The sequence below is a fragment of the Spinacia oleracea genome, chromosome 3 (assembly GCF_020520425.1).
Source record: "Spinacia oleracea cultivar Varoflay chromosome 3, BTI_SOV_V1, whole genome shotgun sequence".
Lineage (NCBI taxonomy): Eukaryota > Viridiplantae > Streptophyta > Magnoliopsida > Caryophyllales > Amaranthaceae > Spinacia > Spinacia oleracea.
This window is the reverse complement of record NC_079489.1, coordinates 8,731,284-8,802,587: the sequence shown is the minus strand read 5'-3', so window position 1 is coordinate 8,802,587 and position 71,304 is coordinate 8,731,284. Positions and strand designations below refer to the sequence as shown.

At 35.7% G+C, this 71,304-nt stretch overlaps 7 protein-coding genes across 9 annotated transcripts in view; 4 read left to right on the top strand and 3 right to left on the bottom strand.

Moving 5' to 3' along the window:
- The window catches only part of LOC110786094 (ER lumen protein-retaining receptor B), a 6,306-nt gene extending 4,186 nt beyond the window's left edge, over positions 1-2,120 (bottom strand). Inside the window, exons 1-3 of the mRNA XM_021990610.2 lie at positions 1,855-2,120; positions 891-1,156; positions 99-214 (exon numbers count right to left, since the gene is read on the bottom strand). Coding sequence (XP_021846302.1) covers positions 99-214; positions 891-1,156; positions 1,855-1,945 — 473 coding nt within the window. The 5' untranslated portion in view covers positions 1,946-2,120. The remainder of the gene's footprint in view (positions 1-98; positions 215-890; positions 1,157-1,854) is intronic.
- A 14,471-nt stretch (positions 2,121-16,591) lies between these two features.
- Positions 16,592-17,622, top strand: LOC110786063 (uncharacterized). The gene is made up of 2 exons (XM_021990568.2): positions 16,592-16,927; positions 17,035-17,622. The coding sequence occupies exon 2, from the start codon at positions 17,040-17,042 to the stop codon at positions 17,481-17,483; it is 444 nt and encodes a 147-aa protein (XP_021846260.1). The 5' UTR covers positions 16,592-16,927; positions 17,035-17,039; the 3' UTR covers positions 17,484-17,622.
- Positions 17,623-23,752: 6,130 nt separating this feature from the next.
- LOC110786092 (protein EXPORTIN 1A) lies at positions 23,753-39,573 on the top strand. 2 transcript variants are annotated; one of them, XM_021990609.2, is made up of 32 exons: positions 23,753-24,097; positions 25,050-25,166; positions 27,433-27,525; positions 27,697-27,768; positions 28,363-28,470; positions 28,574-28,656; positions 29,140-29,278; positions 29,378-29,446; positions 29,610-29,687; positions 31,000-31,062; positions 31,164-31,208; positions 31,450-31,557; positions 31,662-31,760; positions 31,993-32,196; positions 32,844-32,903; positions 33,506-33,616; positions 33,742-33,839; positions 34,083-34,191; positions 34,388-34,453; positions 34,623-34,721; positions 34,798-34,878; positions 34,962-35,051; positions 35,324-35,409; positions 35,567-35,647; positions 35,764-35,946; positions 36,413-36,479; positions 36,907-37,017; positions 37,284-37,391; positions 37,465-37,602; positions 38,274-38,411; positions 38,485-38,589; positions 38,865-39,573. In XM_021990609.2, the coding sequence occupies exons 1-32, from the start codon at positions 23,999-24,001 to the stop codon at positions 38,985-38,987; spliced, it is 3,231 nt and encodes a 1,076-aa protein (XP_021846301.1). In that variant the 5' UTR covers positions 23,753-23,998; the 3' UTR covers positions 38,988-39,573. The 2 variants fall into 2 exon arrangements, with proteins under 2 accessions (XP_021846301.1, XP_021846300.1); XM_021990608.2 differs by having other exon boundaries at positions 23,788-24,097; positions 31,990-32,196.
- A 5,287-nt stretch (positions 39,574-44,860) lies between these two features.
- On the bottom strand, positions 44,861-46,777 carry LOC110786051 (uncharacterized acetyltransferase At3g50280-like). Its single transcript, XM_056841166.1, has one exon. It carries the CDS (start codon positions 46,646-46,648, stop codon positions 45,959-45,961), a length of 690 nt encoding a protein of 229 aa, XP_056697144.1. The 5' UTR covers positions 46,649-46,777; the 3' UTR covers positions 44,861-45,958.
- LOC130469456 (uncharacterized acetyltransferase At3g50280-like) lies at positions 45,170-45,796 on the bottom strand. Its single transcript, XM_056838785.1, has one exon. It carries the CDS (start codon positions 45,794-45,796, stop codon positions 45,170-45,172), a length of 627 nt encoding a protein of 208 aa, XP_056694763.1.
- A 3,300-nt stretch (positions 46,778-50,077) lies between the features above and the next one.
- Positions 50,078-62,797, top strand: LOC110786091 (uncharacterized). 2 transcript variants are annotated; one of them, XM_021990607.2, is made up of 7 exons: positions 50,078-50,368; positions 57,349-57,439; positions 60,824-60,939; positions 61,106-61,165; positions 61,255-61,320; positions 61,947-62,146; positions 62,415-62,797. In XM_021990607.2, the coding sequence occupies exons 1-6, from the start codon at positions 50,312-50,314 to the stop codon at positions 62,136-62,138; spliced, it is 582 nt and encodes a 193-aa protein (XP_021846299.1). In that variant the 5' UTR covers positions 50,078-50,311; the 3' UTR covers positions 62,139-62,146; positions 62,415-62,797. The 2 variants fall into 2 exon arrangements, with proteins under 2 accessions (XP_021846299.1, XP_021846298.1); XM_021990606.2 differs by having other exon boundaries at positions 50,082-50,368; positions 62,418-62,797.
- A 5,524-nt stretch (positions 62,798-68,321) lies between these two features.
- On the top strand, positions 68,322-69,696 carry LOC110786062 (uncharacterized). Its single transcript, XM_021990567.2, has 2 exons — positions 68,322-68,462; positions 69,168-69,696. Exons 1-2 carry the CDS (start codon positions 68,384-68,386, stop codon positions 69,461-69,463), a joined length of 375 nt encoding a protein of 124 aa, XP_021846259.1. The 5' UTR covers positions 68,322-68,383; the 3' UTR covers positions 69,464-69,696.
- Positions 69,697-71,304: the final 1,608 nt, after the last annotated feature.

Here is a 71,304-nt window from a genome sequence, read left to right as displayed (position 1 = left end):
AAGAAGAATCAAAATAATATTCATCGTGATAACTTCTTCACCAAGCAAAACTGAAACAAACTGAATGGCGAAATAAAGGGAAAGAATAAGAAACATACCCCAGGAAGAACACATAATTTCCTGTCAAGTTGTCAATGTTTCTTGACTGCTGTAACAATACCAGTTGTGGCAAGATGGCAACTGCTTCCAGGTACAGTGAAAAGGTCCACAAAACCTACAGCAAATACATTCAAGGATCAGGATTCAAGAAGAATGAAGATGGTATCCTAAATGTGTATAAGTAGCACTCACATCAAACACTGAAAGTACGTTCTAGCAAGTCTTGAAGGGTAACAGTAAACACGGACACATAAAATAGTGAAAGTTCAGCTTAAGTGGCAGTTAATCCCTAATACAAACTGAAAGACTCGGCTTCAATGTATGACAAAAGTGCTACATCCTCTAAGGTCCTTTGAGAAACATGGATTGTTTAGTGAACATGATATCAGGTCTCTTCTGTCAGAAACACCACGGGAAAACGAAGGGAGATCTTTCAACTATTGAAAGATTATAACTTAGTCATGATGAGACCTCCACACCCAGCTCTTGCTTTTCAAATCAGCTCATCATATAATTTGTATATTACACTTCATTTGTTTTCAGGTATTTTGTATTCGCGGGAAAACATTCGTTACAAGGTTTTCAAACATTTGTCTTCATATGTCTCTCTATCTTGATTTATGTTATTCTAAGAAGTTCATTACTAGGTCTTGAAATTTAGCTTACTGCAGCTAATAGCCAATTTTAGGGAAAATATCATCTAATTTTGTTCTAAATGACTGTTCCGGCATTAATTAAAATCAGCATAGTATTTGTAAATCAAATGTAAGAGCAGAGAGAGGATGACTTACATCCATCGTAGTGAATTCATTGTGAAGCAGAAGAGCCAACACAAAGCATGGCAGCAATAAAAAGTAATGCTTAAAAGTATCTTCATCCTTGTTGTATGTTTGTTTCACTACTTTATGATACCTCATGTACCAAACAATAGCGAAGGATGTTCCAATAAAGACTATCTTCATTACAGTGTTATACAACGAGACAAATCTGGTGAAGAGGTCCAAGTAACGGGTCAAAAAGACAATAACGTATAGTTCCTGAGTTTTCAGAGATATCCCTGGAGCAATAGATGACAAGTTCTTCAAAAATTGCCAAAACTAATCATACAAATACAAGCAATATTACTTAAAAACGAAATGATGCCATGGATCAAATCCTCTCTATAATGAGCAAAAACTGAAGATCAAAATCAACATCATATCAATGCCTTGAAATCAGCTACCGCAGTAATTGAGAGTTAGTTTCTCACAACTCTTAATTGTTCACAAAATTTCCAACAATTCTACCCAGACAGCAATTTACAGAACCATAATATGATACTAACAAAACAACTAGAATCATTCATATTTTCCCTAAATGCCCATTCTAGGTAAGATGAACAAATAGTCACCAATTCCCAACCAACTTCTTCCCACATGAACATTAATCATGATTAAACAAACCAAATCAATTACATTTGTCAGAATTCCTCAAACAAAATTACAGTTCCCACAAACCAAAACATTTGAGAATCATAACAATTAACAAATACCCTATTAAAAAAATTCACAATCTTTTTCCATCAATAAGAAAATCCAACATGCAAATTATACAAAAATTACAATGAATCCACTAAATTCCTCAAAATGAAAGAAACCCAATGACCAATAATAAAAACCCACATAAAAAAATCAAACACAAACAACCCCATGAAAATAATCATCAAAAATGGGCTGAATAGAACATAAAAAGAGGGGGAAATGTGAAATTGAATACCAGAACAAGACTTGGTAGCGTGGATCTTCAAAAGGAGGACAATGATGCTGAAAAGATGGGTCATATCCCCAGCTAACCTGAAGAGGTTCATCGTGGATTTCTTCCTACTCTCACTGTCTCACACACACCTGGGATTCTGGGAATGTGATTTCAGGCAAGTTTTGTGCATTCAGGAGAAAGAGAGAGAGATAGCCGTGGGCGTGGACTTTGTGCGTGAGCGACTGAGCGGTGCGCCTGTTGTTGGTTTCGTGCGCATTACTTGGTTTGATACAATCATACAATATTTATCATCCATTATTATTATCCATTTAAGTTAAGCTTATGGTCTATGGAATACTATTATTTTTAAAATTGTGTTACAAAAAATGTGCACATTGCTAGGCAATGGTCAACCTAACAAAATATTTGTTAAGTGTTGTGAAATAATGAGAAAGATATGGAGTGTTTTACGATCTCATATTATAATATATATGAAGTATTAATTGTGTTTGTATTTCTCAGTTTTGTAATTGTGTGTATCAATTAGATAATTAGATTATGAGTCAAATGTTATAATATTCGCTACTAGTAACTTTATTATTCACTGTCGAGTTACATATTAGCTAAAGGGAGTAGGTGGCATGAAGTATTTACCGATTTATTAAATGTATGGTTTGGACATTCACCTTGTATTTGGTTGACTTGTGACGGTTAGACCATGGTTAATATAAAAAAAAGATTTTTTTTGACAATACCATCTTAAAAAGTTTTAACTTTTGAAATTACCACCTTATGTAGTTTTTTATTTATAAGTTACCACCTTATTTTTACAAACGCTTTTTAAATCAGCACCTGCTAACAGAAACTATTATGTTTTCCGTTAACAGGTGGTGATTTTAAACCATTTGTAAAATTAAGGTGGAAATTTTTAAATATATATAATAAGGTGGTAATTTTCAAAGTTGAATTTTTGAAAGTGGTAATTTCCAAAAAAAAAAAAAAAAATCCAATAATTAATTATGTTTGATTCAACAATCTAGCAATAACCAAACTTATTTTCCAATTCTTCTTTTTCTCCATTTTTTTTATGGTTATTTGAAAAATGTTTCAATTATCAAATAATTTATTTAGGAAAAGGTATTATAAACATTTTTTAAATTTTCTTATGAGCAATAATTTTCACCCTTTTTGAAGGAAATAATGCCTTTGGTCCAAGTATGCATTCTATGTTAAGTCTAATAAATGCGGTTCAGTATTAATTAACAAGTTAATAATTCAGTGAGATCAAGTGAGCTGAATGCCTAGCTAGAGGCCGCTTCAGTTCAAGTGGAATTAATGATATTAATCCACAGCTTACTCTTGACTGAACCCGTAGGGTCACACAAATAGTACGTAAACGGATCAAGTATTTAATGGCATTAAATACTCCATCTATGGATATTCGAAATCGACGGATCTTGGTTTCAGTGGGAGCTGAGATCGTCACAGGCAAGAAATGAATACTCCGGAAATAATGATATTGCCGGAAACGGAAATATGGATCGTATCGGAAATATAAATATTATCCAAGTCGTAGATGTTGCCGGAAACAGAAACATGGTACGTATCGGAAAATATTATCGGAAATGGAAATATTGCCAGAATCGGAAATATTACCGGAAACGGAAATATTGTCAGAATCGGAAATATTATCGGAATCGGAAAATAATTCCGGAAACGGAAATATTAAATATTTGTTCGAAACGGAAATTGATTCCGGAATCGGAAATATTAAATATTGTTCGTATCGGAAATGAATTCCGGAATCGGGAATTTAATCGGAAGCGTATCGTACGAATTAGCATCGGACGAGGCCCGCTAGACGAAGGCCCAGCACGAAGCCAGGCCGTCGCCCAGCGAGCCAACGCACACCAGCGCACGCCAAGCCTCGACCAGGCCCAGCCCAAGGCCTTGGGCGCGCGCGCGGAGCACAGCAGTGGGCCGAGCGCTGTGCGCCTAGCGTGGGCCGCAAGGCTTGCGCGGGTGTACGGTGCTCGTGCAATGCTTGTGCGGGAATCCTGAAGCAATCGAGATTCGAAGTGTGATTAAATCCTAAAACTATTAGATAATGATTATTTAATTAGAGTCCTAGTAGGGTTATAATTAAATAAATTAGTATCCTAATAGGATTCCAAAACCCTTTCCATAACTCTATAAATAGGTGCCTAGGGTCACATATTTTCATAGATTATTCAAGTATTCAAAGTGAGTTTTTGAGAGAAAATTCAGACACATTCCTTGACTATAAGTGCCGAAAATCTTTAGTACCTTAAGGGCGATTCTAGTTGGTCAATCTTAAGGCGGATCCGGACGTGCTGTGGACTATCTACGGAGGGACGACACTTGGAGTCCTAAAGACTTGTTCTTGTTCGGTTCGGGCGCAGCTAGGGAAGGCACGCAACAAAGAGTATGCATCTAAACTATGCTATATGATTATGTGTAAATAATATGTATTCCTGGCTAAATGGTTTTTCCGCATGATTTATGAATTGTCATATGTATCATAACCTAACAGTGGTATCACGAGCCTCTTATTATTTTCATAATCTAAATTGCATGAACATGGTTAAATATTACAAATTTGCAAGAATTAAAAGGGGTGATTAATTTTCGTAATTGTTAATTAATTGCAAATTGCGTTTATTTAATTATACGTACGCAGTTTTTCGGCAGTTTCTTCGTTACTCATCCAAATCGAGTGATTTTTGTGTCAATTCCGCATGTAAAAGGCATTCTAAAATTTTGACAAAAATAGTACTTTTCTGCCGAACCCAGAATTCTCAAATTCGAAGCCTAACTATGACTTTTCGAAGGTTTTAGTTTTTCGAATGCAAAATTTCGTAAATTTAAGATGTTAAATTAAATATTTGCGATTCTTGTTGATAAATCTTGAATTTTTGATTGACCTACTGTATATGTTTAACAAGTTTGAATGCCTAGCCTTGTTAATTATGCAATCTAATTTGTAGTTATGATTAATTTGTTGAAAATTAGAATAATTTAGAATTAATTTGATTTTCATAATTAATTATAATTTAATTAGAAACCTATGATTAAAAACCACCATAAAAATTGTAAATTTATGATAAATTTTAAATTTTTATGACCTAGGCTTGAATCCATGATAATCGGAAATCAATTGAATAATAAATTTTCGATTTTTCGCCCTAAAATTATGAAATTAATATTATTTATTAATTTGTCATTAATTTTAAATATAAATTTTAAAATTTTATGCGATTCGTTCATATAACTTGCACGCACAAAGCAATGGACGCTTCGTGTTACCCTTAAGGGGTGTTGTATAGTGCGGGCATGCGACGACGAGCAAGGGAGCTCGTCGCCCGTGCGGCACGAATGCAATGAGCAGGGGCATGGTGCACGAGCACAAGGCAGCAGCCCTGCCTTGTGTCGTGGGCCACGAGCTATGGATGAATGGGCATGGGCGAAGGCAAGGCATGGCAGTCGCGTGTGGGCAGCAAGCGAGCTGCGCCACAACGCGCACTGCCTCGCGCGCAGCGAGCGCAAGCTCGCGTGCCACGAGCGCTGCGCCCAGCGTTGATCGCGCGCAATTGCTCGCGCACAGCGAGCGATGGCTCGCGTGCATCAAGCGCTGGAGCGCGCGCAGCAAGCGCTGGCGAGCGCGCACAGCGAGCGATGGCTCGCGTGCGTCGAGCGCTGGCGCGCGCGCAGCGAGCACCACTTGTGCGATGGCTTGCGATGGGAAGATGCAGCAGCTATGCGACGAGCGCATGGGCTGCGCGCACATGGCCAGCGATGGCTGTGTGCGTGCGGCCCATGGGCGTGCGATGCGTAGGGTGTTTGCATTACGATTAGATCGTTTTGAATGTTTAATTTGAAATTTTCAGTTTACGTAATTTTAATTAATTTTAAAATTAATAATTTAAATTATTTTCTTGGATTTTAATTTTGAATATTGTAATTATAATAAATTTTATTTATTCTAATTATTTTACTAAAATTAAAATCATGAATTAATTTAAAATTCGACTGAAATCAAATTAAAAAAAAATTTGGATTCAATTATAAATTCATATGAGCTTTAAATTTTAATTAAATTTGTATGTTTCCGGTTAGACTAGAAATACATTTTTATGTTTAAAATTAGTAAAGCATACGAATTTATTGGTTTAAGTGGGAGCCCTTTTAGTCATAAACTCTTGATTAGGTCTACAAATCCTTAAGGTTAAAACAACTTGATTAGAATTAATAAGGACTGAATAATTGGTAGATTATTGGTGCCCTTGATTAATTGCTGCAAATGTTTACGTGATGCATAATGTGTTTTACTAACCAGCTATGTGGGCCATTCATGATAATGAATGGGTGAATGGTATATATTGTATATGTACTGTTTTGCAGGTTATGAAGTGACTAGTATGGCCCAAATAGGATAGAAAATATGGTCTGCGCACCATTAATTTGAATGTAATTGGTCTAAAGTACCAAAGTTATTTTTCAATTCAAATATGGTCTGCGTACCATCAAATAGTTGTAATTAGTTTTAATTATGGCTTATCCTATTTGAAGAAAATGGTGCCTCCCACGGAGATTTTCAAGACGGACTTTGAAGTCAAAGCTTCAAGATGAAGTCGGGCCATACTAGATCACATTTATCTTATGCATGCTTTAAGTTATTTATTGCTTTAAATATGTCTTAATTATGCATGAGATTATGGCTTGATTATGTTGCATGATTAAGGATTTTAGTTCACTTAAAATCTAACCAACATAGTAAGAGCCTTAAGTTCCAAACTTAAAAATTGAGTTAAAAGGTGCCATGCCAAAATATACACTTGCTTGGATATCCTTTACATCAATCTAGTAATAGTTTTCGCTCAGCGAGGTGTTACTTATTGGTCCTAAAGGGGCAAGGTACACAAATAATTGTGAGTACATGTTAGTTTTGGTGAAACTCAACGATATAAGTAAGGAGTCCTTTTATGTCGTGGCAAAATCGATAGGTTTACCTAATAAGTTCTTAGACATACCTATCAACCAAGAATAGTTTCTAGACTATTAGCAAAAGGCTTTTGCTTACCTAAGATGTTTTAGGATTAAGTCGACAAACTGTGCTTAGTTCTTCAATGATTTTAGGATCTTGGAATCATTTTATTCACACCTGCCGGAACACATAACTTGAATAAAATGCTTAATAAACATTGAATTATGCATGTATGCTAGAATTTAAGTTTATTAAGAGAAACTGTGAATGGTTATTTATTTGTTTATTCTTTTCAATTGTAGTTTTTAATATGGCAAACAACAATTCATTCAACATTCGATCAATTCTCAAAAAGGAGAAGTTGAACGGGAAAAACTTCCTTGACTGGCAAAGGAACTTGCAAATAGTTCTTATGCAGGAAGAAAAGGAGTATGTCCTAGATGAGGCGATGCCCGAAGCCGCAGGCGACGGGGTCACTCAGGCAGCCCTCAATCGTTGGATTGATGCCAACAAGGATGGGAAATGTCTAATGCTCGCCACCATGAGTGCGGATCGGCAGAAAACGTTCATCAACTCAGATGCTTTCACAATCATCAGTGAGTTGAAGAACATGTTCCAAGATCTGGCTCGAGTCGAAAGATTCGAGACTCATAGGCAAATTCTTGAGACCAAGCTTAAGAAAGGCGAGCCCGTAAGTCCACATGTTCTCAAAATGATTGGACTCATTGAGAATATGAGTCGGCTGGATCAGCAATTTTCTCAGGAAATGGCTATAGACACCATCCTCCATTCTCTTCATAGCGGGTATGATCAGTTCAAACTGAACTACAGTATGAATAGTCTGGACAAAACGCTCACTGAGCTTCACGGTATGCTGAAGACCGCTGAAAAGACGCTCAAAAGTGATAAGCAGGATGTGCTTATGGTGTGTGGGGGCAAGTTCAAGAAATCTGGAAAGAAGAGGAATGCTAAGAAAGGTGGCGACAAGGCCAGCCCAACTAAGCAAACTGGCGCCAAATCTGTAAAGAGGAAGGTCAGTCAACCCACTTCTGAATCCGAATGCTTCTACTGCAAGAAGAAGGGGCATTGGAAGAGAGATTGCTTAAAGCTAAAGGAAGATCAGAAGAACGGAACAGTCGTTCCATCTTCAGGTATTTTCGTTATAGACTGTATACTTGCTAATTCAACTTCTTGGGTATTAGATACAGGTTGTGGCTCACACTTATGTTCCAATCCATTGGGACTAAGAAGAAGTAGAAAGTTAAGCAAGGGTGAAGTCGACCTACGAGTGGGAAATGGAGCACGGATTGCTGCATTAGCTGTAGGAACTTACTATTTGTCGTTGCCCTCCGGGCTAGTTTTGGAACTGGAAGAATGTTTCCATGTTCCAAGTCTTACTAAAAACATCATTTCAGTTTCTTGCTTAGATGCTAAGGGATTTTCCTTTTTAATAAAAGACAATAGTTGTTCGTTTTATTTTAAAGAGATGTTTTATGGATCTGCTAGATTAGTCAATGGACTTTATTTATGAGATCACGACAAACAAGTATATAACATAAATACCAAAAAGGCCAAAAAGAATGATTCATATCTCACCTATCTGTGGCATTGTCGATTAGGCCATATAAACTTGAAACGCTTAGAAAGACTTCAAAAGTAAGGAATTCTAGAACCATTTGACTTAGAGGATTATGGTAAATGCGAATCATGTTTACTTGGCAAAATGACAAAGCAACCTTTCTCTAAAGTTGGAGAAAGAGCAAATGAACTATTGGGTTTAATCCATACAGATGTATGTGGACCAATGAGTACAAATGCTAGAGGTGGTTTCAGCTACTTTATCACTTTCACTGATGACTTCAGTAGGTATGGTTATGTCTACCTAATGAAGCATAAGTCTGAATCCTTTGACAAATTCAAGGAATTTCAGAGTGAAGTAGAGAATCAATTAGGCAAGAAGATTAAGGCACTGCGGTCTGATAGAGGCGGTGAATATCTGAGCTATGAATTTGATGACCATCTGAAAGAATGTGGAATTCTATCAGAATTGACTCCTCCTGGAACACCACAGTGGAACGGTGTGTCGGAACGGAGGAACAGAACCTTGCTAGACATGGTCAGGTCAATGATGGGTCAGGCCAAACTTCCATTAGAATTTTGGGGACATGCACTAAATACAGCTGCACTCACTATAAATAGAGCTCCGTCTAAAGCTGTCGAAAAGACTCCATACGAATTATGGTTTGGAAAGCCTCCAAATGTGTCTTTTCTTAAGATTTGGGGATGTGAAGTATACGTCAAACGATTAATTTCAGACAAACTTCATCCAAAATCTGACAAATGTATCCTTGTGGGCTATCCAAAGGAAACAAAGGGCTATTACTTCTACAATACATCTGAGAACAAAGTGTTTGTTGCTCGAGATGGTGTCTTTTTGGAGAAAGATCACATTTCCAAAATGACAAGTGGGAGAAAAGTAGACCTCGAAGAAATTCGAGTCGAACAACAAACTCTAGAGAATGCTCAAGATGACATTCAGGATGAAACTCAGAGATCTTTAGAAGAATCTGGTGAGAATCATGGTCAATCTAGAAATGTTACCCCGCGTAGATCGCAAAGATATAGATCTCAACCGGAAAGGTACTTAGGTATTTTGACAAACGAGAGCTATGACGTTCTATTACTTGAAAGTGATGAACCTGCGACTTACAAACAAGCTATGACGAGCCCTAGCTCCAAGCAATGGCAAGAAGCCATGCAATCTGAATTAGACTCCATGTCTGAAAACCAAGTATGGGATTTGGTCGATTTGCCAGATGGCTACCAAGCCATTGGAAGCAAATGGGTTTTCAAACTGAAAAAGGACAAGGATGGGAAACTTGAAGTTTTCAAAGCTAGATTGGTTGCAAAAGGTTACAGGCAAGTCCACGGTGTGGATTACGATGAAACCTTTTCACCAGTTGCAATGCTAAAGTCTATTCGGATAATGTTAGCAATCGCTGCATATTACGATTACGAAATATGGAAGATGGATGTCAAAACTGCTTTCTTAAACGGCGTTTTAACAGAAACTGTGTTTATGACACAGCCTGAAGGTTTTGAGGATCCAAAGAATGTTAAAAAGGTATGCAAGCTAAAGAAGTCAATCTACGGATTGAAGCAGGCATCCAGGAGCTGGAATATACGTTTTGATGAAGCAGTCAGTGACTTTGGTTTCATCAAGAACGCAGACGAATCTTGTGTATACAAGAAGGTCAGTGGGAGCAAAATTGCTTTCCTAGTATTATATGTCGACGACATATTACTTATCGGAAATGACATTCCTATGTTGAACTCTGTCAAGATTTGGCTTGGGAAATGTTTTTCGATGAAAGATCTAGGAGAAGCACAGTACATATTGGGCATCAAGATTTACAGAGATAGATCTAAAAAGATGATTGGACTTAGTCAAAGCACTTATATCAATAAGGTGCTTGATAGGTTCAAGATGGCAGACTCCAAGCGAGGCTACCTACCCATGTCTCATGGAATGACTCTAAGCAAGACTCAGTGCCCAAAAACACTTGATGAGCGTAGACGAATGAATGGGATTCCATATGCATCATTGATTGGTTCAATAATGTATGCTATGATATGTACACGCCCGGATGTTGCGTACGCACTCAGTGCTACGAGCAGATACCAGTCAGACCCAGGAGAGGCGCATTGGACTGCTGCCAAGAACATTCTGAAGTACCTAAAAAGGCACAAAGATGACTTCCTAGTCTATGGTGGAGATGATGAATTAATTGTTAAAGGCTATACGGACGCAAGTTTCCAAACCGACAAAGATGATTTCAGATCACAGTCTGGGTTTGTCTTCTACCTCAACGGAGGAGCAGTAAGCTGGAAAAGTGCTAAACAAAGCACCATTGCGGATTCTACAACTGAAGCGGAGTACATTGCTACACATGAAGCAGCAAAGGAAGCTATATGGCTAAGGAAGTTCATAGGTGAACTTGGTGTAGTCCCCTCCATTAAAGGACCAATAGCCCTGTATTGTGACAATAACGGAGCTATTGCACAGGCAAAGGAGCCTAGACACCACCAGAGAGTCAAGCATGTACTTCGTAGATTTCACCTTCTACGAGAGTTCGTTGAAAGAAAAGAAGTCGAGATAAGCAAGATTGGAACTGATGACAACATATCAGATCCATTGACTAAACCTCTGCCGCAGGCGAAGCACAACTCGCACACTGCAGCTATGGGAATCAAGCATATTGGAGAATGGCTTTGATGTCTCTGTTTAATGTTTTAAAGTTTTAGAGTTTAAATCTTTGTAAAACATTATTGGTTAATCATTCACAATAAATGAAAAGAATTCATTTTTCCATTTAATTTGTGGTTTATTAAATGATGAGTCCCTTCAATTTGACGATATATTCAAGATAGACTGTCAGGACCAGTCCTGTGACTAAGAAATGTCTATCAAGTGAACTTGAATGTCAAAGGTTGAAAAAGGTCCCTGGTCGGAGTTTTCTATAAAATTGGACGCATAGAAAACGTTAGACGATTAGAATGCAAGATGACTAGTAGTTCTGTTTCTTGAACTATGTGGACATGGCAATGTCATAATCATTTGCATAGATACTTACTTTGTGAAGACTAGTATCGGACAAGACCTATGAAACTTTACTGTAAGAGATGAAAATCTGTCATAAGTAAATTTCATTAAAATTATTAGATACTAAATCCTCAATACCTGAGTGATTTGAGATTACTTGTTTGAGAACTGGTTGCTTTGACGTTGACCAACAGTCGCACCGTAAAAGGAGGCTATAAAGGCAACGCTCAGGTAATCACCTATCAAACGAAGTCTAATCTCAAGATCGCAAGATTGGGATTGTCCTCCCATAAATCGGGATGAGATGCTTAAAAGTTGTACAAGGCCACTCAGAGAGCTAGAAACTGTGAAATGCATGGCCGTGCTCGGATGAATCATAGGCTATGATTATCTGTTTATTTGATCAGTTGAAATCTGAAACCGAGAAACACCTCTGGACATAATAAGGATGACAACTCTTACCTTATGTTCAAGAGCAAGCATCGAGCGACAAAGGAATTAGGAAATGCACACTTGTCCCTAAGGACAAGTGGGAGACTGAAGGAAATAATGCCCTTGGTCCAAGTATGCATTCTATGTTAAGTCTAATAAATGCGGTTCAGTATTAATTAACAAGTTAATAATTCAGTGAGATTAAGTGAGCTGAATGCCTAGCTAGAGGCCGCTTCAGTTCAAGTGGAATTAATGATATTAATCCACAGCTTACTCTTGACTGAACCCGTAGGGTCACACAAATAGTACGTAAACGGATCAAGTATTTAATGGCATTAAATACTCCATCTATGGATATTCGAAATCGACGGATCTTGGTTTCAGTGGGAGCTGAGATCGTCACAGGCAAGAAATGAATACTCCGGAAATGATGATATTGCCGGAAACGGAAATATGGATCGTATCGGAAATATAAATATTATCCAAGTCGTAGATGTTGCCGGAAACGGAAACATGGTACGTATCGGAAAATATTATCGGAAATGGAAATATTGCCAGAATCGGAAATATTACCGGAAACGGAAATATTGTCAGAATCGGAAATATTATCGGAATCGGAAAATAATTCCGGAAACGGAAATATTAAATATTTGTTCGAAACGGAAATTGATTCCGGAATCGGAAATATTAAATATTGTTCGTATCGGAAATGAATTCCGGAATCGGGAATTTAATCGGAAGCGTATTGTACGAATTAGCATCGGACGAGGCCCGCTAGACGAAGGCCCAGCACGAAGCCAGGCCGTCGCCCAGCGAGCCAACGCACACCAGCGCACGCCAAGCCTCGACCAGGCCCAGCCCAAGGCCAGGCCCAGCCAAGGCCTTGGGCGCGCGCGCGGAGCACAGCAGTGGGCCGAGCGCTGTGCGCCTAGCGTGGGCCGCAAGGCTTGCGCGGGTGTACGGTGCTCGTGCAATGCTTGTGCGGGAATCCTGAAGCAATCGGGATTCGAAGTGTGATTAAATCCTAAAACTATTAGATAATGATTATTTAATTATAGTCCTAGTAGGGTTATAATTAAATAAATTAGTATCCTAATAGGATTCCAAAACCCTTTCCATAACTCTATAAATAGGTGCCTAGGGTCACATATTTTCATAGATTATTCAAGTATTCAAAGTGAGTTTTTGAGAGAAAATTCAGACACATTCCTTGACTATAAGTGCCGAAAATCTTTAGTACCTTAAGGGCGATTCTAGTTGGTCAATCTTAAGGCGGATCCGGACGTGCTGTGGACTATCTACGGAGGGACGACACTTGGAGTCCTAAAGACTTGTTCTTGTTCGGTTCGGGCGCAGCTAGGGAAGGCACGCAACAAAGAGTATGCATCTAAACTATGCTATATGATTATGTGTAAATAATATGTATTCCTGGCTAAATGGTTTTTCCGCATGATTTATGAATTGTCATATGTATCATAACCTAACACTTTTATCATCCATTTCCCTATTGCTAAGCATAGTATTCAAAACTCGTGCATTTTAAAGGTATGAGATATTAATGTGAGATAAATTAGACATATTTTATATCAAAAAGAAGATTTTGGTACAATTTTTTTACAAAAGATAAGGAGAATAATACTTTAGGAGCCCCTCCGCTCGAGAGATACTCTTAAGTAGTCACTTTAAAGAATTGAAAGTAATTGCGGATAATCAAAAGGCTCTATATACATACTAGTGGTAATTAGACGACCAACATTCGCAATCCATCAGCTGCCACTTTATTTGCTTATCTATATGATTGATCCTTTAGTTATTGAAATGTTTGAGAAGTTCTTTGATGTCTTTTGATATTGCGAAGCTTCCAACGTGTAGACCAGATGCCTTTAATACCATCGATGATAAGTAGGTTGTCGACTTCTATTATAAGTTTATTTATTTCACAATTTTTGCTTCTTGAAGCCCTCTGTGAAGGGCACAGGCTTCAATCATAAAATCTTGAGAGGTGTGTCGGGGTTGTAGGTGCAGGAGGAGATGGTTTGCCACAACAATCTCCGATGATAATCCCATCACTAGCTAAAGAAGTCTTGCATGAGACGTTAAAGTTTAGTTCGAATGTGTCCGGAGGGGGAGGATACCAACGAATTAATACAGGTGGAGGTTGAGGAGAGGGAGTGTGAGTGTGTGAGGTAAGAGAGGTAACCTTAAGTTGGTGAGAGTCAATATGCAATCGAAATTGTTATTCATGCATGATAAGTTGAGTTAGCTTTATGGAAAACTCTGTTAGGGTTAAAAGAGGTATTGTTGAAGATGCAATCATTTATCTCTTTCCATAAGGCCAAGTAGGATAAATAAATTTTCTATTCATGGACGAATGTTTAAGAAATGTGATGGTGTCAAAGAACTCGTGAGAGAAAAGGGGAAAGTCAAGCCAAATTTTAGTAAGCTTTAGGTCTCAATTTTTCTTTTAAGATGGGGAATTGGAGAAATAGGTGGTTAACTATTTCTATATATGTATCACATAAAGGGTATACATCAAAAGGTAAAATTTATGGATGATTTTACAAAAGTTGTATTAACAAAAAGGAATAATTATACAGAGTGTTATTTAATTTATTTCCTACTTAATTTAGATACTCTCTCTGTTTCTTATACATTATTGTCTAGTGGCACATTCATTTTAGACAAAATTTAATTAACAAACACGCACATGCTTTATGCTTTGTATATTGCCTAGTAAAAATGACGAGTACATAGTATTTTCACGACTAAATTAGAAATGCAAGCCATTTTGAACGTTTATTAGAAAATAATAATAAAAACTGTTAAATCTCTATTCTCTATTATGTCAATCAAATTATAGGATTTTTGGCAATTACCACCTTAAAAAGTTCAACTTTGAAAAGTACCACCTTTTATAAAGTACTTTTTTTTTTGAAATTACCACCTTAATAAGTTTTCCGTTAATAGGTGGTGATCTCAAGACTGTTTGTAAAATTAAGGTAATGATTTTCTTTAAAAAAAAAGTACTCCATAAGGTGGTAATTTTTGAAGTTAAACTTTTTAATGTGGTAATTGCCACAAAAATCCTATAGAAAAGTAATACTTTCGTATAACATTAAATCGCTATTCAGTTGTGTAATTATAATGAGTTCTAAGTAGATATCAACTAACTTAGTTGGTAAAATCTTGAAAGGGTGGTACACATACAAAACCTGAAATCGAATCTCGTTTACACTATTTGTCACCTTGTACTTTATGCCTCTCTCCTCATCAAAAATAAATAAATTATAACGAGTTCTAAAGGTTTTAACATTTTTATATTATTTTTTTCATTTATAGTAAGCCTAATTAATTTTTCACTAGGATTTGTAATTGTAAAAATGGTTAAAAAAGTTGTATAAAACAAAGAGAATTTTTTAATGTGGTATACATTTTGATAATAGCCAAATCAATCATTTAAAATTTTAATTTGGTATACATTTTTATAATTTTCATATGAGTCTCGTTGTTGTTGAAATTTTTGTTTTTGATGTGTAGAACACCCAATTTACTTTACATCGTAGATTACCAATGATTTTTTAAAATAAATAAATTAAATAAATAAAATTCGTTAGATCACAATTGTGGCAGGATACTATTAAGGTTGTCATAACATTAATTAATAATATATAAGATTTTAATTGTAAAATCATTCTTTATTGAAAATATATTAACGAGTTGTGTGTGAACACTTATGAAGAACACAAATTATATTCACCTAATTGCTACGCATTTAGATATTAGATTTCGTGTAATCAAATTGTTACAGGTATTACACAATCATTACAAAGGGACATTCAGTTTGTTACTTTTACGCGAATTTGAATTTACTTTAAATGTATGGATACAATAGCATGGTAAAGAATCATCTCTTTAATACCGTACTTTTATTCCTTGCATATTCAAAGACATTATACTATACCCGTAGTATCCATGTATACTATACACAAAACAATGAACCATTACGAAGAACTCAAATAGTGTTCAATTCTTTACATCTCTAAAACTTGAAGCTTCCTTGAAGATTCTTTGACTCGTTGCACTTAATCACAATATTCGTTATAAAAGGGGTCACATTTTTAAGTCTTAACGTGATCTATTTTTTGTTTAAACTCATTGATAAATATTGACATTGTACGAGATTGAAAATTATTTTTCCATAGGTCAGAATCTCAAAGGGATCAACACTGACCAATGTATTTTACTTGGCAGTTGGATAATGGACACTCTTTTTTAGTCAAGATTCCCCTTACTATTAAGTCATATAACGGAGTAATACTGAGTGTTAATTTACAAAGAGAAAATTAACGATTCATATAAATAGGAAATAAAATAATAATATCACATGAGAACCATGTTGGACCTGTAATTTGGTATGATAAAAGTTGCAAGTGTAACCCTAACAAAGTTGTAATTGCATTACATATATTTGTGACTTTTTAAAGTAAAATACCGACTTATATGTTTTGTCTTGTCGCAATCCTCACTGATCGCCAATTTACCAAATTGTGAAATATAAATTACAAGTGTGCTTTGTTCATTTTCGATCAAAACTCTCTATGATAGTCTAATTTCTACTGAGTAAGCCTAAAATGATTAGAACCAAGATTCCTTATATTTTTATTGGCAAAATTGCTAAAAGGGACCTTTTATAAGCCAGAATTTGCGAGAAGGGACCTTTTAAAATTTTTTTTGTAAAAACACACCTAAATGTAAAAATAATTTGCGAAAGACAAAAAAAAAAGAATATTCAGGCATTGACTATTATTTGCCGGCGTTGACCCTCACGTGATAGTCACGTGCTGCTCTTTTTCACTCTTTGCACCCCTTTTCCCTCCAAATAGAAATCACAACCCCTTTTCCCACATTTCACGTTCTCCTTTCTCCTTCCTCTGTTCTTCTTCTTCCCCCCACCCCATGCTCTAAAAAAATTTCAATCCCTCTGCAAAATTAAGTTGAATAACGAATACTGCAAGCATCTCCATCAAGATTTGAGTCTGGGCACGAATTATCTGGTAAGAATTCCTTCTAAATTTGTGGAATTTGAATGTCGAAAAATTAGGGTTTTTTCCCCCAATTTTGTAAATCAATTGAATCGGATGTTGTTGATTACTTGTTGCAGTAATTATGGCTCCATGGAATGAAGTGAAATGTGGGTGTGGGTTTCCTGTAGCCAAGAGGACTGCTTGGACTCATGAAAACCCAGGGAGAAAGTTTATTGCTTGCAAATTCTACAATCCTGAAACTGGGCAAAGGGGGTGCAACAAATTTGATTGGCTTGATGAAGATATTGTTGAATGGCAAAGGGATGTTACTAATGTGCTTGTTGCTGAAAAACATAGGCTGTCCACTGATCTTGCAATTCTGAGGAACAGATTTGCTTGCATTGAACAAGAGAAGATTAGGCTAGTCGAAGAGGTTGACAGATTGAAGAAGAACAAGGGCATGATGATGGGTGTTTTGGGGTCTAAGAAGGCTGGCTTGGGTCAGAATCAGCTAATGGGGATGATTTGTGTGTGTGCAATTGTGTCTGTATTATTTAGTTTCACTGTAATCAAGGTACTTGGGTAGATGGTAGGATGAACTTTGTTTAAGGAATGTTAGGCAATTAGAAGCTAGGCTTGGTTTAATTCCTTGTTGTAATGCCTTTATGTTTAATGCATTCGTTGTTGTAATCAAACCATTGTGGTTTAGAATGAATGAAAAGTTTGCCTCCTTTATTTTGCCAAAATTATTTGTTTTGTTGGTATGAATCTTCCCGTATTTTGTTTCCGTATGTTGTTCCCGTATTTGGTTAAGTTGATGTTTATTTTTGTAGCCGTCGAGTTGAATATATTGTGTCGTGTTTAAGGTATGTTTAATATAATGTGTCGTGGTTAAGTTGATGTTTATTTTGTTTCCGTATTTTATTCCCGTATTTTGTTTCCGTATTTTGTTTCCGTATTGTGTCGTGTTTAAGGTACTTTGTTTCTTGACCAAAATGAAATGGACTTATATAAGATGACAAATTGGAGAGAAATACACTTTTATAACTTGTCAAATTGACATAATCTTACAAAAGTAGTCAAAATGACTAATGTTGACTTTAGCATACCAAAGTTGACTTCAGTTTCATGACCAAAGTAAGAGCTATAGACAAGCAAGCAGAGACAAGCAAGCAATCAGCAATTGTATTCATTTAACTTACAAAATACCAAAAACTAGGATTCCAACTGACTAACAACTAATCTAATCTATTCTTGTTGTTGACTTGGGTGAAGTTGAGGAGCACCTTGGGAGGATTGAACCACAGAAGGTTCTTGAGCTGCAATCTGACCAGGGGTTGAAGCTGCGACTGTTTCACCAGGTGGTGCAGGCATAGCACACTTAGGTTTGTAGTGTCCAAGTCCACCACATCTGCTACACTTGTTTTGCCTCTTTGCTCTCTTAACAGGCTGCTTGTCTTCATCCTCTCCAGCTGCCTTATGCCTCTTGTGCTTGCTTGGCCTACCTGGCATTTTTCTGTAAGGTGGAGGCAATGGACCAGGGTAGGGTGTTTGATCCCATTGATTCTGACTAGGCATGCCTTTGAATGGTGGGGCATAAGACTTGGCATAAGTCTGAACATGATAGGCAGGGTGGATGAAGTCTTCGTAGTTTAGCCTCTTTGTTTGAATACATGCCAATGCATGCCAGCAAGGAATTCCCATAAGACTCCATCTGTAGCATCCACATACTTTGGACTGTAAGTTGACAACAAATGTGTCCTGGTCATGGTCCACTTCGAACTCATGTAAGTCAGCTTGCCTGATTCTCATGTTATGCACTTGCGTAAGACCTTGCTGAACCATCTTAACAACAGAAGGCATAATGACACCCTTAAATCCCTTCAGTCCCTCCCTTTTTGAATTGAATCTCTCCATGACATACCTCCTAACCCACTCCATCAGCTGTAGGATTGGTTTTGCCCTTGCCTCCCTCAACACATTATTAAAACTCTCACAGCAGTTGTTTAGTAGCATTCCTGACTTAGAAGCAGTGCTAAACCCATGTCTAGACCAGTGAGCTATGTTGATGGCATCCAAGTACTTAAATGCTTCTTCATTCAGCTCTTTTATGGCTGCCATGTGAGTGTTGAAATGGTGCTGGCAACAACAGATGCATTGTGTTAGATCAATGTATAGCAGACAGACAGACATACCACAATATGCAGACTCAAAGAAAGCAAGTACAGAAAAAGAATACCTTTGTGGAAGATCTAGCTGCCTTCCAGAAATGCTCTTTGTACACAACACCAGGAAACTTGCCTTTGAAGTTAGCCCAGATATGCCTACAACAGTATCTGGTCTCTGCATTTGGCAGAACTGTTCTGAAAGCATCAAGCAAACCCTGCACACCAGGCAACCATGAATGCAATGACCAAGTCAGATGTGGAGATCACAAGTCAGTTATGTCCAACTTAAAAAAATTCTAGACTCGGGTTTGAAATCGGACACGATAAAGTTAAAAAATGACAAATATATACAATTTTGAATAATTCTAGACTCGGGTTTGAAATCGGACACGATAAAGTTAAAAAATGACAAATTATGTCCAATCTTGAATAATTCTAGACTCGGGTTTGAAATCGGATACGATAAAGTTAAAAAATGACAAATATATACAATTTTGAATAATTCTAGACTCGGGTACGATAAAGTTAAAAAATGAAAAAAATTAGGGGAAAGATTGTACCTTCTGTCTGTCAGACATGTAGGTCACTTCTTCCTTCTCGTGAACCCAAGTAACAGAGTCAGCCACAGTGATGATGTCAGCTCTCAAAAGCTCCAAGAACCAGGCCCAAGTTTCAGCATTTTCAGTCTCCACTACAGCCCAAGCCACAGGGAAGATGTTGTTGTTCCCATCCTTCCCAACTGCAGTCAACAAGATACCTGGGTATGATCCCCTCAAATGTGCCCCATCAACTCCTATTATTGGCCTGCAGCCAGCCATAAACCCCTCTTTGCAAGCTTGCAAACACACATACAACCTCTGAAACAATGGAGGTGGGTTTTCTATGCCTTGTACCTTCACCACAGCTGTGCTTCCCGGGTTATACTTCTTAATAGCTGCTGCATAATCCCACACCTTTTTATACTCTAAGCTAGCATCCCCAAAGATCATTTTCATAGCTAAAGATCTACTATAGTAAGCTTTGTAATATCCTATTTCAGATTTCACTTCCCTCCTTGCTCGTCTTATGAATCCCTTAATTTTTGTGTTAGGTTCATCCCTCCAATCCTCCAAGTATCTCTCAGCTAGGTACTTTGAGGTAACCTTAGGGTTATCAAACTGCCACCCACAAATATGTTTTGGCCTAATACTCTTTATTTGCCAACTGTTCTCACCCTTTAGTTTTCTACCATGGATCTTAAATCTGCACTTCCTCTTCTGCTTACACACACACTGCACAGATCTACCACCATTCACAGGACACCCACATCTGTTTGCACAATACACAGAGACTCTATTGTTGTTGTTGTGCAAGTAGTAGTAATTATACCCTTTCTGGATGGCATTGTACCTAATTGCCTTCCTAAGAACAGTGTTTGATGGAAACTTCAACCCCTTAAACAATTCAATTGGCACTTTGAAATCTACACTAGGATTGAAACAAGGGTAATTAGGTCCTTCATCATCTGATCCTAGTATGCTAACAACCTCACCATCACTGTCATTAAGCTCAACATCATCACCACCAATTAGCCCACCCTCAATACAGTCTTCATCTTCTTCCCTTTCTTCCCTTTCTTCCCTTTCTTCCCCTGCTGCTTGCTGCAGTCCTCCTAAAGTCCTTTCAACTCCCTCAGTTATCTCATGGTCCACATATTTATGGAACAAGTCATCATCACTCTCATCTTCATAGTCACCCTCACTCAGCAAGACATCACTGTCAGTATCAGATTGACCCTCATCAATTCTCTCCTTAGTTCCTGCAGCATTTCCCTCACTCACAGTAGCTCTTCCTCTCTCTTCATTCTCAACAGCTGTCTCCTGATCTCCTTCACCCCCAGCTCTTCCCTCAACCACAATCTGATCAAGATTTTCAGCTCTCTCTTCACTCACAATAACTCTCCCCTCACTCACACCAGCTCTCCCCACACTCACAGTAGCTCTTCCCACAATTGATTTGGATCTCTGCCCTTTTTCAGCTCTCACTTCACTCCCAAATGCTCCTCCCTCACTCACAGAAACTCTTCCCTCACCCCCAGCTGATTTGTGTTTAAGCAGTGCCTCCTTTTCAGCAAGTGTTCTCTTAAAAAGGGACACTGTGGGAATTTTTTGTCTCACTGCCTGTTCTAGTAGTGGGGAAAATTTGGGAAATTTGGGTGTTGAATGAAGGGGTATTGTTGAAGGGGGTGGGATTTCCCTGGACAGATTGGATGGTGGGAGTGATTTGGACTGATTTGTGTGTGGAGGCAAGCTTTTAAAAGTGTGGCAATGTGTGGAGTGTTGACTGGAATTAGGGTTTTGACTAGTGCTGCTGACTGTACTGCTGACTAGATTCACTAGTGGGGCCCCCAGTGATGAGTCACCACTCACAGAATTGCTCCCTCCACCACTTGATTGGAGATCACTATCACTATACCATTTGACATGTGTAGGAAAACGACTCCTATCATCATACTCCTTCTCACCATGTACCACATACAATTGGTACGACCCATCCTTCTCGGGTGCACTCAAAAAATCGGGAATCTCAACATCACTCTTGATCTCTTTCCTTCCATTCCCATGTAAACTACACCCTCGCCTCCTAAACCAAATCTGACCTACTTCTTTGTATCCCAATTCCCTCCTAATCCAATCTGCAAATTCAAAGTAACATATCTCCTCCACATTTGTATGCAATGACATACCAGCCTTAGGATTATCACCCCTCTCATACGTAGTTTTGTTATTTCTAGATACAAATTGCCCCCCGTGAAACAACCTAATAGTAACAGGCTCCATCAATTTAAACCAGCTTTGTTCTACGTGAATCCTACCGTTAAACCTGATGCACATACAACGACACACTACATTCAATTTCCTATTTAATCACAGCTATGCCAACACAAATTCAACAATACAAATTCCAGTCATTCATCAAAATGTGCCAAAATATCCTAATTAATCAAGCAACCAGATTAATGAGGCCCAAATTTAACAACCAGAATAAATTTAACAAACATAAACCACCACATTATTCACCCAGAATCAATTTAACATAAACCACCACATTAAGAATCAATTTCTTGAATTTTCACATTAAACCCTAATCCCAATTAATCGAATTTTTAGGAATACTTAGTATAATATTACCAGCAATTAACAAATACCAATGAATTATTAAACTAAGCCCTAATTTTTACAGCATATTCAAAGTTAAAATATGGTAATTCACCTGTCCTTGTGGATCACTCTGTAATTTAGGTAGTTGTTGACTATTGTCTCGTTCCTCTTCCTTTTCCTTGATGATGACGCCTTCCCCTTTCCATTTTTAGCCATGGAAGTACAGCAGTAGCAGAGAAGAGCAGAAGGTGCAGAGATTTTTGACAAAAACGGGAAAGAGAAATTCAGAAAATTTGCCCAGAAATGGAAAAAAGAACATGAATTTAAGTAGTTGGACCATTGATGATGACTTACTTGTGCTTATTGGTTGAATTTTTTGAACTTCATTGATGACGCTTCATTAATGAAGACCTCATTGATGGCGCAGACCTCATTGATGGCAGAAGAGATGAAGAGTTTCCCAGAATTTTTTTTTTTAGGTATCAAAGGGTTTATATACCCTGATATTTTGGAGGGAAAAGGGGTGCAAAGAGTGAAAAAGAGCAGCACGTGACTATCACGTGAGGGTCAACGCCGGCAAATAATAGTCAATGCCTGAATATTCTTTTTTTTTGTCTTTCGCAAATTATTTTTACATTTAGGTGTGTTTTTACAAAAAAAATTTTAAAAGGTCCCTTCTCGCAAATTCTGGCTTATAAAAGGTCCCTTTTAGCAATTTTGCCATTTTTATTTGCCCAGTGGAATTTTGGAGTAATGTTAGTAAAGAATCAAAGTGTTATTTGTCAGAGAAATTTTGTATAAAGACAAAGAAAAACACGTAAGTTAATGACTTGAGCAGTGAATCTATTAGAGTTAGCTAGATATGTTAAATTTAATGCACTTGTAAAACTGAAACTTCAACAATGTTCATTTCCAGGTGCGACATTTGCTACCCAGATCCCACTACACACCCGCCCCCACGTGTAGACAACATCTAAAATTTCACGTAGAAACAACAAATATTTCAGTTCTCAAAATCTAACAATCATGTAGATTTTATTAAACCAACATAAGTTGGTGGAGTTGGTGGGGAACTCACATTGTGACTTGGAGGTCACAAGTTCGAGCCCCATCAACTGCGAAATGCTTGGGAGTGGCTCAAGCGATGACCTGCGGAGCTGGGCTGGTTCACCTGTGCTAGGTGCTGGTTCAGTTAGAGTCCCTTCTTTCTTACTTATTAAAAAAAAAAAAAAATGTAGATTTTATTATTTTAACGCCAAATCAGATACCATCCTAATATGCTCGATAATAATTCGAAAAAGGTTCATAAATCTTATAATCACAAACATTCTATAAAAGCCCAAAAAAATTATTCCAAATACCCACTTTTCAAACATAGTCCATGAGAGAACATTCAAAGTGCAAAGTATATTAATATTTGGTTCACTTTTCCCCACCAAACTCCCAAAAAACGGGCCCAACTTATCTCTCTAAAGTCTATCACTTTCTCTCTCCTAAACCAAATTATTATCACTATAAAAACCCCCCATTAAAATAAAAAATAAAATAAGAGAGAAATAACCAATTTCAATTTTCAAAAAAATAAATAAAAAAGAACTCTGCTTGATTTTGAAGCTGTCTTTTTTACCGTCTTCTCCTTTCGTTGTCCCGCTTTTTATTTTCTCTCTCTAAAATCTTCGGAACACAAAAATTAAAGAGAGAGAAAGAGGCTAGGGTTTTTCGTTTCACTGAACTTTTTTCCGACTAAATTTCTAGGGTTAGGGTTTATCGGAACCTTTCTCCGATCAATTCTCATGGCGGCAGAGAAGCTAAGGGATTTGAGTCAGCCTATTGATGTCCCTCTCCTTGACGCTACCGTCGCCGCTTTCTATGGCACCGGATCTAAGGAAGAGGTATGGTGGTAGTGTGAACCTTACGACGCTCGGTTTTTTTAGGTTTTGAGCAGCATTATTTTGCTATATTTGATTTTTGTCGTAGAGTGAAATATTGCGCTAGTGTGATTTATTGGATTTTATTTTGATGTGTTTGTTGTTTGGATTTTGCGGCAGTAATTGAGCATTACTTTGTTAATTTAGTGTGTTTTGGGAAATACATTGGTTGTTGGAGTATATTAGGGCATGCAATTTTGAACTTTCGAGTATTTTTGAGTATATAGTTGTTGTTATGCATGCTAATTGTGTGAGATTGTTGGAATTTATTCAATTGCTGTAGTTATAGGTTGGTTTACAGTTTGAATTTGCTGCGCGTTTGGCAATGGATGGGTTACTTGTGTTTATTTATGACTCTGGGAGGTCCTTTTTGGTGTTACTTTTTACAAATTTGCGGACTTGGAATCAATACTAAACTATGCGAACAAGTGCAGAGAAAGGGGAGGGGGATTATGCAGCAAGAAGTGGGTAGTCTAGGTTATTGGAGAAGTCTAATTTTTTTGGTTGAGCATTTTTGGTAAATTGGACATATTGTGTGAGGAGCTGAATGCTGAAAGAGTTCAGCATTTGTGTTCCTAACTTCCTATTAATAATGTGCCATGTACGAAACCGTGTTAGGTAGCACATGTAAATGTTAGAGCAAGTTTACTTCTTCAAAAAGTTGTGTGATAACCCCGAGATGTATGGAGTGAGAGTGTGATATTTACTGTATAGTAGTTGGTGCACCTCCATTGTTTGTGATCATACGTCCACCAAATTTTGAAAATAGCGATATGTAGCTTACTAGCTTCTTCAATTTTCAAATCCTTTGTGGTTCGAAATTTTCTTACTTTTAAGAAGAGAAACTGTTGTCAATTACTTTTCCAAGTTTCTTTTGGAGCCTTACAGAATGTTTTCCCCTTTTCAATCTTGACAGAGGGCTGCGGCAGACCAGATATTACGAGAATTGCAGAACAATCAGGATATGTGGCTCCAAGTAGTACACATCCTTCAGACCAGTCAAAACTTAAATACAAAATTCTTCGCATTGCAGGTCAGTCTATCAATAAAATTATGTGTAGCATTCCATTTAAGAACTTTATGGGTCTCAACGTGTTTGCATGTTATTTTGTGTGTTTTTATGTGTTAACTTCATTTAAGATGTGGAAGTTGTCTTTGGAAATTTGTCAAGTTGTGAACATGTGATGATATCCGAGATCTGGTCCACACACAGTGTTCTAAGGTCTGATAATATGCAGTATTCTGAGGTCTGATTACACGGAATATTCTGAGGTCTGACTGTACGCAGTATTATAGAATACTAACACAACAGTGGGGGGTGACCTATGATTTATTTGCTGGACTGTTCAGATTTTCTTTACGGTTTTACATCCCATAAGTTCGTGCAAGCATTCAGTTAAATCGGGAAAAGATGGTTCATCTTTACTTATCACTTGAAAATCCAAAAGCTATGGCCAGATTGGATTCCTGTTTTGTTTGTCTACAATTTCAATATACCGGGATCTGTTGTTACCTGTGACCATGAAAGTGTAGGATACATTTTAGCGATACAAAGAATGCCGCTTATGAACTGTCAGTCAGTCAAGGCTTATTTTCAACAATGCGGTTAAGCTTATCGTTTTTGGAGAACGAGCCATCAAGTACAAAGCTTCTTATTTCTGTGACATCCCACAAGCCATCAAGTAAGCGAGGGATTGATGCATTTTATCTTAGGCAATTATGGTTGGTTAACGAAAGAACGCTAGTGATAATGGATAATACAGTTTCACAGCCAAGATGATGATGTAGACATTGGCCTCAGGGTGACAAAGATCTACATTTGTGAAATAGAAGTGCAACGTGGTGTTAGGATTGTGCTCAACAGAAGACAATGAGTTCATAAATTTGGTTTTTGAGGTTGCACTGTCCCAATACATCCAATATTAAGTTTAACACTGAAGGTTATTAGTTTGAAAATTTGGATAAAGCAAGATAGTGATTATTTTACAAGCATCCAACAACTTCAATTGAAGGGGAAAGAAATATATGGTGGAATTTTAGAGGAGCCTTATTACCCATTTATCTTCAAATCCATCACCGGAGGTCATATTTTTGCTCTTTGTGCTGGTTTCTCAGTTCCATTGCTCAACTGTTTCATTAAAATTTATGTATGGCAGCGAGAAACTAATCACTTAATTATTTATTTCCAATTTATAAGACGACAAATAGAGAAACTTTGTTGCTCATTATATCTATGGATGGGTGTATCGCGGTGAGAATAGATGTTCACAGCCATAGTTGTGGACCTGTGGTAAACTATGGTACAAAAACTCCTGCATTGAGTATTAGGTGCGGGTACATATTCAAGCACTTTGATGCAGCAGGGCATAAAATGTTGGACTTGGGAACACTTTCCTAACAATGGAACACCAATGCCGAAACACACCATGAATTTATTCCTGATTCAACCTGACATTTGCATGTCCCTGGCCCCTCTCATGTTACAGTTATACTATTATATTTTAGGCTGATTTGTTTGCTAGTTCTTGATTTCTTGTTATAATTTTTATGTCTAGTCCATTTTTGACCATATACTGTAGAAACTTCTTTCTATGGTCATTATTATCTATGTTACTTGTGAAAACTGTAGTATTGGGTTTTGTATTTGTATTATGAGTGACAAAGGCCCTTAAGGTAAAATGAGGAGTTAGAAATATGATGATGGCTTTTCTTATCTTTGTTAAGAAGCTTGTTTCTCTTAAAAACAAGATTCATTTCGAGTCACTTCGTGAAAGTACGATCATAGTGATATCTCATATAGCAAAGGTTTCTTTGCTTACTGTGCTGTCAAATCAGGCCATGAGAGCCGCAGGCACATTTATGATTGTCATCCTGATTGCAAACACAGCTAACCTTTAAAATATCTATCGTGTTTTTTTTTGCTATTATATTTGAGCTGGATTCCTGTGGCTTTGATATTTAATTATTTTGTTTTAATGTACAAAATCCGACCCATTTATCTTTTTCTGATAGTAGTACTATTGGGATGTAGTTATGATGATGGCTTCTGCTACCTCTTTAGTTCTTGTGATTTTCTCAGAAGATATAATGTGATGTCAGCACGTCATTGTTATTGCACTAAGTATATTCAGGTGGTTCTGCAGGCTTTCACATCATACAAACTATAAATTTTGTTCTTAATTTAACTTGATTAGCTGTAACTCTGTTATAAAGTTTTTTCTCTGTTAAACCTTTTGGTATATGATGTCTAGATTTATATTCTTAAATCTAAGAATCTTGTCCTATCTGTACTCTTACAGGTTTTGGAAGGTGTAATTAAATACCGATGGAATGCATTGCCCGTTGAACAGCGGGATGGAATGAAAAATTATATATCTGATGTTATTGTTCAGGTATAGATGACACATTTATTTGCTTATATTCAGCTGTTTTTTATTTTTTTTATTTGCAACTTCCTTCACTGGTAGCTTTCTAAGCTTCTAGTTATTGTCTTTGTTCTTGGTGCTTTTTGACTTAATAATCACTAAATAGAATTCATTTTTTTTCTTTTTTTAACATGAAAGCTTTCAAGAGACGAGGCTTCTTTCAGGCAGGAAAGGTTATATGTCAACAAATTAAACGTCATATTGGTTCAGGTATGATTGATTCTATGTTAAAGATTGTTAATGGTTTTCACTTTTACGTCTCATGCCCTGGGTAACTAGTGTCCACATGGAATAATGTGAAGAGTGACTTTTGACGGCTAGGAGTTTCCTTTGTGATTTTGAATTCCTTTCAGAGTTCTGTTCAATTTGTTCAATATTTCAAAGTTCACCTTATACATGTGGAGATAATTGTATAACCTGCAGTGCAAGTATGTTCTGCAGACGAGTTTTGAGAATTGTTACATGCTACTTTAAAATAAATAAATTATTGTTCCTGTTCTGGCTAATGACATACATAGGAATAGATATTTGGTTGGTGGTTGCTCAAAGAATTTCTCTTCCATGAGATTCTTGTCATGTTTAGGGTGATCGCTTGTAACAGGACTTTCTTCTGTAACCCCCTTAGTCTTGTGTTTTAGTTCGTAAATCCCTTCATTATCCTTTGTTTGTCAGTTCTGTTGCTGGGAATGTTTTAATATATGAGCGGGGTTTCATTTTATTGGAAATTGTCTAGGATGACGATTGAATGGTTCCTCCCATTTGTACTTTCTATTTTATGGAAGCTGATTATTTTGTAATCTGCAGATTCTGAAGCATGACTGGCCTGCTAGGTGGCAAAGCTTCATTCCTGACCTTGTTAATGCTGCTAAAAGCAGTGAAACGATTTGTGAAAATTGCATGGTCATATTGAAAGTATGTAACTTTTTATAACTTTTTAAGTATTGATTACACATGTTTTTTTTGGCAAATTTGTCCATTTTAATAAATTGCTTTTTTCTTAATGTGCTCTCATCAGCTGTTGAGTGAGGAGGTTTTTGATTTTTCAAGAGGAGAAATGACGCAACAAAAGATTAAGGAACTTAAGCACTCGTTAAATAGGTAAGGATCTGAATGTGTAATTTAAGAAGTCATCACTAATGGTTTTTTGGGTTTTATGTAATCAAGAATAGAATGGAAGTCTAGATTCAAGCTACTCAATTTACTTACGTAGACTCTCCATTATTGTGTTGATTGTTTTTTCTCTTTAGTGCATGCCAGCCCAAAAAAACTCCTTATTACAGTCCTGTCTCTAGAGAGAATTTACAGTACTGTAAGGGAAAAATCAATTGAGTAACTTACATCTGCTGTTATGTGTTTTTACTTTTTGTTTACAGTACCTGTTACTGTGATTTTGTTGATAAGTAAAAAATATATAACTCAGCCAAGTACAAAAGTTTGCAAAGTACAATTTTTTTTATTCCTTGAAGTGTGAGCTATCAACTGATATATGCTCTAAGCTTAAGCTTGTTCATGAATGTGCCTTTATGTTCTATCATTATCTTATGTGTTCTTACCTTTTTTTTCTTCTTCTTGAATTTGCAGTGAGTTTCAACTTATTCATGAGTTATGCCTGTATGTGCTATCCGCATCCCAGAGGACTGAGTTGATACGGGCTACTCTGTCTACACTTCATGCGTTCCTTTCATGGATTCCGTTGGGATATATTTTTGAATCCCCTCTGGTTGTCCTATACTCCTATCTACTTCATTTGTTGGTTCTTATTGCTTTCTTTTTATTATGTTTGTCTAACTCTGATATCTGTGTTCCACATATGCTGCAGCTGGAAACTCTTTTGAAATTCTTTTCTGTTCCAGCATATCGAAATCTTACCCTCCAGTGTTTGTCTGAGGTAATATCGATGTTTGGTTTTCTCAAGGTTTTTATTTTTTTATAAAAGAGAAGTGAACAGAAATTAGGATAGTCTTCTTTCAGGGTTTTTAATTGTCCTCAGTATGTGCTCCTGTATCACTGTACATGTAGCTAGGACTGATATTCTTTTTGTTGATATACAGGTTGCAGCACTGACATTTGGTGAATTCTACAATGCCCAATATGTGAAGATGTACAACGTATTCATGGTTCAGTTACAGGTGAATGGAGATAGGTTTCTCATACTAGGGTCTTTAATTTGTTCATTATTTTTATCTCATGCTGAAAGTTTCTTTCCCACTAGTAGAAAATAATAAAAATTGGGGGTGGGGGGTATCTCGTTTTTTCTCACTTCAGGGAAAACATATAACATATAGGGGGAGGAGATGCGTATTACCTCTCTCTCTCCCCCCCCCCCCCCCCATTCAGTTCCTACCGATCATATCTAAGTAAGATAAACCTCCCTTCCTTTGAAAATGGTTTTGTGCTTATGTCCAATGTATGAATATTTACTAGTGTTTTTAAGAAAAGAATTTAGTAGTATTGGTTACTGAGTTTGTGCACCATTTCTGAGCAGGGGGAATCAAATAATCAATAGACCTTCTCTTACTTTTGTTCTGGGTGCTGAACTTGTTCATATGACCGTCTCTTTGTTTTGGGTTCAATACTTCAATGTAGAGGCCTGATATTTTTTGGTAGGATGGGAAAGAAGATGCTGACTATTAAGTTGACCAGTGAAGTATGGAAATGGGTTCTTAGTTATTTAGTGCTGCAGTTTGAACTAAATGGCCTAACGGATTTACGAGAGCATAACTTGTTCGAGGAAAGCTTGCGGGTTGTATTTTGTTGCACCTTTATTTTTATAGCTGAAGCCACAATCTTTGTTTGGAGTATCACTTGTTAATTGCTTTTCTTTGAACTAAACGTATTGAGTCATAGATGGTTCTTTGATTGGGTTTTTTAGTCCTTTTCTGATTGCTACGCTCAGTGCTCGTTTGAGGTGGTTATGATTATCTTTTCGTTTTGTTTTGGTGACACCTACTTGGTGTTTTTCGTTATTTCCATTTTGCTTTTCACCCAAAAGGGGGAATTTAAGGGGAGGAAATTTTAACCAGTGTTTTGTATAATGATGTTTTGGTGTTAGATAGTTTCTGTTAGACAAAATATATGACGATATGTAAATGTTGCATGGTAGTCTATCAAGTGATTTTTTAGTTCATTGCTATTTTTTTCACTGCTTTATTACTCCTGTTCCACTCGAATAGCCTTTAATGATAAATCTAAGTGTAAAGGAGATATCAATGAGTGCTTAATTTTTTTTCAATAAATTTGTTTTCAATTAATTATTGATATTTTTTTAATTTTTTTATCTTTTTGTTTGTATTGTTTTGAGTATGCAATGCATTTCAAGAATTTTTGGTCTTTTTGTTTGGATGTGAACAAAGTTCTAGTAAAAAGGTGTACAAAATTCCAGGACATCGATTAGTAACTTTTTGTTTGTGTGTATTAATTTTTGCTGTTGGTTGCTCGCAGGCTATTCTCCCGCAAACAACTAGTATTCCTGATGCTTATGCAAATGGATCCTCTGATGAGCAGGTTCTTCTGCTTATGACTCTTGATTTCCTTGTGAATTATTTGGCAGTTTATTTGGCAGTTGATTAACAAACCAACTAACTTCGATTTGCGTGTTCTCTCAGGCTTTTATTCAGAATTTGGCTCTTTTTTTCACCGCATTTTTCAAGGTTAGTGTCTTCATGTGAACTAGTGTCTTCGTTTTGGCTTCTCTTGATATTTCATCTCTTGTTTTTTAATTTTTTTTAAAAAGCTTATATCCCAGTTGTTTGGTTTTGATCTTTTCTCAAGTTTGTGTTATTAAGCTGCGAGTTAGCTTACATTTTTGTTGGCAGATATGTCTTTTGTACATTCTGTTTAAATCCACATCATGTTGATTGATACCAATCTCACACATGCCTATGTTTGCAGGCTCATATCAGGGTTCTGGAAGCCTCTCAAGAGAGCATAGCTTCCCTCTTGGTGGGTCTTGAGTATCTTATTAATATATCGTATGTTGATGATACAGAGGTTTTTAAGGTGAGCTTAGTAGTTATTGCTCAAGGCTTATACTTTGTTGTTTCACTTTCTGGTTCTCTTTTTCTTTGATAATTTTATCTTCCTGTTATTTAATGGTTTGTCAGGTTTGCTTGGACTACTGGAATTCCTTGGTTTTAGAGTTGTTTGAGGCACACCATAATGTCGATAATCCTGCGGCAGTTGCGAATATGATGGGCCTGCAGGTGTGTTACGAAGATTGTTATTTCTGTAAAATGTCTTGTATTTGAGTAGGAACTCCTTGTTTTCTTTCTATCTTTTGTACATTTTTCAGTTAATGTATTTTGGTGTCTAAATATTTAATGCGTCTTTTATCGTGTTTAGGTTCTAAATATGGATTTATAACTGTCACCATCTTCCTTGACTATATATTGCTGTCTCTAATTTTTTTCTTCCAAATTTATGTTCTCTTAGCAGATACCATTTATTCCTGGAATGGCCGATGGTATGGGCTCTCAGCTCCTACAAAGGCGGCAACTTTATGCTGGCACTATGTCGAAGTTGCGTTTGCTAATGATTTGCCGAATGGCAAAGCCTGAAGAGGTTCTGATAGTCGAAGACGAAAATGGGAATATTGTTCGCGAGACTATGAAGGATAATGATGTTCTAGTACAATATAAGGTGATTAATTGTTTTGGAATTTATTCTGCTACCTGGTGTTTTCTAATCATGTCACCGGGCTATGTATTTTGATAAATTTTTTATTTTATCCTTTGCATTCTGTTTAGATGGTCATGGAGGCTTTATCTTGTTGTACGAAATTAACTCTGTGGAGATGCTTTTTCCCCCTTGTTATCTGGATGTATTTATTCATTTTTTGTATGGCGTACCAAATGATTGATTATTGTTCTTAAAATTGAAAGGAACTGGAGATTTATAAAAGTCCAGTGTGCTGGGTTGAGCTGTGATGGTTGTGGTTTGAAATTTGAATTAAGCAGTCATTTTGTGATAGCATCTGAGTTCTTGATTTCCTGGTTATTGTCTGCCGAATTATTATTTCTAAACTGTCTATTTACACTTGACATGTGGGGTAGTGAGTTGACCTCTTCTTTAGGAGTTAACAGTTGGAAGTGTTCTTAAATTGCAATTTTCTTAGAGAGTCTGATTCGTGTGGATACCTTTCTCTTATTCACACCTTTTCAGCCGGTCTTTTTTTGTTATATTGAAGGGTGTGCTTTTGGGTGGGGTTGGGGGGTTATTGGTCATACTATTTTTCTGTTAACATCCAGTGAGAAAGTGGCTGACTAAATGATGCTTTGTCTTTACAGATCATGAGGGAAACACTCATATATCTGACACATCTTGACCATGATGATACTGAGAAGCAGGTATTCATCCGTTTCTCTTATCAATCTCTATATGTAATATTGTCTTTTTTGTTTGTTGTTTGTAGAGGGTTTATATACATATGCTGATCAGGTCAAGAGTCATGATGTTTCCAGTTGTCGCCTAAACTTGTTATCTTTGGATAAGATGGTTGATTTATTGGTTTCACACTTCTTGTTTAAGTTGCTATATTGTCTGGCATGTAATGGGCATGCCACTTCTTTTATGTTATTCTTAGAGGGTTTGCTTCAGGATGTAGAAAAATTGTAGGTACTATTATCCGTGCTTTCCTGATATATGATTGAAGATATGCTAAAGTTGTGGGAGCAGCCGAGTGTGGTAGCATTCCAACCTTCCAGGGTCTAGAACGGGATCAAATCCTCATGTATGCTGGGGGTGGGGGGGGGGGGAGGCTTGTTTAGTGTTGGGCCTAGGAAGGACCCTGAGAGAGGCTTGTTTAGTGTTGGGCCTAGGAAGGACCCTGAGAGGGTAGGTTCAGGAGCTGATGTACCATTACGATAAAGAAGTATTTGCTTGAAAATATGCAGTCTTTGCCTAATGGTCAGTGATTGCTGTTGTCCTAACCTGCTCTGTTTCGTTCCAGATGCTTAAAAAATTAAGCAAGCAGCTTAATGGCGAAGACTGGTCATGGAATAATTTAAATACCTTGTGTTGGGCAATCGGATCGATATCTGGATCAATGATGGAAGAGCAGGTATTTTATGGTTTTATCATTTCATTTATTAGTAGTCTGGTGTAGGACTTCAACTATTACTATTGCCAACCTTCCATTACTAATAAGTAATAATTGAGATGTTTCATGTTATTGTCATTTTGTAGGAGAACAGGTTTTTGGTGATGGTTATTCGTGACTTGCTGAATTTATGTGAAATTACGAAAGGGAAAGACAACAAAGCTGTTATTGCAAGTAATATCATGTAAGGGCCCATGCTGTGTTTTGACTGGTGTCCTGTGAATATACTTTTGCAATTGCAGTTTTTATGATTTCAAGATTTCATGTTCTGGCATGATTAGAAATTCCCAGTATTGAAGGAGTCTTTTAAATCCATATACAATTCAAGTTTTGATAGACATAAGAGTTGAGCCTGCTGTTTTGTTTTTGTTTCAATTTATAGCTAGTTCTCAGTTTCTCACCATTTCTTTGATGTTGTGGATGGCAGGTATGTTGTCGGGCAGTACCCACGATTTTTGAGGGCTCATTGGAAATTTTTGAAAACAGTTGTCAACAAGTTGTTTGAGTTCATGCATGAAACACATCCAGGAGTTCAGGTTTGATTTATTATATTCTTCAATGTCTCATCCATCAGTACTTAGTAGACCTCGATTTATGATTTTACTGGAGGTGTTGTTTTGCATAAACTGTCATTTAATGTTGTTAGTGTAGACATTGTTTTCACCTTCTGGTCTGTTGGTTTTGGGTCTTCATTAAAACTTGACGATTTTTGTATCTTGTTGTTTGTTTCAGGACATGGCGTGTGATACATTCTTGAAAATAGTTCAGAAGTGCAAACGTAAATTTGTCATTGTTCAGGTAGTTGGAATGAAGGCTTGAGATTTTTATGGCCTTGTTTTTAACTTTTTCAACCTATTCTTGTATGGTCTTACCTATATTCTCTTTAGATTTCTTGTGGTACTTCTTGATATTGACAATGTGGTGTTTACATACATGAAGAGTTTTTAATAGTTTTTTGTTCTTGCAGGTTGGGGAAAGTGAGCCTTTTGTATCTGAACTTCTTACTGGTCTTCCAACAACAATTACTGACCTTGAGTCTCATCAAATTCACATGTTCTATGAAGCTGTATGTCTTACCCTTAAACTCTTTTATGTTATTCCAGGGTTTTCCAATTCTGACTTCAATTTCTATGGCTTTTTAGGTTGGTCATATGATCAGTGCAGAATCTGATCCACAAAAAAGGGATGAATTTCTACGGCGCTTAATGGATCTCCCTAATCAGGTAGCTACGGTTTGGTGCTCAAACTTTATGGTACATGTACTCATGTTCTTCATGTGACTTGTGATTATTTTGTTGTTGTATAGAAATGGGCAGAGATCATTGGACAGGCACGCCAAAGTGTAGATGTGCTGAAGGACGCTGATGTTATTAGGGCAGTTCTCAACATTTTGCAGGTATAACCTTCACTGAAATCATGTATGCTATTGTAGAAGGGATTTTAGAAATTTATTGCCCATGAACTGCAATATTTGGAGAAGTAGATCTGAATTGGGCTTGTCCTTTGCTCTATTAATTTGAATTTTAGTTTAAGGGTTGCGAAGTTTCCCTTTGTTTATTTATTCTGCTTGTGTTGTAGCATACTCCTGGAGTGTCAATACAAAAAGTACAATGATTAATGTTCTACAGTTAATGAAGAAATTTTTATGATTGTTTTTCTTCTTATCAGACAAATACAAGTGCTGCTACCTCTCTTGGTACTTGTTTCTTCCAACAGATCTCGCTGATCTTTTTGGATATGCTTAATGTGTACAGGTACTTTATGATTTACTTTGCTACATTTGTTCCCTGTTTTCAATATTTGTGAACGGTATAATTTTTGACGTTGACTAATAGCCCTCCCTCTCTTAGAGTTGTGTCTTTATTTTTATTTTTATTATTTTTTAATACATATATTTTGTAATCTTTGTAGAATGTATAGCGAACTTATCTCAAGTACCATTGCTGGTGGTGGCCCTTTTGCATCCAAAACCTCCTTTGTGAAGCTTTTGAGGTAGGACTAAATCTTTTATCTATCTTCTTTTGAGACTATTAATGGTTATTCTTTCTTTCGACTTTTGTTTGCTTTTAAATTGAGGTCTTGTCGTGGTTTATTCCTGCTTGTAACAGGTCGGTGAAGCGAGAGACTCTTAAACTTATTGAAACATTCTTGGATAAGGCTGAGGATCAGCCACACATTGGAACACAATTTGTTCCACCGATGATGGATCCCGTTCTCGGGGATTATGCAAGGAATGTTCCTGATGCTAGGGAGTCTGAAGTGTTGTCGCTTTTTGCTACTATAATAAACAAGTAAGATTCTACTTAAAGGTTATCTATTGTATAATTCTATTTATTTTTGAATTATGTGTTTGCATATGCACTGTGCTATTCCTTCTTTTGTAGATACATTGTTGCTGACAAATTTTCTATACTAGCTAGTAGCTACACTTATATTACTTTGCTTGGATTTCTTTCTGTACTCCCATTAAATTCGTTGCAACAAACTTCACTTTTGCTCTGTCATGAACTGAGTATTTCATGTTAACAATTATTGCTCCGGACAGAAAATGGATCTAGCTAAATGGTGTTGTAATTTTCATGATTCTTTCCACGTAGTTATGGTGCTTGCAAAGCTGATTCCTTGATCTATATCTATGTTTAACATGTATACTTCTAAGAAGTTTTTTACCGTGCCACATCAGATGTATATTATGTTACCGAAGCTACCCTTGAACTCCTTTTGATTAAAATGTGTCTTCTATCTATTTGTTGTTAGATACAAGGCTGCGATGATAGAGGATGTCCCTCGCATTTTTGAAGCTGTTTTCCAATGCACTTTGGAGGTGAGCATCACAAACTTTCTCTAGTAGGATTATCTTGATGTTTGTACATGATTGAGCAGCTGATACAATTGTGTCAAATATAAGTATCTGATTTCATGTAAAAATTAAATATTGTCCTGCATCCTAAGTTCCGCGCTACCTGGGTAAGTAAAGAGACATAAGAGCATTGTTCCTAAAGGTCACCAAACTGCACTGTCAGTTACTTGTGCTGCTGCACAGTATGTATATTTATAACATTGGGTTTTGGCTGGTATTTTACCTTTTACTTAATAGACAGGCAATTCTGTAAGCTTGTTTGATTAGAAAGAGAGTTATTGCTGCTGGTCTTTTTGCTTGCTTTGTTGTTGCTACCTTAATAAGAAATCTTTGTTGTCAGAATTCTTCTTTTACTGTTTCATCTGACTTGAGTTTTTATGGTGTGACTCAGATGATAACAAAGAATTTTGAAGATTACCCAGAGCATCGACTAAAGTTCTTTTCATTACTTCGGGCTATTGCTACGCATTGTTTCGCTGCATTGATTCGGCTGTCACCTCAGGTTGTTTTTTTTTCTTTATAAAATAAACATACCAATTTCCTTATTTCCTTTAGAGTGTTTTCGGTTTGTCAAAAATCATACCTTCTGATTCTAAATAAGTGTATTTGAGTTTTGATAAAAATTATGAATTTATGTTGCTTTCTATGCTTGATATCTTTACGTTTTAAGGGTTATTTTTGGTCGAAGTGGTTTAGAAATAAGAAACTGACACTTATTTGTTTAATATTTATGTGATTATCTTATTCTAATATATTTTTGTATACCAGCAATTGAAACTTGTTATGGACTCGATTATCTGGGCCTTCCGTCATACTGAAAGAAATATTGCTGAAACCGGGCTTAACCTCTTGCTAGAGATGCTAAAGAACTTTCAGGTTAGATCCCTCTTGCTCTGTGTGATAGTGTTTCTATGTGTACGCTTTGCTTATGCACTGATTTATGTGTCAGGTTTCTGAGTTCTGTAATCAATTCTACCGGACTTACTTTTTGACTATCGAGCAAGAAATATTTGCTGTGCTGACGGACACCTTTCACAAACCTGGATTTAAGCTGCACGTGTTGGTCTTGCAGCATTTATTCTGCCTGGTATGTAGTTTTTTGTTGACAGTTTTGAGTGAAACGTTTTGTTGATTTTGGCCTCGGGTTCCCATGTAACACATAATTATAATAAGAATTGAGTTGTGACAGAGGCATCAGATGATTCTTTAACTTCATAAAAGAAAAAAAAGCGGTCTTGGTCGGAGGTGGTATGCTAGAAGTTATGCAGGAGGGGTTGTTTTTTCGTAAATTCTTCACTATTGGTCATATTTTCAACGCCATCCTGCCTGTCACACTTTTAACATTTACTGAGTTCATCCTTTTGTGCACACTTGCTTAAGTTTTACTCTTGACCTGCAGTGACAATCCTGTTAATCTGGAGCAGCTGTCTGCAAGATTTAATTCATCCTGTCATTCATCACAGCTTTATTTGAAACATCGTTTTCCTTAGATTGTTGATTAGCGACTGAACTCCTGAAGTATATTTTCTGATAGTTGGTACTGTTATAGTCCCATGCATCTCTTGTTTGCTGAGTGTTTCTTAGTAAAAACATAGAGAGTTTCCTGCTTTCACCAGGCATTTAAACATTTCAAGTTTTAGCTTTTGCTTAGAAGTTAGAAACAAAAAGAAATTTTCTAGGTATGAACAGCAGTTCTAATATAACATGGGAATAAAAATTGTGAATTTATGTGCCTGATATTTATCGGGTCCCTTTCAGGTACAATCTGGTGCTGTCACCGAACCTCTTTGGGACGCAGCGACAGTCCCTTATCCATACCCAAATAATGAGATGTTTGTTCGTGAGTACACCATAAAGCTGCTAAGTACTTCGTTCCCGAACATGACCCCTGCCGAGGTACGTTTTATTTTGATGTGAAAGATCTGGAATCTCTGTTTTTAAATTGCTAAAAGTTGTAAGCTTTGTATAGGTTACTCAATTTGTCAATGGACTGTTTGAGTCAACAAGTGAGCTTCCCACATTCAAGAATCACATACGGGACTTCTTGGTGCAATCAAAGGAGTTTTCAGCTCAGGTAAAATCAATGTCGGCATTTTGGTTACTTTGATCCTCGCATGTTCCTGCAGCATTCGCTGTAGTGCGCTCTTGGGTGTTCATTCTCTTTTCTGTTAGGCTCAGTTTTTGCCTATATTTCTGGGTTTGAATAGTGCGATAAACCTCAAATATTACTACTACATGTTTTCTAATTGGTTAATAAGAAACTTCTGGTGATGTTTTATGAACTGTGCCAAGTCATTGTGCTTTGGGGTCCTTTTAAACCGACATAATCGTTGCTTTTGTTATGTGCAGGACAATAAAGACCTTTATGCAGAGGAGGCTGCTGCTCAAAGGGAGAGGGAACGTCAAAGAATGCTTAACATTCCTGGACTTATTGCTCCTAATGAGATCCAAGATGAAATGGTAGATTCTTAGTAAGGGTCACAATTTGCTTCGTTGTTCCTAACTCAACTTCGGGGCTATTTAGATTAACCAAAGATTTATGAGAGGCTATTTGGCGAGCGTGATCCACCATTTTCCCCGTGCTGTTCCTGAAAGTTTATTTGTTTTTGGGTTGTGGATGATGACGGTGCCTCTACTGGTAGCCTTAGTTCATTTTAGTGGATGGCTAGTTCATTATATCATCAATTGGCTGGTTGTAGAGTATTTAGGTTTTTCGTAGGAACATACAAAGCCGTTTCAATGGGCTTTTCTAGAATTCAGTTGAATTATATTCATCTGGGGGGGTTAAGAGGTGTGTTATTTAGTTGGACTTTCTGGGCATCAATGTTTTGATGTATTTATGATAAGTTTGTAAGTACTCTGTTGGGTGGTTTGTGCAGAAAGTTTTCTTTTACTTTTGGGGTTTCTCTTTTAGGAATGGGGGTTTATATTATTAGACTATCAATGTATTGATATTGACAAAGAGCATTGTTCTTTGATCTACACATACAAATTTTGTTCGACTTAATCTGTCGTTATATAGCAACGTGATTTATAGCATTAGTTTTTCGTTTTGCAACAGAGTCTTCCAACTTCTTGAGTAAATTGTTGTTTCATTCCAGATTCTAAACTGCAATCTTTGAACTTGTATATGTCTCTGTCTTCGTGTAACCTAACCAATAGACCTAAATTCTCAAGCCAAGTAGTATACGAGTGATGATAACAGTCTTTAAGACTTGGAGTGTATATGGACTTTTAACTGTAAATGAAACAATCAAGTACAAGTATAAGCTGCAATCTCACTTGGACTAGGCCTTGCTACTCAGCCGAAACTAACGTACACAACCACCAAATGATTATGAGCATCCTGCGGTTTATCAAGCCAAACTAGGCAGTTGTTTGTGTCGGGAGTTTTCGAGGGTGCCATTATTAGACTAAGCGGTCCAAGCAGGACCGGTCTTGATATTTTGGGAGATTGGTGCGAATCAACGGTAAATGGCTCCTATGTACAATGGGAGCTCTTAAATTTTGATATTTTATGGGTCCAAACAAAATACTAGTATAAGTAATTTTCATTCGTACCTTCGAGGTTTAATTTCAACGTTAAAATGATAGTACTTCCTAGCTTGTAGCTAGAACAATAGTGTTAAAAAAATTAATTAAAACAAAGAAGAGAGAAGTTGATAAAACCGTAAAAATTAATAAGCCAGTTCTAGGATTTGAACATGTGCAACATTGGAAAACCCCATTTCCTTTAACCAACTAAGACACCAATCATTCAATGCAATGTTTCAAATTATATGTTACTTATCTGTAAATTTGGGGCCCCTTTGATTTGGGGGATCAGGGCGGTTGCCCCTTGTTTCACCCCTCAGGGTCGGGACTGGGTCCAAGGCAAAACAAGTTTGGCAGCTTGAACCAATGAAGTCTTGACCTAATGGTTAAGATTGAGGGTCTGTGCACGATAGATCTCAAGTTCAAACTCCCTGTTTATAATTTGTAATTCGTATCAATTCACTAAATCACCTTCATGTAGCAAGTATTTTGGGATAGAGAGAGTGACAATTACTCATATGTCCACAAATTTCCTCCAAATGAGAAAATTGGAGAACATGGCACGCCAAACCATCTCTTACTTCATTTTTTTTTAATGCAGAAATAGGAAATATATTACCAACTGAGGGTTAAACCTCCAAGTTTAGGGTCATACAAAGAAGCCAACAAGGGAATGGTGCCATCACAAAAACTAATATTGGTACCATTCTCAAAATAAGACCAGGCTTACAAAAGTTATAATATAAACAAACCAAATAAAGGATGTTAGTTCCATTGACATTCTTCTGTATATACTGCAACCCGAGTCTAACCAAGCTAGACAGCCGAAGCTTCCTCAGTAACCATCTCCATCTCGTAGTCATGAACTAAAGAAGTAGGAGGTTGAAAGTGGTATATCTTCATTGATTTCATCTGTCTCCCAATCTCCGCACTCTTACTTCATTAATTTGACCTTTACCATAGTTTTGTTATGCATAATCAATAAAGTAGGAAAAAAAATTAAAAATATCATAACAAGACTTGTGGAAACTCTTTGTATTATTTCCACGTGAGACATTTGCTCGATTTTTTATTTCCCCTCTTTTCCCAACAAGAACTTCCAACGCAATTGGGTGGTTTTTGGTTGCACATGTTTTACTAGTTCGCAAATCAATGGTATAGAATTCACTACATTTCAACCCTCCTGCATCACCTTTCAATGTGTGCAACAAAATCATCACCATACGCTCCATTTCTCAACTTCTTAAATCTTAATCATTCATGATAATTGCTCATGGATTCATACTCTACTTCCCCCTCTATATCAATTGGTGCGATAACCTACCAGCATAACGATGAAAATTATTAGGTGCATCCAAAGATATTTTAATGCCCTTTAAATGATCATTTCACATTTGCTCCTCATATGGGAAAATGTGAGAGAGTATAGGATGCAACCGGATACACCTAATATGTTCTAGCACAACGAGGGTCATATGCTGTATTATATCATATCTATATATAATTAAAACTCAATAACAAAACATGTCATCATGTCTTGAATAGCTCAATGTCATTACACCTAATACAATGTCTACAACTCCGTTCCGTATATTTATCTCACATATAAAAAAAATGTTTTTGACAAGATCTGAACTCATTTTTTGTTTGACGGGAGATTATTAGATTATTGATATTAGGTTATTGTAATATTAATAAATATAAAATTAAAAAAATTATTATTTAGTTCTTATATTAATAATTATTTATTTATGTTATTATTAATAATCATCCAAAATTTATAAAATTCAAGTACGAATTAGACCTATTTGTAAAAATATATTTGTGATTAACTACTTAATAAACCTCTTTATACTCCATAAGGAAACTTTAACATGGACGAAAAACAAGTATTTGATACTCCCTATGAGTATTTCATTAATTCATTGATGTAAAGAATTAATATTATCTTGCAAAAAAAGAAGTAATATATATCATGATTATAGAAGTTATTACTCCTTCCGTTCTTGTTTATTAGTCCCTTTTTCTGTATTGAGATGTTTTTTATTAGTCCCTTTTAGAATCCTTCCTTATTTGTTCAACAATCATTCCCCTTTTACCCTTATATTATAATTGTAATTTCCTTTTCGTCCCAAATAAATATGCAAGTGGTCTTTATTTTCTAATTTAACAACACTAAACACTTCACCTACCCGTATTTTCTTAATTTTTTCTCTCTTCTACCCACATGGGTGAGATTTTTTAAAGATTCACATGCAAGGTGTCATTTTAGTGGATTGTTCAATATTCCATAAGAGGCTAATAAACAAGAACGAAGGGAGTACTTTCAATTAATGCATTGATGTAAAGAAGTAATATTATTATTATTTGATTCTCACCAAAAAAAATCATTCATTGATTTGTGATGTACACAATAGTACTTACGTATCATTGACAATTATTATCGCCAATAGTAACCACATTGGTTTAATATAATAATATAAATATGATTTATTTAATATAACAACGCAAATAATCATAATATTACATATTTTATTTAAGCCTTTATTAGAACTTATATGACCTTGTTAGAACTTATAAGATTTTATTGGAACTTATATGACCGTATATATTAGAACTTATACGACCTTATTGGAATTTATAGGACCATATTGAAACTTAATTAGAAGACCTTATTAGAACTTATAAGACCTTATTTAATTACTTATCTGAACTTATAAAACCTAAAAATAAGGTCCTATAAGTTGAAGAGGATAAGGCCGTAGTGTCAAGTTAATTGTCTTCCCAACCATTAATATCTTGAATCTTAAAATGATATAACTTTATTAACAAATTAAAGAATAACTAAAATGAATATTAGTAGCTTATATGCAAAAATGAGTTAAATTAATTTCTATTTCTCATCAAAATATTACAACTCACAACTCAACTTAAATGAAAATATTTTCAATAATTACATCAAGTGGAAAATATTGATGTCATATTACATACAATGATCTGTAACATTGTAAGGCCAATAACTAGTTGGTTTACAATGATCTTGTTAAATTGCAAGCACCAATAACTAGTTGATATGGAATATAAAAAAAGAATGGTAATGATCATGTGAGCTATGTTCTTGGGGTGGCAATATGCATGGTATAATGCCAACTTTAGTAAAGAAGCACAACCAAACATCATTATCGTAGCGATTCGTATCCTCGCTATAAAAAATAAAATACATTATAGGCAATATAAAACATGCATGTAAATAAATGCAAGTTGGAAGACTATAATTATAATTGAGTACATTGTAATACTAAATTATATCAAAAGGTTTTGCACAATTTCTTGTACATCAAAATAAATTTTAACTAAACAAGCTTTCAAAAACCCGTTCCTCTCTCTCCTTTTTCTCGCCTCTTTCATCTTTAGGGTTTCAGTTTTCTTTATCGTTTAGGCTGGAAATAGTCTAATTTTCAAGAAATTAGACTATTTCCGACCCTTCTTCTTGTTTTTTCATTGTTTTCTCTTTATGTTTTGTCTTGTTTTGGTTTTTTTTTTTCCGTTGATTTGTTCCCAATTTATTTTTGGGTTGTTCCTAATTTATTTGGGTTTTCCCTAGTGTTTTCTAGGTTCTTGATTCTCATCCATGGATGAATTTTTTTTAGGGTTTCAATAATTAGGAAGGAGATTTGGATTCATACAGGTTTAGGATTTATCATCATATCAACTCATCGATCAGAACAATTCGTGCGCAGATTGCAAAGTGCTCTACTTGGAAAGATCGAAAATCACTGCTCGCGTTAAGCTAGAAGCGGTGAAGTACGAGATGTGCTTTAGGATGCAGAATAGTAATTGTTTTGATTGTAAAAGTTATATATCTTCTTTGAATTTGTGGTATGCAGATCTATTTTATCATTTTAGATGCAGTATGACTAATTATTCATGAAATTGTTCTTCCCCGTCAAAAAAAAAAATTACCTATTTTTTTTGTAACTTTAACCAAATTTTTTTTTTGTAGCTTTTACTTCGTAATATGTTTTGATTAACTTTCATATTACATATAAAAAAATTTAATAGATAAATATTTTAAAGGGTTAAATGATTAATTTTATACATTATTAGTGATTTTAAAGAAATAATTTTTTATTAAAATGAAATAATACACTAAAAATTGATACCTTTTACATATAAGGTTAACATTTACTCTGATGTATAATATTTATTGTACAACACTTGTAAATAAGAATTTGTGAAATCATATTAATCGTATGCAAAGGATTTGGTCTTTATTTGTATAATTATGTAACTAAAGACTAATTGAAAACAATGATATTGTGTTTGGAAACCAAGTCAATGTGGGAATGTGAGTAAAAGTAAAAGTATGGGAATCTATAGAAAAATAAATCTGAAAAATTATGTAAAAATTTCTAAATTTTAATTTGTTTGGCTACTTATTGTGGAAAACTATATAAAATGGGATGTTACATATTTTTAGTCGTTTAATTTTGTTTTTCACGTGTTTCCACCGTATATCCATCATTTTTTGGGAGAAATGTATGGAAAATAAAACAACAAAATATAAGTAATTGATTTCTATGTATTTCTACACATTTCATTTTCCTTAATTTTCCATTTAAATTACCAAAAAAAAACTAAAATTAAGAAATGCTCCTACTTTACACAATTTTACACACTTTTCCTTATTAAATTAGAGTTCCCAAACACATTGTACATTTCATATCAAAAGAAAAAAAAGCACTAAATCAGAATAGTTGCATACTCATTTTCATATAAACAAGGTCACATGCTCGAGTCCTCGTTCCTCATTTGTCATTTATTTGAATTAGTGACTCATTCGCAACTTAAAAATGTTACGTACTCAGTTCACTCAAATACACCAATATAGTTCAGTTCTAAAAAACATATACTTCGCATTACGTTAATATAGTATAGTAATTAAAGAGCATATAATTCAAATCCAAAAAACATATAGTGAAATGTTACATGCATGTGTATGAGTACGTTAAAAATCCTCCGCAGTGTTCATCATGCACGTACATAGTGTATGTTCATAATTGGTTACACAATATTTGCACCTGATCTGGTGTATAATCCTAATTGCGCAAATACACATTCTATGACACAAAATTCATAAACTCTTGATTAGATTCAAGAGCGGCCATAATATGAGGCCTAAGGCAAATTTCCAAATCAACACTTCCTCCTCCTTCACAACCAGGATTTGCAACTATCTTTCCATCCTTCTTATTCCCATAACCCGTACGAACAGTCAAAGCTCGACCGAACCCGAATTCAGGGCCGTAAGTATTGAACCTCGTAGATCCTCCTATTATCACGCTATTCGACCCCCAATAAGGTTCAGGTTCAATAAGTCCTCGTCGAACCACCATCGGGGAATTAGACAACTTTTTGTAGAAATCAAGTATCGCTTCTCCATCAATGGCCATAATGCATTTCCTTATATTCAATGCTGCCCGACCCAAATCATTACCCAGTAATTCATCCACATCACAAGCCCATTGGGCTTTACGAACGAAATTCCCAAAGACGTCTTCTGAAACAGGCGGGTTAAGCCTACTTCGAGTACCCATTACGACAGAGCAAGTGGTTTGCTCGTCCTTTGGTAAGTCGCGAGCCCGGGTGATGGACCTCCACACAAATGCGGCCAATGCTTGGAAAGATGATAATGCATTGTGGTCGTCACCACATTGTTGGTTAGCGATACCCTTGAGTCTAGCCATCGAACTTGGTGAAAAGTGGAAGATTCTCTCCCTCAACAGGCCGGGGTCATCCGCACGATTTATAGACTTATCGACATCAACAAACGGAAATTTAAGTACGGTAACACCCCAAGGCTTATAATTAAGTATTGGCGCACGTGAAATAATAGAAGAATGTTGTGATTATGTTGAGAACAACGTAGTTATCCTAGATGATAGAATATCATATTTAACAGATCTAAATATTTCAGACAATACATTGACAAAATGAATAAAAGAGGTACCATCTACCACACCATGGTTGATGCTAAATCCTATAAACACCCCATCTATAAGTTCTGTTACCTGGATTGATAATAACGACTTAGTATGACCGTCGTAGTTTACGTACTTCTCACCAAGTTCGAAGAAAGAATGAGCGAGTGATACATCATCAGGAGAAACAATATGATCCATGGTTAGGCCAAACGCGGTAGCATGGATGAATCTCGCTCCAGAGCCCTTGTTACAATCAATGAAGATTGAGCTCGTGTTTTGTTCGGGTTGTTTTTGTGTCGTAAGACGGCCTGCTAACGGGTAGAAGTGGACAAGGGCGATAGAGAGCGAGTGTTTGAGATTCTCTAGCAAATTCGACACGACTCTAGTTCGAATAATCTCGTCAATATCATTGCTCTCGTTGGATTCAGACGAAGAAAAAAGTGGAGAGTTCTTGAGTGAAAAGAGAAAACCTTTATGGATAGGATCCATATTTAACATGATTAGATCCATCGGACCTAAGTGGTAAGGCTGTTTTGCAGCTTCGATCTCATGTTTTGGTTTTACAAAACATTCTGAGACAAGTTTGATGAGTGTTTCTTGCTCAGCTTTCACCATTTTATTACGACGACTGATATATGATACTCACCTTTATAATGAAAAGTGAGTAGAATATTAAGAAACGAACGGGGATGAGAGGGTGTTGGAAGTCTTAAAAGTATGTACGGAGTTTATGATAGTTTGTGATCGAAGTATATATATACGGACAAAAAATGATACATTTATTTTCTGCCTATTTTAAAATTTTGTTGAATATCTTTATACCAAAAATCCATACTCAAGTACATATTAGAAGTAGTGCGGTTGGTGACCACTATGCCGTATTTCACAATTGCCTACGACTCCTATGAGTATTGTTTTCATGATTATGTTACAATTAAACATTTCTTCAATTTGTGGTGGCATACTTTTTACAACAAGGCATTTTCAAATTGCCTATGAGTGTTGTTTTCATGATTATGTTAGAATTAAACATTTCTTCAATTTGTGGTGGCATACTTTTTACAACAACGTATATATTAGTTATGTACGTAATGTATATATGACATTTATATAAATAATGTAATTATTTCGGTGTCTGTAATAATGAGTATAAGACTTTAGATATTCATCAAATTATCAAAATAATATTTAATATATGTGTTTTTAAACATTATTTCGTAACTACTAATGAGATAATACGGATATTCCATAGCAGAACATTAAAAAAAGTCAACTTTCCTCATAAAATAGAGATGAGCATCAAACGAGCATTATTATATTGTTCTTTAAAATAATAAGAAGTACTAGGTACTCCGTACTAGCTTTTCTTTTATCACAAATTTTAGTTGATAATTTTACTTCCATAATTATCCTTGAGAATTTGCTAAATTATGAAATTGGAAATTGTCATTCTAATTATTGTCACAATAGATGTCCTCTTCACCAAAATAAAATAAAATAAAAAACTCTATCAAGTACTTTTTGTGTTAAACTTTAAAAACTTTGATCATGAATTCTCATTAACCTATAAGAAATAATATAGTCATATGAGTTCTTGTTAAATCGTTTTAATGTATAATTTTCTAATACCAACTTTTTATAATTTTTATGCGTGTAAAATCAGAGATATTTACGTTTTAAATCGTACTTTATATTATAAAGACAATAAAAATCAAATGAGATACTCCCTCCGTTTCTAAATAAGTGTCACTTTTCCATTTTTGGCGTTCCCTTGTAAGTGTCATATTTCTATTTTTGAACATGTACTTTCCCACTTTTCCATACACTTTTCACACTTTTCCCACTTTTCTATAAATCATAATTACTTTTACTTACACATTCTACACTTTTTCACTTTTAAATCCTCACATACACTTTTATTTGTACTTTATTCAATTAAACAATTATCTACTTTATCATTTTCCCCAAAAATACATTCTCAATCATTAACTCTTACACATTTTATAATTTTCTTAAGCACTGTACCGAGGCTCAAAAGTGACACTTATTAGGAACGGAGAGAGTAATTTTTTAGGGACGAATGGATTACCAATTTCTTTTCCTTTTCCATTGGAAGGAAATTCCTCCTTACTATTAACGAACTATTCTCATTTCAACGTGTTTCAAATTTTCAATACTCACACAAGTCACATGCAGTCCATTAGTCGCACGACACACACGTGACACACCTAGATCCTAAGATGGGCCGAGGATATAAAAAAATGGCTTAAAAATGTATTTTTTGAAATGAGAAAAAGTACCAAAGCCCAAAAGAAATTACCAAAACGTACCCAAGATCAGGCCTGGCCCAGTAGACTAGCAAGATAGCCAAGGTTAACCAAATCTAAGAGCAAGATAAGTCTTTAACTCTTACTACTTCGATTTTGCTCACACGGCATATGCCTCACCTAATCTTGTCATTTGATTCATATAGGAAGTAGAAATTTTCATGAATTTCAAATTTATGGGAATAAACTTCGATAATCAAATTCATGAGAATTTTCCAAAATGGTTTGGTTGGAAACAAGGGAGATAATTGCCTAAGAAGAGCTAGTTAAGTAAATTCCTACATTTTATGGGAAGTGGAAATTTCTAGAAAGTTCACTTTTCTATTTCACCAACTTGTTGTCAACCAATGGACTCACCTTTTCTTCCTAGGAAGTCCCAATTTTCGTGTTTTCTTATGTCAACAAAAAATAACTCTCTAAGTAAGATAAAAAATTTGTAACACTGAACTTAGAAAGTCTTACAAAGTTTTAAATTGAGTCAAATAAACGAAAATCAAGCAACTTAAGATCCAACTTGAGTTGAACGATGTAGTAAAATAACGTAGTATTTAAATTTGAGTATGAAGTTGTATTTATAATACTTTCATTTTAAATAAAGAACATCGTGACTATCTAGTCTGGAAAATTGTACATGGTGGATACAGAAAAATCACATTTTATTTAGTGACCTCATGGTAGGGGTGAGCGGGACCGAGTACCCGGTCAAAGGAAGGCAATGGTTATCATATTTCCCTTTTAGATTGATAGTAAGACACTAAGGGAAATAGCAATAGAATAAACTTTAATGAAGTTTATTTTCATGCCGCATCATCATTTTACAAACCTTGATTGTAATGAACCCTCTACCAACAATATACAAACCTATACAAAGGTTTATATATGGACCCAATTTCATTCATCTCATTTAAAACAAAACAAAACAAAACAAAACAAAAAAAAAAAAATTAAAATATTTTGCATACATGGAAAAAACAAACCACTTACTTTTTAGTAATCTTTGGTTTTATAACTTTTTTCAAAAATAGTGAGGTTTATCTACAAACCTCTAAAATGCAACACAGCCCTCTTATTGCTATTGCCCTAAGATATCATTAAAGGTGACACTTGGCAGATCCGACCCGAAACACGACACAACCCAACACGAGTATGGAGTTGTGGGACGGACTCAGATCAATTTTTTTGGAAAAACACGACAAGACACGATGCCACACGACACATCACGTTAAAATGAGTGAAATTAGACTTAGACATGAAAGCACGATCCGTCCCGAGGATACGTGGGCCTGGACCACCATTTTAAAACTTTTGGCCTGACCCGAGACACGTGGGGTTTAGCATAGGCCGTATTCTCTTGGCCTCAAGACACGGGGATTTGGCTGACCTACAAACATCTTTAGAATAATTAATCAAAAGTGATACAAGGGTTAATGAAAACTTTTTTCTCTTGATTTTTTTTTTGGTACGAATAAAACACAAAATGAAGTATAAATAAAGTGGAAAATTCGAATCACTAGGACAAGATGTCATAACTTTGTTGTCTTGGTGGTAACATCAAATATTCAAGTTGTTTAGAGAGCTCAAGGTTTAAAAGCATGGGCGGATCGAATACGGATGTAACTAAAACAAAAACGAAAATTAAATACACCTTCGGATCGTCTCTTACAAGAATTTACTTTTTCGTAAAAAGTAAAAATAGAATAGCCGGAGGAACAAAGTTGAATAAAACAAACGCTACGAGGTGATATGTCACCAATTTTCTCTCTCCTCTCCTTCCTTGTTTGATCACCCACAAACCCAAACAATTAGAAATCTCATTTCAAGTCATCATAGTTGATCATTTCTTCTCAAATTTGTTTCAACCCTTTTTAATCTTCCCTCAAGTTTCTCGAATTCTCTGCAATTTCTGAAGAGATCGGTGTGGTGGGGATAGTAGTGCTAGAGTTCTTCACAAATGGGTCAAGCATTTCGCAAGCTGTTTGACACTTTCTTTGGCAACACTGAAATGAGGGTTAGTTGTTCTTCCTTTTTGATTCATTTGACGATTTCATTTGGGTTGTTGATGATTTTTGATTTTGTTTCATATGGGTTTGTTTCTATGATTATATAATCACTGAATTTTGCTTGTATTATGTTTGGTTTTCATCGTAATAATTGATTATTAGGTTACACTTGCACATAATTTGATGATGATTCCCGCGTATTATTCGATTGATATGATGGTATTGTTTGTTGATTTTGCTCCTTAATCCTTATGATTGGGTTGTTTGTGTATTTATTTGTTGTTGTAATTGTAAAGTGGCAATGCTTTGTTGAATAACTGTTCGTTTGAGAGGGCCGTGGGGAAGCTATGTTACTCGGACTTGGGTACTCGTGTCGAACACGAAGTGTCTATCACGGGTATTTTTTTAAAAAAGTTCCCTTGATTTTGGCCGAAAATGAAGTGTGGAGAAACCTGGAGTGGGTACTTGAGGTGAATTGAAGAGTTGAGCAACATAGAGGAGAAGCAAGTATGATAAGGGGAATTTTTTCTTGTGTGAAACGTAATGTAAAAGAAGATGAGCTGACATTGTGTCGTTTGCAGCCTGTATAGTTTCCTTATATATGTTGATGAATTCAATCTATTGAGTTTGCTAGTAGAATGAATATTGGAGCACAGAGGTCGGTCTATCGGTCGAGGGGTTGGGGATGTGGCAAAAGAGCTGGTTTGATTGATGAATTCAATCTATTGAGTTTGCTAGTAGAATGAATATTGGAGCACAGGGGTCGGTCTATCGGTCGAGGGGTTGGGGATGTGGCAAAAGAGCTGGTTTGATTGATGAATTCAATCTATTGAGTTTGACAAAATCTGGAAAGAAAAACAATCTGGAAGAAAGAGTTTATGCTGTTTTTGTTTATTGATCAAAAACTGAATGAATAATTATTACAATGGTGCTTGCCTTTTATAGCTTAAGCTAATTCTAGAAGCTACTAAAAACTGTTACAACTAACTCCTAGAAATAAGGGAGCTACAATAACAGAATATGCCAGCATGGCAGCTCATGTGAATTGCTTGTTTTGCACGAGATGATCTTATGCTCAAAGCTGAGTTAATGCAATGCTCATAAGCTTAACAGTCCCCCTCAAGATGGATGTTCATAAGCTTAACAGTCCCCCTCAAGATGGAACATCACATGTTCCAATCTTGGACAGTAGTTGTTGAAACTGTGCAGAAGAAAGTGGTTTGGTAAACACATCTGCTAGCTGATTTTCAGTAGGCAAGTATGCAAGATGTAGTAGCCCTTCCAACACTTTGTCACGAGTAAAATGACAATCAATCTCAATATGTTTTGTTCTTTCATGAAAAACTGGGTTTCTAGCAATATGCAAGGCTGACTGATTATCACAGTGGAGACTAATAGGTTTGAGATTGATGACTCCCATATCCTCTAATAAATTAACCAACCAAGTTACTTCAGCTGATGCTGCAGCCATTGCCCTGTATTCTGCTTCTGCAGATGACTTTGAGACTGTGTTTTGCTTTTTAGACTTCCATGAGACTGGTGATCCTCCTAAGAGTAACACATAACCAGTGATGGATCTTCTAGAATCTGGACATGAAGCCCAATCTGAGTCTGAAAAGGCTTGTAAGCTGATACTATCTGAAGCTTTCAACAATATTCCTTGCCCTGCAGTGTGAGCCAGATACCTTAATGTATGATGTAAGGCTGCAATGTGAGGTACTCTAGGGTGTTGTAGAAACTGACTTAGTAACTGAACTGCAAAGGACAAATCAGGTCTAGTGTTGGTTAGAAAGTTAAGTTTCCCAACCAATGATCTGTATTTTTCTGTGTCAGAATACAACTCTCCATCAGACAATGTCAACTTCACATTCACTGGAAGTGGTGTTATGGCCTTCTTTGTGATGTCAAAACCACAATCACTGAGCAACTCTTTGGTAAACTTCTTTTGACTAAGGATGATCCCTTCAGTTGAATAACCAACTTCAATCCCTAGAAAGTAATTAAGTTTCCCCAAATCCTTGATGCTAAATTCCTGATGCAAATAAGCTTTCAATGCAGCAAGCTTGTTGGGATCTGTACCAGTAAGAATGATATCATCAACATAAACTGCTGCAATGCTGATATGACCATGTTCTCTATGAATAAACAGACTGTAATCATGCTTGGATTGAATAAAACCCTGTGTTTCAAGAGCAGTCAGAAGTTTCTCATGCCATTGCCTTGAAGCTTGTTTTAAGCCATAAATAGATTTGAGTAGCTTGCATACTTTATTGTCAGGATTATCAACACCTTCAGGAACTTGCATGTACACCTCTTCTTTCAAATCTCCATGGAGAAATGCATTATTGACATCTAGCTGATAGAGAGGCCAATTTCTGCTTGCTGCAACAGCAATCAGGCATCTCACAGTTGTCATTTTAACCACTGGACTGAAAGTCTCTTCATAATCTATTCCATATTTCTGGTTGAACCCCTTTGCAACAAGTCTTGCTTTACATCTTTCCAGGGCCCCTGTTGATTTCAACTTGATTTTGAATACCCACTTGCACCCAATTGCCTTTTTTCCTTTAGGTAACTTTACCAGTTCCCATGTCAAGTTATGATTAAGTGCATTGAGTTCCTTTTGCATGGCTTCCACCCATAGTGGATGTTGTACAGCTTCATCATAGGATAAAGGCTCTGTAATATCACAAAGTTGTGACAAGAGAGCCTGAAATTCTGCAGGAAAAGTGTCAAAAGAAACCAGATTGCACCAATGTTGAGTGTACTGTGGAGAGATGATGGATTCTGGATCTAGAACAGATGAGTAGCATTGGTATGAGTCTAGGTATGATGGTTTTCTGTGTGTTCTTGTAGACTGTCTAGGTGGTGGAATTGTAGAAGCATTCTCAACAGTATCTTGTCTGTGAGAATCAGGTGGAGAAGGAACATCAGAAGGGCTAGATGAGGGATGAAGAGCATCATTGTTTGAACTAGATGGAGAAACAGGTTGAGTGTATGTAGGTGTTGAGTGTGGTGAAGGAAATATGGTGTTTGGTGAGCTGTGATGTTGCTGGATGGTAGGAGATGAGTTAGATGAAGGTGAGTTAGGTGAGGGAAATGTGGTTTCTGGGGAAGAAAAATCTGGTGTATCAAAGATTACAGGTGATGTGACAGCAGGTAGATAAATGGCATGGATATAGGGATGATCAGAAGAACTGTGTTTGTGATAAATGTGGAAGGGAAAGTGTTTTTCATGGAAGTGAACATCCCTTGATACAAACAGTTTGTTTGTATCAAGTTCTAGAACCTTGTATCCTTTCTGAGAAGTGGAATATCCTAAGAAAACACATGGTGTAGCTCTGTGATTCAGTTTAGTTCTCCCTACTTTGGTTGTAGATACATAACACAGACATCCAAATGTTCTTAGGTGAGACAAATCAGTGGTTTTCTTGTATAATCTGAAATGTGGGGTATCAAGATTGATTGACTGCAAAGGCATCCTATTGATCAGATATGCAGCACATAACACACATTCACCCCAAAACCTAGCTGGTACTTTGGATTGAATGTACAAAGCTCTGGCTGTCTCTAAAAGGTGTTTGTGTTTCCTTTCTACCACCCCATTTTGTTGTGGTGTATCACTACAGCTAGTTTGATTCATAATTCCAAACTTTAGGCATAGTTTCTTCATTTCCCCTTCACACAACTCTTTAGCATTATCAGACCTAATGCATTTAACCATGACTCCAAACTGTGTCTGAACCATATTAAGAAAATCAGTCATGACAATAACAGAATCACTCTTATTTTTCAACAAATGTATCCAAGTAAATCTGCTGTAATCATCTACAATCGTCAAGAATTGATTACATCCAGAGGGTGTTTTAACAGAGTGAGGACCCCATACATCAAGGTGGATCAACTCAAAAGGAGCAATAGTCTTTATACTACTGTGAGGGAAGCTAACTCTAGTCTGTTTAGCAGCAGGACATACTTGACAAATTGTATCCTGTATACAAGTATTCACCTCACACTTAGGATTTATTAACTTCAATTGACTAAAAGGCAGATGTCCTAATCTTAAATGCCAAAGTTTAGCATTGTCTACAGAACTAGAACAAACTGTATTACAAACATGTTCTTGTTTCTTCTGCTGCAATTCTCCCACATTGTACAGACCTGATTTCACCTCACCAAGAGGAATCAAGTTCCCTTTCTGACAACAGACAAAACACTGATCATGAGTAAATCGAATTTCACACTTCAGATCTTGACACAATTTGTGGACAGATATAAGGTTGTACTTGAAGTTTGGAACATATAAAACATTCTGTAGAGTTATGTCAGAATTTAAAACCACAGAACCAATATGAGTCACAGGAATTCTACTTCCATCTGGTATGGTTATAAAGGTGTTTTGTATGTCAACTGGTTTATAGGTAGTGAATTGAGACAAATCATGACAGAAATGGTCAGATGCACCACTATCTAACAGCCATTTAGAATTAGATTGTGATAGTAAGCATATACCTGCCATCAAAGCAAGATTGGTCTGATTTCCAGAAGTTTGTTGCTGTTGTTGTTTAGACATCATATCCAAGAGTTGCTGGTACTGTTCAGTTGTTATTGTGGGAGCAGTCACAGTCTGTGTTTCAGCACAAACATCAGAATTAGAATTAGTGCCAGATGAGAGTGCAGCTACTTTAGAATCTCTGGAACCTTTGAAACCTGGTGGATAACCATGAATCTTGAAACATCTATCCACACTGTGTCCTTGCACTTGACAGTGTGTGCAAAAATAGCTAGAACCTGTTCTTCCATATCTGTTTGTGTTTCCAGTTTGAAAACCACCACCAGTCTGCTGTGTTTTGAATGTTTTGTTGTTGTTGTTATTCCAATGATCTCCTCCAAAACGTCTCTTTTCAGCTGCAAAGGCCAGTGTCTCCACTTGTTTGTTAGAGTGTGAAATTTCTTTGTGTCTTTCTTCTTGAGCAAACAGTCTGTATGCCTCAGATACTTTAGGCAAAGTAGGCACCATTAATACATTTCCTCTGATAGTAGCAAACTGATCATTAAGCTTCATCATAAATTGCATCACCATCCTCTCCTGTTGCCTCTGAAAAAACTTCTTAGTGACATTACAAGTGCAGTTGTTACATGTGCAATATGGCATAGGATTTGCTTCCTCAATTGCATCCCAAACAGATTTAATTTCAGTAAAAAACTCTGAAATATTCTTATCTCCTTGAGTGATTTCAGCTAGCTTTTGTTCAAGAGAATAAATCTGTGCCAAAGATGCAAAACCAAACCTGTCTTCTAAATCAGTCCACACATCTCTGGCTGATTTCAGAAACATCACACTCTTAGCAATCCTATCATCCAGATTACTTAGAATTAAAGAACACACCAAATCGTTGCACCTTTCCCAAGCCTTACTCTCCATTGAACCAGGATCAGGTTTGATGTAGCTTCCATCAATGAAACCAATCTTATTCTTTGCTGACAATGCCAGCAGCATTGACCTCTTCCAGCTAGCAAATCCTTCACCATTAAACTTGAATGTAACCAACTGAGTTGAATTTGCGTCTGATGGATGAATATAGTAGATACTTGCAGGATCTTGATTAGGAGGCAATACAGAATTTCGTCTTGAGGTTTCTGCACTTGAATCAAAATCTTCAACAGCCATTTTAGAAGTAGCTCTTTGGATTAAGAATCAGAAGATCAGGAATATAGAAAGAAGTTTGGAGTTTAAACTTCGAAATTGCTATTAACACCAGAAAATCAGTGCAATCAGAATCAGGAAGAACAGAATCAATCAGAAAGAATTTTTGCGGAATTTTCAGAAAAAATGAGCCAAGAATCTTCGATTCTGCTCTGATACCATGACAAAATCTGGAAAGAAAAACAATCTGGAAGAAAGAGTTTATGCTGTTTTTGTTTATTGATCAAAAACTGAATGAATAATTATTACAATGGTGCTTGCCTTTTATAGCTTAAGCTAATTCTAGAAGCTACTAAAAACTGTTACAACTAACTCCTAGAAATAAGGGAGCTACAATAACAGAATATGCCAGCATGGCAGCTCATGTGAATTGCTTGTTTTGCACGAGATGATCTTATGCTCAAAGCTGAGTTAATGCAATGCTCATAAGCTTAACAGAGTTTGCTAGTAGAATGAATATTGGAGCACAGGGGTCGGTCTATCGGTCGAGGGGTTGGGGATGTGGCAAAAGAGCTGGTTTGATTGATCATTCCACAGTTTTTAGTGTTGAATTTCAACTGTTAATTGTATGATGTATTGATATTATAGAAAAGTAGTACTATGAAAACTCTCTTTCGTACTCTAGACAACATTATTTTTCATTTTGTCATTCAACTTAATTTGAGATAAATTGGCTGTCGAAGTTAGATGTTAAAAAGTTTGAATGAATGATAGCATTTGATTCAGAGAGTTTTATGTAGTTATTACTAGTGTGTAGTGATGCTAATATAATGTTGTGGCCTTGTGGGTGCTGATGCGGGACTATATAACATCGAACTTCTGCAGTGGATAATGGAGGCTGGAGAATTACTCAATTAGAGTGTGGTGTTTCTGTTGAAGTATAAATATGGGAAGTTTGTTTCAATTAGGAAAGTTATTGGTACTTGACAATAAATACTCGTATAAGAGTAGTGGTGAGTTACCCCAGCCATTGCCATTGTGTTTTGGAACAGGTTTTTCTTGGGCCATCTGTCACTTAGGTGAGTATTACAAGTCATATTGTGGGGATTGGGTGAGCTGCTATTGAAGAGATTCTCTAAGTGCTTGGTCCGACTAGGGTCTGGTTTGTGTATCGACAAAAAGTACTGTCTTTTTCCTGTTATTTGAGTTGATCCTTGTTTTCTGTTTTCAATCTTTTTGCACAATGCTGCATTTTTTTTTGCCCTGAAATTCTTTCAATTAATTGGTGCTTGAGCTTGAGTATATTATCTGATAATTCATTTTTTGATTGAGTTGTCTTAGGTTGTAATGCTTGGTCTTGATGCAGCCGGTAAAACAACTATATTGTACAAACTGCATATTGGGGAAGTTCTGTCTACTGTTCCAACAATTGGTACATCTCATAACATTTAATTTGCTTTTGTACTTTGAAGCGTGACTCTACTGTGAATTAGTCTAGGAATGGCTGTGGTTGTCCTGTCAGGGGTTGTCGCTGCCTAATGACCATTGACCAGTATACTAATTTTAAACCTTGGGCTTACTTCCGCTCTCATGGACCCTCCTTTTCCTTTTATTTCTCTATCTTGATTGACTCTTCAGCTTTAATTTTTGTTGCTGTCGTCAGCTTCAGGATGATGTATTTTACATTATTCTGGTTCCATTTTCCTTTGGTTTAGTTTGGTCTCCATCTTTCAGACTTGCAAGTTGAACTGCTGTACTTTATTTGTTCAATTGCAAAGAGAAGTTAACTTTTGTTTGGTTTGGTAGGTCTCCATCTCACATACTCGAAATTGTGGAATTAAGAATTTAACCTTAGTGGGCTTGTCATTCCTAAGCTGGCTGTAAAATCTTTTCAACTCGACCTTCTGTATCTCAATTATCTGGATAAAACCCAATCTCTAAGAAAATTTTGCTGACTGGTAAATCATTTTTACAATGTTGTGACAAAGGAGACGCAAAACGACAGCAAAGTATTTATACCAGTAAAATAAAAGCTATATCCAGTTTTTTGTTTTTTGTTCTGTTATTAGGTGGAGTGTATCTTTGAAATTCATAGTTGGGAACAAACCTAGAGTGGCATTGAATTGGTAACTTAAATAGCTTGCTTCTTTCCTTATGCTTAAGCGACTACTCTTGAGGCCAATGCTTGGATAGTTGGATTGTTGAAAAATTGTCAATCTTACAAGCCACCGCTAGACTGCTGCAAGCGGCAATTTTTTTTTCATGTTCAAGCTCCAATCTGTTTCATTAATTAGCTCCAAGGGGCTGTCACTCCTATGGAAATGGTTGGTTGTGACAAAATCAATAAGCACTTATTCTCAAACTGGCACTAAGCATAGACAGCAGCAAGAAAGAAAAAGAAGTTTCTGTCACCATTAGAGTTTGTTAGACTATTGCAAGCATAGAAATCCAGGTAAAAGCCTCCAACTTGAGAGGACCACTAGCTTTGCGATATAATTAATTAGGATAAATGGGCAGAAATGAGGAACAACTACAAAATGGGTGACTATGGAGAGAGAGAGTATGCTTTTAGTAGTTCTGATTTTCTAGCATGCCATCAACCCCCGGGACAAAAAGGTGTCAAGTATGTAAAGAAGTACGGCACACTAATCAGTCTTAAGTAACTTGGTCCATAGAGCTAAGATGATTGTGCAAGTGAAGGATGACCAGGAAAAAGGCAACTAGGCTCGTCTATATACTTTTTAATGACTTGCAAATCATATGTTCATGCCTACCTTTTAAACATTATTCTGTATACCAGAACTGTTGAGAAACACATTGTGCCTTAGGAGATTTGGCTTCAAAATGAACTGCCGTTAAGCAATTTATTTATTATGATGATTTTTAGGAACTAAGTTATCAAGATGCAAGTCACCCTCCTCTAATCTGGAAAAATCATCTTAAAACTGAATGATATGTGGGATTATCCCAAACACCCAATCAATCCTTGAAAATTTAATGTTGATTGGAAAAGTGGTTGAAGGCTAAGTGTGGTGAAGGGGGTGGTTTCCCTGGGTATCTTTCTAGGCACTAGGATGTGTTTTTCAATGAGGAAATAAAAAGGGCTTGTTGCGATAGGTGACTCATAGGCCAGGAGAAATTTTGGTACAAGTGGTAAGGATGGTTGGTTGGCTCGTGGGGAGTGTGAAGTCAGGAAGAAATTCTGATAATACTTTAGCGGAGTTGGTTACTTGTAAGTGCAGGCAAGCCTTTTTTGATAATAATGTTAAAGCTCATGGTGGACTGATCTTAATGAAAGGGATGATTGTTCTCTGTTCGCGTGTTCCGATGATGGTCTAGTACTCTAGTATCTACTGTTACTCTGTTAGAGAAGCTTAGGCTATCTGTTTGGACTTTCAGTCAGATCAGTGGGTTAGCTAATGTTCAGTGGTTTAATAAGGATGATTAAGGCCCTGTAGATAGTACCAGATACTGTGGATGGTTCACTGCCTTAAAATTTGGTCGGGCAGTTTCTCTTGGCATATGTGGCTATTTGCAGGATCTTCTTGGAAAATGGGGCTCAGTTTTTCAACTTCGTCCCAAGTATTTTCTAGGAAAATCAAATATAGGGAGTAAAATGATTTCGAAATTTCTGTTAATTATGAAGAGTTGGGTTTGAGAAAGGGTTTCTTAGTAGGTGCTGATTCAAAGTCTTGTATTATTATTTTTTCTCTTAAAGTTTATTTGTTGTACCTGTATTATCTAATATAAAGAGGGGCTTGCACATCGCAGTAAGAGGGTACTTAGAATAGAATTGTTGTTTTTCATCGAATATTTGAAAAAAGGCTTGAGTAAGTATTGGGTTGATAAATGATAAAAAGTTAGGCCAAATTGGTTGATAAATGATAAAAAGCTAGGCTAAATTTAGAAATAAGATCCTTTCTTCAGTCGGCCTCATCCCAGGAAGTATCTTTTGGGGGTGAGCTTTTTTCTGTAGGTCTGATTCTTAAACTACGGAGTATATATAACTCTTGTACTAGTGAAGCCGTGGGATGATGCCTCATGCAACTATGGGAGGGAATTGGAAAGAAGAATTGCAGTAATCTAGTTAGATTTTGAAGGCTAAAAAACTGCTTTGTAATTAAAAGTAATGGAGGGACAAAGAGTGTGTTCGTAAAGCTTGTTGGATCTGATTATCTAGGGGTTAGTTATTTATAGTTCCTTTTATATAAGGTTATATGCAGATGTGATTAGATGTGGTGTCCGTCAGGAGTAATTGTAGATTTTTTGGAGCCTTTTGTGGAGTCCTTTCAGATTGGCTTGCTAAGGAATCATATGGCTCTGGGTTACATGTCCTACTTTCATCATTTTTTCACATATTTCACTTCATCAATTGTTAAGGAAATGTATCTTTGTTCGTTTGGAATTAATAATGTATTTTTCTAGTTATTGGTGAGTTCTGTTGAAATCTCTTTGTAAAATGGTATTTTCACTTATTTCTAAGGAATTAGAAATATGGTATAGACAAGGCAACCATGCATCTCAGCAGCTGTACACACTCTTCAGGACAAGGCAACCATGCATCTATACACACTCTTCAGGATCACAAGCTACCGCTGTGGCATGATATGCCAGTGGTGTAATTTTGTTAGAACCTGCTTTAAGAAGAACCCAACTGTCTGTTGTTTTTGCTCAACATGTATTTTCCTATGGCCATTGGTGTTATTTTCTAGGTTGAAGGTCTTAATATACCATCAGAAACTTCCTTTCAATTTTTTTAGTAGAAACTTCCTCAAAAGGAAAAGATTTAATCAGAAATTTCAATCTGATGTTGCAGGTTTCAATGTTGAAAAAGTTCAGTACAAGAATGTGATTTTCACTGTGTGGGATGTTGGTGGTCAAGAAAAACTTAGACCACTTTGGAGGCATTACTTCAACAATACAGATGGACTGGTATTAGTTCTTTTATATTAAGTCTTTATCATATTCATATGCTTTTTATCTTCTGATGCGGACAGTTTTTATGTTTCTTCGCTTATCTTTTTTATTTAATGCCATGTTCTGCGCTCTTAGGGGAATGTGGTACTTTATCCTAAGCTTATCCATTCTATGATTGCAGATCTATGTAGTTGATTCCTTGGATCGGGATCGAATTGGAAAAGCGAAGCTAGAGTTTCAGGTGACCTATGATGATCTGGGAAGAGTTCCATTGTTTGGATTTTGGAATACCAATCAATATCTTAAACTGACGTCCTCTATCTCTTTCAGGCTATCATCAATGATCCATTCATGCTTAACAGTGTTATTTTGGTGTTTGCAAATAAGCAAGATATGGTACGAGGTTACTATTCCTTCAAATTTCTGTATATAATTGTATACATCAACTGAAACGATAACCCTGTATAGATCTCACCTAAATACCCGATGACTTAATGTTTTGGGATGCCCAAATTTACACTGCACACACTGGGCATGACATTCTCCAATCATGAGATGAGACCAGATTACTTGTCTTACATTTTATAGTGACAGAGGGTTTAAACATTAGACTGATGAGGCCATTTCCCTTTACACCCTTTAGACTATTGAATCATTGCTACACACTCCATTTATTTCTGTCAAATTTGTTTGCCTTCTAGGCAATGTGCAGGATTTTCACCTTCAAATAGTCAGCAATAGTCATTAATCACTATTATATGCCCTCCCATGCTGTTGTCATTCGCAATTTCATGTCACACCTGACTGTTAGTCTATTACTGGTAGTCAGAAATATAAAAATGATAACCCGTCAACAGTTAGGTTAATCCTGCAATTTAAGCTGTTCTGCAGAAAAGATCTTTGAACTCTTAGATGACTTGTTTGCAGTGTTTGGGTCATTGCATAGAGTTATCGTAGATACAGGTTACAGAATATTTTATCTTAATGCTCCATGGCTCACGAAGAGAATCTTCTGTTTGCAGAGAGGAGCCATGTCACCGATGGAAGTTTGTGAAGGGCTAGGTCTTTTTGATCTCAAAAACAGGAAATGGCATATTCAGGGGACTTGTGCTCTAAAGGGAGATGGTCTATACGAGGGTCTGGATTGGTTATCTAGCACTCTCAAAGAGGTAAGAGCTGCAGGATACTCGTCTCTGGGGGCATCATCCATCTGATTGATCAGGTTATATTCTTATATCTGTTTTATTTTTTTAATACTCCCTCCGTCCTAATTTAATTGTCACACTTTCCATTTACGTCCGTCCTAGTTTAATTGTCACATTTCCTTTTATGGCATTAAACTATAATAGATAAGCATACAACAATTTATCGCATAAAACACTGTGAAAATCTTAGTGCGACAATTAAATTGGGACGGAGGGAGTATATTTATTTTAAAGTCATAATGCAGGCGAATCATGTATGCTTATTTTTGTATTTCACACTTGTAGCAGGTTGACTAAAGGCGATTATCTTTTCTGAAGGAAGTGGCGAAAAAACTTACCATTTTACGTGTAGAAATTGTAGGCAATTCTTGGGGTTTTTGTGGTGAAAACTAAAGGTGCATTGGGCATTTGCTTATGGCGTTGCCTCGAGCTTCAAATCTCTGACAACTTGAGATGTATATTGACATAACATGTTCACTGTATGGCTGTACCTCGCTGGGACGTTCATAGAAAAATGTATTGACTGAGGTTGACATTCTCTCACTGTGAGTTGGTTTCAGGGGCTATCCTGAAATGTTTGTAAAATACTTCATGGCAGTGTGGTTGTACCATTCCAGAATTGCAACATATTAACCATTACAGTTGAACAAGTTTTTGGTTGTGTCAAACTATGTCACTCTTATTGAGGTTCAGTTTATGCTCCTGAAATGTTTTTTTATCATGTTACACTTAGACCACTCTCACCAATGGGGGAAAAGAAAATCTCACCACTATCTCTCTATCACTTTCTTACTCCTCCACATCACTTTCCTCACAAACAAATTTTTCTACAACAAATTCATCCCACCAATGAACTAAAAAGAAACTCCTCACCACTTTTACTTTTACTATTCACTAAACTCCACCACACTTTCTATCTCCCATATACTCAATCTATTTTGTATTTATTCAATTATATTAATAAATTAAATGAATTCTAACAATTATTTAAGATTAATACCGGAAAAAGGATTATCGAAAATATATATTTCTGAACATTTTCAGTAATTTTTCGAATTTATCACAAATTATAGTACTCCCTCCGTATTTATTTAAGGGATACACTTGCCTTTTCCGGCCGTATTTATTTAAGAGATACACTTGCCATTTTTAGTAACTTATCAACCCCACAATCTAATTAAATAATACATCTAATTTACCCATATGACCCACCATTCTACTCCCTCTGTCCCTTAATACTCGACCTGTTTTGACCGGACACGCTTGTCAATGTACAACTTTGACTATCAATTTCTTTAACTATATATTATAAAAACTTATAAAAATATTAATATTTTGAAAGTATATATTAAGATGAAGCCAACAATATATTATATACTAATATTTGTTTTCATATATTATAAATAAAATAGGGTCAAAGTGAATTATGTGAATAGTGCAAAAAGTCAAAACAGGTCGAGTATTAAGGGACGGAGGGAGTATTAAACAAATAATTTCATAAACCTACCCCACCTCCCACCCACCAAAATGACATGGTCCCCCCTTGTTTAATTATTAAAATATCTAGGCAACCCCACTTGCTTTATTATTTTATTTCATTCAAATTCTTCTTCTTAATACTCGTGTCCGGCCAAGTGTATCTCTTAAATAAATACGGAGGGAGTAATACTAAGAAAATGATTTTTGAAAGTGTGTCGAAATATAGCAAGATGGGTCTCTATTTATAGATCTTGAAATTTTAGGACCGTTGGTGTAATTTTATTTTTTTTACTAAATTATTTTTAACTAAAATTAGCTGTTAAGCAATAGAACAATTACAATTTGAAAGAAATTTTTTGATTGGTTGATGTAGCCCAGTCAGCAATGAGCAAAATTCCTTGATTTTTTGGATTTTTGTGCATCAAAGGGTAACATTTACCCACAAACTGTCATTTTCATGGCAATTATACGGTTGGAGCACATGAATTACACTTGGATCCAAACAAAAGGTAACTGTTGCACGTCACTTTCCTCTGCAAAATGAATATAGTGGGTCCCATTTTTTGTGCGAGCAAAATACTTCAAACACAACGCCTCGCGTTATTTTTCTGTTTTCCTCGTGAGCTTTTCTCATTTCTCCCATTGGTGTGGTGTGCGAACTAAATTAATCTCACCGTTTTTTACTCGTGAGGAACTTTTTTCCTCACTGGTGAGAGTGCTCTTACATACTGACATACACGAATAACCCTTTCGATCATTTTGTTAAAAAAAATCGTGGGACTTATTTTTGCAGGGAGGATTTTCTTGTGTAATTTAAACAACAATAGAGGGACCTCATGTAATAGAGCTGAACTCTTAATAGATTCAAAAGTAGCCTATACAGAGGGCTTCCGTTCTTTTCATTAGAGCATGAGTGATGGCAAGTAACAACTTTTGTTGTTTTGTTTTGCTACTTCAATTTGTCAAGTCAACTTGTCAAGGTCAAGTTACAACATCTCACAATGGTAAGCTAGTAAGCTACAACCATTTTAGGTTTGGTGGACCCCACATAATCCTTACTCTCACAATAATATTGTTTGAGACCATTTGGATTTACAAAGCTTGTAGCTCCAGGGAGCCAATTGCCTCTATAGAGCTACAAGTTATATTTTGCCACAATGATGAAGTAGCTAGCTCCAACTTTTATTTAATTACAAGCTAGTCCTTTTATATAACCATTGCTCATGCTCTTATGAAATTAGACTTTTAAATGCACTTTTGGTAGATGAACCTCATTAGACTAAGAAAAACTCATATTTTAGTGCTAAATTGGGCTTTGGACTCTTCTACAAAAATATGGAGAATTGAATACATACATTTTTAGTAAGTCATGCGTCTCTTAACCCTAAGTAGAGCGCGAAATTTGACAAAAATTCGACCGGACTGGATCACAGGCCTAAAAGACAAAAATCCAAAAACTACCAATGGACTTTTACTTGAACTTTGTACTCGACTAATGGATGATCGTGACTCTAATTGATGATACTAAGCTAGGACTAAGACCCCTAAATGCAATAAATAGTCAAAGGTTTGGACCACATAAAGACATGGTTAGAAACACACAATTATGGACAAGTAGGAAATATCACAAGGATGCTGCATATGAAGTTCCAACCTAAGGTTAAAATTTCTACGTTTTAAAGACTAAGGTTAGGTTTAGGTTAGACAAATGGTCCTAACAAATTCCAAGAGAAAATTAATGATTAAAAAATAGTCAAAAACCAAAGATGACAGAATTCACTAGTTGCATTTTACTACATCCGTTTCAAAATGAACTTTACACTTTCGTTTTAAGCCGTTTCATAATTTCTTTACACTTTGCTTTATTCTATTTTTGAACATTAAAATTTATATCTTATCCCTCTTACCCTACCACATTTACAACTTTCTACTCACTTTCTCTTACTTTATTCTTTTATTTTTTGTTACACTCACTCACCTTTTTAACCCATCTACCATATTTTATTATATCCACCAACTTTTTACACACTACTCCCTCCGTATTTTTTTAAGAGATACACTTGCCTTTTTCGGCCGTATTTATTTAAGAGATACACTTGCCATTTTTAGTAACTTATCAACCCCACCATCTAATTAAATAATACATCTAATATACCCTATCACCCACCATCATATTAAACAAATATTTTCATAAACCCACCCCACCCTCCACCCACCAAAATGACATGGTCCCCACATATTTAATTATTAAAATATCTATCCAACCACACTTGCTTTATTATTTTATTTCATTCAATTATTCTTCTTAATACCCGTGCCCGACCAAGTGTATCTCTTAAAAACATACGGAGGGAGTATTTCTCTTTTGTCTTAACATTTGTGCAAGTAGTAACTATAAAGATCATTTTGAAGCTGAGGTGGTAGCAGGTAAATACAAATGTCTGGAGCTCCAACTTTTCGATCGGGGTTGGACGATTATAACAATACTCTACGTGATTACATGTTTTCTAAAGTGCAAATTACAATTGATGGTTAAAATAGATGTATATAAATAGTGTCAAAAATCAAAATGCTTAAGGTAACAAAGGTAACAAAGAACAGAGAAAATATATGCAAGTTTCCTTAAAAAAATTACATATATTTAGTAAGGCGATTGACTGAGATTAGAAGATGACATTGACATACCATGCCTAGCGCGAGGGGTGTTAAAATTGTTATCTAATTGTAGTTCTTATCCATGAAGATTGCGGAATCAGAATTAATAATGATTATCCCTTGAAAATTAATTGCAGCATCAATTAATTTCATGCAATCTTTCGTATCTCATTACCCAATATTCGCGGGAGTCTTTGCAGTGTAGTTTTTTTTTTTTGGATAAGGAAAGAAAACCCAGGCGGATTACCTGACACCATTCTTTCGAATGGGTGAATTACAAGGACTCCGAACTAGTAAAACACTTTTTGTAGAATAAAAAGTACAATGAAACTAGGCTCTAACCTCGAACTACCTCAGTTCCAGTTCCAAGTAAACTTGGTGAATAGGCTTCAAAGATAAACGATTAGCCGAACGATATATGATTACGCTCCATCCTCCGGAAGACTACAAACCCGAAGCCCCGACACTACATTTACACTATAGAAAAAATGCTAAATTTAAACTATAAACTGAAGCTACACTAACCCACTATACCATAGAAAAAAATTAAGCTAATTCTATCCTATAATCAACTAAAAAAATCAGCATGTACAAATCAAACAAAACCAGAATTAGAAGAAAATTAATAATAACTTTACAACTACATTTACAATTATTACAAACTTTCTTTATTGTGAGTATAGGTGCATCCATCGGAGGTGTCGGCACCGACAATGACGAGGGAGGTTGCAATGACGACGATCTGAGAAAATCATCACTTCTGGATACAAGAGGGCTTTGAAGAAGACAAATACGGCATGGAAGAACTTGGAGAAATTCAGATCTACATGTCTGGTTTAGATCTGGATCTCTTTTGTTCGACCAAGATATTTCGTGGGCTAAAGTTTTTTTCTGGGATGAACAATCTTAGGATAAAGCCGACTGAGGCACCAAAACCTTTACCGAAAAGCAATAAACTTTGACCATAAATGGTCTAAGATATTTCCCAATAAAAATTTAATCGAAAAATGTAGAGCCATTGTCACTAAAGTTCTTGATCGAAAGAGGACTAAAGGAATGGATCTTAACCTCATATTCATCATAGCTGAGAGATTGCTCTAAGCATAATACTAGATTTGAGTGTTTTGGAGGATGGCGGCTGTGAAAATTTAGCTAGGGTTTTGTGTTTTCTAACAAAGGCCTTAGGTTTTCTAGAGAGAAGGCAGAGCCTCTCTCTCTAAAAAAAAAACGTCTGCCGACGTTTTTTTAGTTATGAATTTTAGTTACGTTTAATATATTTGCGAATATATATACTTCAATCGTTTCTTAAAAATTGTATTATGGTTGACTTTACGCTTCCCAACGATACTTTGACTCGTAATATCTTGAATTATATATAATTAAAAATCATAAAAAAAATTACATTTATAAATGTATATTGATACGAATCAAACAAGATCTCACATGACTACAATTTTTCTTAGGTAGGAATCACAAAAAATGACCAAAGGTCTAAAATAAATAGTGTAAAAAATAAGATGGTGCGATATTTATGAAACATAAAACTATATCGTTTTATATTCGTTTATCTTAAATATATGGTACTGAGATTTCCCAATTGCCCTCTCCTTATATCTCTTCTTATTGACTCACTTTGTTAACTCAAGTAAGTAGAGTACATGCATGTAAGGTACACCTCTCATATTTTCTCCTTATGTGTGAGAAGGAGATACGAGAGGGATCAACTATGGATGTAAAAATAAATAATTTTCAGATAATTAATACTTGAATTGGCTAAGAGACTTTGACAAAATAATTGCAAGAATATAATAAAAGTATAATATGGATGTTAAATAATCATCGCGGAACGCACACATAGAATATTTAAATTAAACTTGGAAATTAAATTTTCCTTACAGCTAGATAAGTAAGTAACGTGCAATTAATTTGTCAAACTTTTTAATTGAAGAGTATAATTAAAATAATAAAGTTCCTTTAATTTGTTTATTCTGATTTAATAGCTAAGGTTGATACTATAAAAAGAAAGAGGGGGTGATAGGAAAATATAGGGCAATAAAAGCTAGCATTAGTACACAAAAGAAAAGGAGTTTTAGTTGAAGTTGATTGAGAAAATATATATAATGAAGAGGGTCTCAATTAACATGGTGCAGGTTGCTCTAGTTGTTGTAGCAATGTTGTTCTTGTTGAGCACTGCAACAGGTACGTATAGATATATTGATTAAAATTAGAAGATCAAATTTATATTTATTATATTTATTTAATAATTATATATAATATATATACTTAATTCATGATTCAGCTACAGCTACAGCTACGAGGTTGTTTTTTCGCATATCAGATATGTGTGGAAATACACATATCAACTAAAAGACAAATAGCTAAAAGACAAAAAAGGAAGTACCATTCATGTTAAAAAAAGTACCATTCTGCACAAAAAAAGTACCATTCTGTAAAAAAAATACCATTTTTGTTTTAAAAAGTATCCCTCCGTCCCAAAATTATCTTCCTGCTTTCCTAAACGAGCGTCCCAAAATTATCTTCCTGTTTCTAATTTTGGCTACTAAGATCCCCACTTTCTCATGTACTATATTAATTAAAATTGAATTGAAAACCCCACCCATGTACTATATTCCACTTTTTCCATGTACTATATTCTCTTTCACATGTACTTTATTCCACTTTTCCATACAACTCAATCATCATTTGTACTTTATTCCACCTTTTCATGTACTATATTCCACTTTTCTTAAAATCCGTGTTTTTGGTCAAACAGGAAGATAATTATGAGACGGAGGGAGTACCATTTAATTTCTTTTTTTGTCCTTTTTCCTATTTTTTCTTTTATTCTGATATGTAATTGCTCATACATATCTGATATGCGCTTGCATGTACTTCCTCCTACAGCTACAACGGTTGAAACATCTAGAGATGCAGAAGAAATGCCGGCGGTGATGATAGTAGAAGAAGTGGTGATAATCCAACAACCAAAAATGAATGATAATGGAAACCGAAAACCAAATATGATGATTATGAAACCAAAAACAAAAACTAATGATGGTCATGGTCATGGTCATATTAATCAAGGTTTGCAGTGTGTAGCAGAAGGCTGGTATTGTAACAGCATATTTGGACCATATTGTTGTGCTGGTACATGTCTTGATGTACCTCTTGCAGGTGGGGTGTGTTTTGGGACTTGGTAATACCTAAATCGATCTTCAACAACCAACGCATATATACTGTGTTTTCTTAATTCGCTTCCACCTTTTATATGCTTGTTTCTTTCTTACTTGCAGCTTCCATTTCCATGGCTTTTTAAGCTCTATGCTTACTTGTTCCATGCCAAATAAATTATGGAACCATGTATTATATTATTATAGTGCATGCATGTACGTGTGTTTGGTTTTTCCTTATAATAATATATGTAATTTATGTATTTATCATCTACAAGTTCTACCTATATATGCATCATGCATGGCAACAATATACAACTATACATATATATATATATATATATATATATATATATATATATATATATATATATATATATATATATATATATATATATGCCCGGCTTGCTACTAAATTTGATTTAATTTTACTCTAGGGTACGTACATATGGTGATCGAACCACTTGTACGCGCGTAATACTATACGAATTGAATTAACATAATTAAGATTATTAATTAATTAACTTACGACAACTTTTGTGTAAAACCGCCTTATCAAAAAGACCATTTTGATTGCTTAACTATTTGGTTATATTGCTTAACTAATTACTTATAGTGTTTAACTAATTAGTTACATTGCTTTACTAATGGGTTCAAGTGCGTAATACTATACGAATTAACATAATTAAGATTATTAATTAATTTATCATTTTTACATATACATTTATTCTTATTCGATTCACATCTTTATTTAATTTTGGTTTTTTTGTCAGAAATGATCTTTCAAGGTCCAAAAAATTATGAGAAAGAAGTCGAAGAACCTTATAAAAAAAATAGTTGTGATATAGGACTTAAAATTGTTTTTTGGATATTTTCAAAATTACCTCCTTATAAAGTACACTTTTTCAAACTTACCACCTTAAAAAATTTATTTAAAAATTACCACTTATAAAAGCGCAAACATTTTTGTTTTCTTTTGTTTTCCCTCCATTTTTTCCACGATTTTTCCTCATTCATCTTTCACCCAAAATGAATCATTTACATAACCAAAATTGAATATCCCTTTAATCAATCCTTTAAAACGCATGTTCTTCAATTATAATTAAATATCCAACATCATCCCTCCGATTATAATGAGCATCGGATCGCATTTCATTTCTCCCTTTTTTTTGCCCCTCGAATTTGGAAAGTTGCTGATACTCAATGTCTTCACTTAAAATCTTTGGTGATCATTTCTTATCCGTTACTGAAGCTTTGTAACCCCTGGCTCAAAGTTTGAAAACTTTACAGAGCGATTTGTCGTGTCTTCCAACAGTTTTGGAGTATAATTTTTATCCTAATTTGAATTTTGTATACACTTATTTAATAATATTGACAAGTTTTTAGTCTTGGTTTATGTCGATGAGAGATCTTTTGAGGAGTATCTTAATTATTTGAACTAATAAAGCAACCTTTAATTAATAATCTGTGATAAAATGGCTCGTTAGATTTTGTCATGGAATATAAGAGATCAAGCAGCATAATTTTCATTCATGAAATCAATAAAAAAAACCTTGATGGATTACATCATTGACATTGTGGTTCCTGTACAAACTCGTCTCCTATTAAACCGTCTAACTCTTAATAAGCCGTTTGACAATGATGTGTGATGCGACCTAAGATCGTGTCAACAGACTTTTATCCAAACTAGTTGTTGGATCGTGCGTTATACAAAATTATTTTTGTAAAAATGTTACTTAAAAGCTAGGAACTTACAATTTATGGTAAATGCTAGAAATGATATGTTAAAGTTAGATGTTGGATTTACATGTAACAGGATATAAAAACCATATGCGTTTTAATTAGTAGTTCGAAGGTACAATATATAGGAA

Bases quoted from the DNA above. Each gene is read 5' to 3' on its own strand.
- LOC110786063 (XM_021990568.2), top strand. From the start codon at position 17,040: ATGGCTCCATGGAATGAAGTGAAATGTGGGTGTGGGTTTCCTGTAGCC.
- LOC110786092 (XM_021990608.2), top strand. From the start codon at position 23,999: ATGGCGGCAGAGAAGCTAAGGGATTTGAGTCAGCCTATTGATGTCCCT. The intron at 25,167-27,432 runs GTCAGTCTATCA...GTACTCTTACAG, and splicing joins CAAAATTCTTCGCATTGCAG to GTTTTGGAAGGTGTAATTAA. The intron at 31,761-31,989 runs GTGTGTTACGAA...ATGTTCTCTTAG, and splicing joins CGAATATGATGGGCCTGCAG to CAGATACCATTTATTCCTGG.
- LOC130469456 (XM_056838785.1), bottom strand. From the start codon at position 45,796: ATGGCTAGACTCAAGGGTATCGCTAACCAACAATGTGGTGACGACCAC.
- LOC110786062 (XM_021990567.2), top strand. From the start codon at position 68,384: ATGAAGAGGGTCTCAATTAACATGGTGCAGGTTGCTCTAGTTGTTGTA. The intron at 68,463-69,167 runs GTACGTATAGAT...TTCCTCCTACAG, and splicing joins CTTGTTGAGCACTGCAACAG to CTACAACGGTTGAAACATCT.
- LOC110786051 (XM_056841166.1), bottom strand. From the start codon at position 46,648: ATGGTGAAAGCTGAGCAAGAAACACTCATCAAACTTGTCTCAGAATGT.
- LOC110786091 (XM_021990607.2), top strand. From the start codon at position 50,312: ATGGGTCAAGCATTTCGCAAGCTGTTTGACACTTTCTTTGGCAACACT. The intron at 57,440-60,823 runs GTACATCTCATA...CTGATGTTGCAG, and splicing joins GTCTACTGTTCCAACAATTG to GTTTCAATGTTGAAAAAGTT. The intron at 61,166-61,254 runs GTGACCTATGAT...TATCTCTTTCAG, and splicing joins AAGCGAAGCTAGAGTTTCAG to GCTATCATCAATGATCCATT.